The 71,185-nt window shown below is 46.6% G+C and overlaps 3 protein-coding genes and 4 long non-coding RNA genes across 8 annotated transcripts; 1 reads left to right on the top strand and 6 right to left on the bottom strand.

Moving 5' to 3' along the window:
* Nucleotides 1–26,876: 26,876 nt before the first annotated feature.
* Nucleotides 26,877–29,412, bottom strand: LOC100276649 (uncharacterized). Of its 2 annotated transcripts, XR_562064.4 has the most exons (3): nt 28,633–29,412; nt 27,259–27,301; nt 26,877–27,181 (listed from the first exon to the last, which is right to left on the bottom strand). It is a non-coding gene; the product is annotated as an uncharacterized lncRNA (long non-coding RNA). The 2 variants fall into 2 exon arrangements; XR_004856166.1 differs by having other exon boundaries at nt 27,259–29,412.
* Nucleotides 29,413–32,535: 3,123 nt separating this feature from the next.
* On the bottom strand, nt 32,536–32,961 carry LOC109944490 (uncharacterized). Its single transcript, XR_002267530.1, has 3 exons — nt 32,856–32,961; nt 32,676–32,763; nt 32,536–32,560 (listed from the first exon to the last, which is right to left on the bottom strand). It is a non-coding gene; the product is annotated as an uncharacterized lncRNA (long non-coding RNA).
* A 1,104-nt stretch (nt 32,962–34,065) lies between these two features.
* Nucleotides 34,066–35,807, bottom strand: LOC103648516 (uncharacterized). Its single transcript, XM_035965048.1, has 4 exons — nt 35,556–35,807; nt 34,977–35,455; nt 34,683–34,893; nt 34,066–34,574 (listed from the first exon to the last, which is right to left on the bottom strand). The coding sequence occupies exons 2-4, from the start codon at nt 35,298–35,300 to the stop codon at nt 34,066–34,068; spliced, it is 1,044 nt and encodes a 347-aa protein (XP_035820941.1). The 5' UTR covers nt 35,301–35,455; nt 35,556–35,807.
* Nucleotides 35,808–36,808: 1,001 nt separating this feature from the next.
* Nucleotides 36,809–37,287, top strand: LOC103646218 (uncharacterized). The gene is made up of 3 exons (XR_562063.2): nt 36,809–36,841; nt 36,926–36,989; nt 37,078–37,287. It is a non-coding gene; the product is annotated as an uncharacterized lncRNA (long non-coding RNA).
* Nucleotides 37,288–37,609: 322 nt separating this feature from the next.
* LOC111590868 (uncharacterized) lies at nt 37,610–38,044 on the bottom strand. Its single transcript, XR_002750005.1, has 3 exons — nt 37,958–38,044; nt 37,768–37,871; nt 37,610–37,626 (listed from the first exon to the last, which is right to left on the bottom strand). It is a non-coding gene; the product is annotated as an uncharacterized lncRNA (long non-coding RNA).
* A 5,532-nt stretch (nt 38,045–43,576) lies between these two features.
* On the bottom strand, nt 43,577–45,185 carry LOC100273369 (ammonium transporter3). The gene has a single exon (NM_001147808.1). It carries the CDS (start codon nt 45,097–45,099, stop codon nt 43,630–43,632), a length of 1,470 nt encoding a protein of 489 aa, NP_001141280.1. The 5' UTR covers nt 45,100–45,185; the 3' UTR covers nt 43,577–43,629.
* Nucleotides 45,186–57,756: 12,571 nt separating this feature from the next.
* Nucleotides 57,757–58,713, bottom strand: LOC100285067 (uncharacterized). The gene is made up of 2 exons (NM_001157962.2): nt 58,465–58,713; nt 57,757–58,312 (listed from the first exon to the last, which is right to left on the bottom strand). Exons 1-2 carry the CDS (start codon nt 58,587–58,589, stop codon nt 58,102–58,104), a joined length of 336 nt encoding a protein of 111 aa, NP_001151434.1. The 5' UTR covers nt 58,590–58,713; the 3' UTR covers nt 57,757–58,101.
* Between the last annotated feature and the right edge of the window lie 12,472 nt (nt 58,714–71,185).

Genomic DNA, 71,185 nt, shown 5'->3' with positions numbered 1-71,185 from the left:
TCGTCCTGACAGCTACCCAACTTGGTTTCTAAGCAAGTTTTACTTTAGAAAAGGTTGGTAATCATGACTTATTGACTTCTCTGTACTGGTATTCGCTCCGATACCAGCTGTGGCGGAACCGCCCGAATTATTCCAACTTAAGTGCCCAAGTCGCACTCTTAAGGGCAGCGACACACTTAAACAGGAATAACCCGTCAGTCCCTCAGATCTAGTCCGATAAAGCCACTTACCAGGATCGAATACCACTAGCTCACACGAAGGTGAGGCACAGAGAAATACAATAAAACATAATACCACAAATTTAATAAGTATCATTAGTGATTACATTATCGGAGTTTCGGAAATAATAAACATAAATTTTAATGCAGCAAAAATAACTAACGAAGAAGAACCGAGTAACATGGCGAAGCCTGGCCACACTACTCCTCCTGGTCCTCTCCCGCGGAAGCAATAACCCACTCGACCATCTATCCCGGTGGCAGGGATGAAGGCCAAGTCACACCATCAACCAAATCAAGGAGTACCTGCAAAAATTGTGCCACAAGCAAGGCTGAGTATACTAATACTCAGCTAGACTTACCCGGTGTGAGGAGTCTACTCCTCTACCTCTAGACATGCAGCTGTTTGGCTGAGGGGTTTGGTTTGCCAAAAGCACTAGCTGAGTCTAAAAACAAATTTTAGCTTTTCAGTTTTAGTAGAATCCTTTAGACTAGATGTGTACCTAGCTAATCAGACATGGTATCAAACATTTTATCAATCAATATCTTTTTGCCAGTCACCTCATTTCCACTTATTACTCAATGCAGTACAATGGATCAAGCAGTCTCATTAGCTGCGAGAAGCAGACGATTCGAATCGAGTTTTTATCCTTGCAAGGTAAACCTAAACACACGACATGTAGGGGCACTCCGTCCCCACACACATCAACCGTCCCCATCGATTCCCTGGCAACAGATCAGGGCTCACCGCCTTGGCGTACAATGCCCCACTGACCCCGACTGGCCGTCGTGCAGTGACCGCACTTGTACCCACCATAACCGGAATGGGAGACCACGTCTCAGGTCGCGTGAGGGGTAAAGTCTGCGGGCAGGTTCACTCAGGTACTAGGCTTACCGATTTACCATATTTCTCGGTATGTGTTTAGTACGTTCAAACGCTTGACACAGGTATCCGCACGTTAATCCTTATTCCAATTTCATCTCGTAGACCACGCGTCCCCATGGACCCGTGTCCACAGACCATCACCATTCTGTTATCAAAGTGGATACAACCAATTCCTGACCTCGCGCGAGTGCTAGAAAAATCACTCGACTTCTACCGAGATCCCTAATTATTAAAGCAGCTACTCGACCTAGCATACTAGTATTCATCTCAATAGGATTCCTGAGATCATGCAACTAGGGTTTAAATCAACTCCTACACTTAAGTGCACAATACAAGCCTACAAACATTAAGTGTAGTAAAATAGCATATATAAACGGTTATGCATAAAACCGGGGCTTGCCTTTATTTTAACACTTAGATAGTGTTTGCTGGGGTGGCACTCGCTTGGCGAGCATCCACTGGTTATGTACATCCTTCAGGTCGTCCACCGCGGCATCTTGTGGTTGGCACCACACCACTTGCATGAGCGTCATCTCTCGGTCCTAAATGAGATGCAAGATGCATATGTATGAATATAATGACAGTAGCACAAAAGTAGCACAAGATATAAAAGGACGCAGTGGCGAACTAAACAATAAAATGGAAGACACCGTAACAATCACATGTTCGCTTTAGTTATCTACACATTATCGACGTCCAATATTAACACCTTTAAAAAGACAACAACATTTTATTTATTTATGCAACCCAACTATGACATTACAGGTACACGCATTTATTTTAGTTGCTACGGCTTTTCATTAGTTCTTCTATTGATCACACAAAAGCATCACAAACACAAGTTTAATAGAGGATCGACGCATCAATGTCGATGGACTCCTCTATCACAATCAACTACAGCAAGCAAGCACATTAATCACGAAGCAAATGTTAACCTAAGTTTAGCCATCACAAGTCTATATCCGTTAAGTGCTAACTAAGCATTCTTAGCCAAAATGGTGAACTAAATATTCATTTGAGCACATGCAGATTTTTAGGACAGCAGCACAGCAGCTACTTGTTTTAATCATAACTTTTTAAATATTAATCCAAAACTAGCAAACTAAGATTTTCTGGAAAGCTTAGAAGGTGCTCTACAACTTTGGTATTGTCACCTAAACAAGATTCAACACTTAGCAAGGTTAAAAGTGCTAACACAACAGATCTGTCCAGATTTGGACAGATTCAGGCTTGTGACTTTAAAAATTCATAACTGAAGATTCAGACATCCAAACAAGGTGAACTTAGACTTTCTGGAAAGCTAATCAAAGGTTCTACAAATTATTTATAAACATCACTGGCTGGTTTAACATGTATCAAGGGTAAAATATACCATGAAGGCTGTGCTGTCCAAAACTGGACAGATTCAGTCTTCACACTTCAAACACATGTAACTTAATCTTCAGACCACCAAAAATAGTGATCCAAGACTTTTTGGAAAGCTTGGCAAAAGCACTACATAACTTTTATAATCACCAAGAAGTGATTCCAGGTTTAATCAAATCAAACATTACAGTTTTCGAAATCTGTTCTGACAGAGGACAGAACACAGCACCCAGTTTGTAAAATTCATAACCCTTAAACTATCAGGCCTATGGTTATGAAATTTTAACACAAGCAAGATGAGAAAAGCATCTACAACTTTCTTATAATCGACAAGGACTGATTCTAACATTACATTAGGCAAACAATGCAGTTTCTGAAATCTGTACAGAATTTGGACAGATTCAGTTACTGAATTTGTAAAAAGCATAACTCCTAAACTGTCAGACCTATGGCTGTCAAATTTTAACACCAGCAAGATAATAAAGTTATCTACCACTTTTCTATAGCACATATCTACAGAAAATACAATTTTGTTCATCAAACATACAGCACTAGCAAATCACTGCGTGCAGTCCAAAACAGCAATTACTAAATTTCAGCTTCTATATAATTCAAGAATTGCCATGTTTTAGAGACTTGAGTTATTCTAACACTTTACCATTTGTTAGAGTTAAATTAATCAATGAGGACTAACAGGTCGACTTTACAAATTTTTATACAAGTTATCACGTGCGTTAGAACTACCATACACAATTAATCAACGCATTCACCACAATCGTCAATTCCGGTATATATGCATATCAAAGCGCTTTTCACCCACTAGTTCGCATTTTAGCTTTGACATCACATGAGCACTAATACTTTTTATTCGCGACCATAACCATACATATTTAGACTACAACAAGCAAATCATCGTGACCACGAGCTTAACTAAAGTCATTTAACAAGTTGGTTAACCAGTATAAAACTTAGCAAGTATTTTAGACTTCGCAACTCAAAAACATAGGTGGGAGCAGGTTAATTACTTTTTCTTAACCATTTCTCCACTCGAATTAGTTAACACGCAAGTCACCTAAATAGCACATTTTTGGGTCTATCGTGGAGGCATTTATACATGGCATAAAACTCCATAAGACTACATTTGCTACTGGCATCAACAATACCTACCGACCTATTATTCACCATACGAACGCAGTTACACGCCGCCTACTAGTTTTTAACATAATCCTCATATAGCTCGGAATTCCAACTACTCACTAACAATAAATCGCGCACGACCACTACCACATCGATTGATTCATTTATTTGGAACATCGTCTGCCTAGCGTACCACTAGTACCCCGCATTTTACTCGACATATAAACATAGAGGAAGCGATGGCTACTTCGGTATGTCACCACCTCTCTAATCAACAAGACGATTTCCACCTACAACGACTGATCATCCCCATCGAGCACACCTTATTTACTATGTCTCGCATACAACCATATTATGGCGTGCACTCGAGACACTACCAATTAACTTAACGCAATTACCACTATAATGCACTCCGGTATACACATGTTTAATAACTCACCTTTCTAAATTAACCTATCTCACCTTCCGACACCAAATAAATGTCACTTAATTTACATTTTCACCTAATTTAACCCACACCAACGATGAATACATAAATATAATTATCCTAGACCAACTCATTAGCCGATTGCGGAACCCACCAAATATGCTTTACGCTTCATTAACTTTGCCGCACAAACACATTATTTTACGACGAAGCATTTTAACAATCAATTTATATATCGGCGAACTACCCTCGCGACACGTAAACGAACTATCGCAGTCACGCAGATTCAATCACCAATATACATCATATCTATATACATGCCATCAACCGAATCACATCAATAGTAAATTATAAATCCATCAACCTGTCATCTCGGATTCGAGTCGCGCATGCGTCCATGGTTTAGGTGCTTCACCGAATCATGCATCGCGCGAGACGCCGCGACAACATCTAGCTGCGATTAACATCACTCAATGGTTCAAACATTTTTATCAAGCACTTGAGATCCAAAAACAATGGGATACTAGCGAGGGGCTCACCAAAAATTTTTGACAACGGCTCGCAAGCGCTGCGCAGATCGACGGCGAGTGGCCCGACCCGACGGTCGTAGCGCAGCGGAGGGCGTCGCTGCTGCTGCAATACGTCGAGCACGCCAAGAGCGCGACATAGAGGGGGTGTCAAGGCTCCTGCTGTGGACCGACGCTGGCTGCGCAGCGCAGATCGGGTCGACGTTGGCTGCAATCCATGGAAGAAGCGGCGCTGGGGAGGGAATGGGCAGAGAGCGTCGGCCAATGGGACTTCCACAGTGGAGCGCTCGACCAGGGAGCTCGACGGCGCGAGGAAGGAATTTTTCTGCGCACCGAGGCGACCAAGAAAGAGACAGGGCGCTGGCTAGAAGAGGGCAGAGGTCCGGCCATGGAAACTTGGGGCTCGGCAGGAGGAGGAAGAGGGCGCAGGAAGGGTGCTGGGCGGCCATGGAGCTGAAGGTGTCTATGCCGACCAGCCGCCATGGAGGAGTAGAGGACGTTGGCCTGGGCGTTCACTGGCCATGGGTACGAAAGAGCAGGGGAAGGTGGTCGCTGTGCAGGGCGCCGGATGGGGGAGAGAAGAGCTCCTGCTGCGACGGCAAGGGACACAGGGAGGAAGAAGGCCGAGGTTGAGGGAGGAGGGGTGCAGCGAAGGGGTGGCTGGGGAAGAACGCCCTGCTGGATGGGTGTCGGGCGCCATGGCAAGGAGCCAAGCTCTGCCGTGCGTGGAGTCTGCGGCTGGAAAATGGCAGAGGAGGAAGAGAAGAGATGTTGGCGGCTGGGGGTGGGAATGGAAATTTTCCAATTTGCAAGGGAGAGAGCTCCTATTTATAGAGAGGCACTAGGGCTAGGGTTTTTCTTAGTGGGCTGGGCCGGGCTGGAATGGGCTTGGCCCAAAACGAAATCGGGCTGGGTTAAATTATTTCCGGAATAAAAATGCTTCTGCGAAATCCGTTTCTACGGAGAACAGAGCGAATTAGAATTTCGGCGAACGGACGATTGAGCGATTAATTCGGCCGAGAGTTGGATTTGATTTCGCTCGAAAATAATTTTATACGCATGATTCGAAATTAAATTGCCCTGAGATTTGATCGGCCCTAGATTTTAGTCGGAGAAATCGGATCGTGATATTTTAAAAATCGTTGTCGGAGTGAGTTTTGAATTCGGTTTAGATACAAGGATACTAGGCTGAGTCGAGTAAGAATTAATTGGAGGGCGACATACTGAGTATTTCGTTTAAGAGTACGGACTCGGATAAAATAGTCGGACATCGAACGAAGTTCGAGGAATTTAGATTCGGGCTCAGATCAGATAACAGTCGTCGAGAGTTTGATTTAAAGAGCTCTAGATGAGATTTATAATTCGAGAATGATCTTCGAGTCTGCATGAGTTCCGAGAATTAAAAGTTTTAACACGCTCCAAAATTGGCTGTTTCTCGCGATCGATTAACTCCGAATTCGGTGAACTTCCAAGAGAAAGCCTGATAGACAGAGATAGACACGATCGAGAAATAGAAATTTTCACTGAGCATTCGCGTTAGGGACAAATCTCCCGACATAACACGAAACTGACACCTGGGGTGTCACACACACGGCCAAGAATCGAGCTCAAAAGACTATCTCAAAGTTCTCACTAGAACGGAGCTCGAATCACTGAGAATGACAAACGAATGCGCAAAGACTGAGTGTGGATGATCAAGAATGCTCTAAGGTTGCTTGGTGTTCTCCTCCATGCGCCTAGGGGTCCCTTTTATAGCCCCAAGGCAGCTAGGAGCCGTTGAGAGCAAATATGGAAGGCCAATCTTGCCTTCTGTCGTCGGGTGCACCGGACAGTCCGGTGCACACCGGACACTGTCCGGTGCCCGATTTCCTTCCTAAAATGGCGCGGCCGACCGTTGCAGATCAGGGAGCCGTTGGCGCACCGGACATGTCCGGTGCACACCGGACATGTCCGGTGCCCCCTTCCGACCGTTGGCCCGGCCACGTGTCGCGCGCAGATTCCGCGACCGACCGTTGGCCCGACCGACCCTTGGCTCACCGGACAGTCCGGTGCACACCGGACAGTCCGGTGCACACCGGACAGTTCGGTGAATTATAGCCGTACGTCGCCGGTAAATTCCCGAGAGCGGCCAGTTCGCCCGAGTCAGTCTGGCGCACCGGACACTGTCCGGTGCACCACCGGACAGTCCGGTGCTCCAGACCGAACAGCCTTTTGGCTGTACACAGCCAACTTTTCTCTGACTCGATTTCTCCTGTTTCAAGCACTTAGACACAATACATTAGTCTTCAAAACAATGTACTAAGGCTTAGAAACATACCTTTACTCTTGATTTGCACTTTGTCCATCCATGGGTATAGATTCACATTTAAGCACTTGTGTTGGCACTCAATCACCAAAATACTTAGAAATGGCCCAAAGGCACATTTCCCTTTCATGTACCGCCTCTTAAGGAAGGCCGAGTGCTTCACTTGGACCACTGAGGCCGAGGAAGCCCTCGGGAACCTGAAGGCGCTCCTCACGAACGTGCCCATCTTGGTGCCCCCCGCTGCCGGAGAAGCCCTCTTGATCTACGTCGCCGCGACCACTTAGGTGGTTAGCGCCGCGATTGTGGTTGAGAGACGAGAAGAGGGGCATACGTTGCCCGTCCAGAGGCCAGTCTACTTCATCAGTGAGGTACTGTCCGAGACCAAAATCCGCTACCCACAAGTTCAGAAGCTGCTGTACGCGGTGATCCTGACGCGGCAGAAGTTGCGACACTACTTCGAGTCTCACCCGGTAACTGTGGTGTCATCCTTCCCCCTGGGGGAGATCATCCAGTGCCGAGAGGCCTCGGGTAGAATTGCAAAGTGGGCGGTGGAAATTATGGGTGAAACAATCTCGTTCGCCCCTCGAAAGGCCATCAAGTCCCAGGTCTTGGCGGACTTTGTGGCTGAATGGGTCGACACCCAGCTCCCAACAGTTCCGATCTAGCCGGAACTCTGGACCATGTTCTTCGACGGGTCACTGATGAAGACAGGAGCGGGCGCAGGCCTGCTCTTCATCTCGCCCCTCGGGAAGCATCTACGCTACGTGCTACACCTCCACTTCCCAGCGTCCAACAATGTGGCTGAGTACGAGGCTCTGGTCAACGGGTTGCGCATCGCCATCGAGCTAGGGGTCTGATGCCTCGACGCTCGCGGTGACTCGCAGCTCGTCATCGACCAAGTCATGAAGAACTCTCACTGCCGCGACCCAAAGATGGAGGCCTACTGCGATGAGGTTCGGCGCCTGGAAGACAAGTTCTACGGGCTCGAGCTCAACCACATCGCCCGGCGCTACAACGAGACTGCGGACGAGCTGGCTAAAATAGCCTTGGGGCGAACAACGGTTCCCCCGGACGTCTTCTCCCGAGACCTGCATCAACCCTCCGTCAAGATCGACGACACGCCCGAGCCCGAGGCACCCTCGGCTCAGTCCGAGGCACCCTCAGCTCGGCCCGAGGCACCCTCGGTTCAGCCCGAGGTACCCTCAGCCCCCGAGGGTGAGGCACTGTGCGTCGAGGAGGAGCGAAGCGGGGTCGCACCTAATCGAAACTGGCAGACCCCGTACCTGCAATATCTCCACCGAGGAGAGCTACCCCTCGACCGAGCCGAAGCTCGGCGGTTGGCGCAGCGCGCCAAGTCATTCGTCTTGCTGGGAGATGGGAAGGAGCTCTACCACCGCAGCCCCTCAGGCATCCTCCAGCGATGCATCTCCATCGCCGAAGGTCAGGAACTCCTACGAGAGATACACTCGGGGGCTTGCGGCCATCACGCAGCACCTCGAGCCCTTGTCTGAAATGCTTTCCGGCAAGGTTTCTACTGGCTGACGGCGGTGGCCAACGCCACTAGAATTGTCCGCACCTGCGAAGGGTGTCAGTTCTACGCGAGGCAGACCCACCTGCCGGCTCAGGCCCTGCAGACCATACCCATCACCTGGCCTTTTGCTGTGTGGGGTCTGGACCTCGTCGGCCCCTTGCAGAAGGCACCCGGGGGCTACACGCACCTGTTGGTCGCCATCGACAAATTCTCCAAGTGGATCGAGGTCCGACCCCTAAACAGCATCAGGTCCGAACAGGCGGTGGCGTTCTTCACCAACATCATCCATCGTTTTGGGGTCCCGAACTCCATTATCACCGACAACGGCACCCAGTTCACCGGCAGAAAGTTCCTGGACTTCTGCGAGGATCACCACATCCGGGTGGACTGGGCCGTCGTGGCTCACCCCATGACGAATGGGCAAGTAGAGCATGCCAACGGCATGATTCTACAAGGACTCAAGCCTCGGATCTACAACGACCTCAACAAGTTCGGCAAGCGATGGATGAAGGAACTCCCCTCGGTGGTCTGGAGCCTGAGGACAACGCCGAGCCAAGCCACGAGCTTCACGCCGTTCTTTCTAGTCTATGGGGCCGAGGCCATCTTGCCCACAGACTTAGAATACGGTTCCCCGAGAACGAGGGCCTATGCCGACCAAAGCAACCAAGCTAGTCGAGAAGACTCGCTGGACCAGCTAGAAGAGGCTCGGGACAAGGCCTTACTACACTCGGCGCGGTACCAACAGTCCCTGCGACGCTACCACGCTCGAGGGGTCCGGTCCCGAGACCTCTAGGTGGGTGACCTGGTGCTTCGGCTACGACAGGACGCCCGAGGGCGGCACAAGCTCACGCCTCCCTGGGAAGGGCCGTTCGTCATCGCAAAAGTTCTGAAGCCCGGAACGTACAAGCTGGCCAACAGTCAAGGCGAGGTCTACAGCAACGCTTGGAACATCCAACAACTACGTCGCTTCTACCCTTAAGATGTTTTCAAGTTGTTCATATACCTCGCTTCCACGCAAAGTTTAGTCATCAAGGAAGGGTCAGCCTTGCCTCGGCAAAGCCCGACCCTCCCTCGGGGGCTAAAAGGGGGGAACCCCCTCTGCGTCGAAATTTTCCTCGAAAAAAGATCCTTTCTGCCAGAATATCTTTCGTGCTTTTCGACTACTTCGAAAGTGGATCCTGAAAACGACGGAGTACACGTAAGCAGCCAAGGCTGACCGAGCCGAGGGACTCCTACGCCTCCGGGATACGGATACCTCACTCATCACCTTCTGCGATAAGTAACTCACGTTCGGATAAGTGATTCCGCGGACCGAACAAGTCTTCACGTTCGAAAGCTCCTCTGCCGAAGCGATTCTTCGAGCCTTCTCGACTGCGTCGGTGACAGAACCCTATGGACGGGCAAGAGTGCGAGTAAGCGGCAAGGCCGACCGAGCCAAGGGATTCCAACGCCTCCGGGATACGGATACCTCACTCATCACCTTCCGTGAGAAGCAACTCTCGCTCGCACAGACAATTCTGTTACCAACGAAAAAGTCCAGATACTCGAAACAAGAGGAAAAGAAACGCAGCTTTACAACACGGCGAGGGTGTGTTTGGGCCTCGGCGGCCGCAGAAGACACACGCTACAAGATAATCCGATCCTGCAGGCTCGGATCTTGACGGTCGAAGGGAGCAGCAGCACCCTCGGCGTCAACTACACCTTCGGCGAGGTCCGACCTAGCCTCCGACGGCGACACGGTCCGAGGGTCTCCACTCTGAAGGACGACTTCATCATCACGCCCGGGCCATCGCCGCCTGGGTCTCCTCCAAGAATCCGGCTCGAGCAGGCGGCTCGGCTGGTCACCCCGAGGCCTCGGCCAGCTGTCCCCCGAAGACATCAGCCCGGCCCGAAGCCTCGGCAGATCAACTCAGGCGTCGGTCCCGCTAACGGACGACCCGGCCAGGCTCCGGCCGACCAAGTCTTCTTTTCGAGCCAACTCTGCCTCTGTCCATGCTGACACCGCTACCCCTGGCTTCGGCTCATCGAAGAGCGGCCGAGGGGTTCCTTTAACTAAGCAAGAGAAGCCTCGGACAGCAAGGCCGACCGAGCCGAGGGACTCCTACGCCTCCGGGATACGGATACCTCACTTGTCACCTTTGCACGGGGCGACTCACGCTTGGTGAAGCGGTTCAGACAACCAACAGATGAGTCTTAGTGCTCGAAAATGAGGAAAAAACACGGCTCCGCGCCAAAAATACATACACGTTCAGGCCTCGACAACCACAATGAACAAAAGACCGGCATTCAAGGTGCCATTACAAATGGAACTCCGGTTCCACCTCCGCAGGCATGAACAACCTCCACACCGGGGAGCCTGCGGGGCGACAAGTTTCGGGCGACTCGCCGGCGACCTCTGTAGTGGCAGCCATGGTCCCAGGACGGACACGGCCACCGAAAGGCTCTCGTTCGCGTCCCCGCTCAAGGGATGCGAACCAGCCATCAAAGCCAAAGAGCGGGCCGCTCCGAAGCGCACCGGCAGGTCCTCGCTCCCGCCCTCGCCACGAGAGCGAGGAAGAGGGCGGAATGTTGCATCCTAGCTGGGCAGCAACAGTTCGCCTTCCCTGGCATGGCTAGAGGACGTCTCCTCCGCAGAGCTGGAGGATGGTCTCCACCACCAGAAGCTGGAAGAAGAGGTGGCCAGCCGATCCGTGCGGAGGTAGAGCCCCAGCTCGCCTCGCTCTCCGCCCTCGCAAGGATGGTAAGCATCCTTGAAGCTGAGGGAGGGGCGGGGACCGCGGCCCGGCTTCCTTCTCCCCATCCAGGAGCTGGTGGTCACCGTCTTGGGTGACCGCCGGCGGAGGGGTGCAGTCGGGCTGCATGATGAAAATCCTTGAAGCCGAACGATGGCTGAAAGGTACCAACTCCCACGGAGTTGCGTTCCTCCAACGACAAGGCGGAAGGACTGCGGGTATCCCCCATCTGGGGGCTCGGAAGGTGGAAAGACACGATGCATAAGGGAGCGCGAAGACATGGTCGCCTTTCAAGGGGGTCACCCTCCTTTTAAAGGCGACTCTCCCTACTTGCGTCCCCAGCCGTCGTGGGCTGAGTCTTCTCCAACACGCTCCAAGGTCCTCCCCCTACAGCGCGGGGGCTGGGTCCCACGCGTCATGCAAGCTGGCCCAAAGCAGAAGAAGCCAAACCGCCGCGCGCGGTGCATGCAACCGCCCAGCGGTTACAAGCGCTCCTCCACTTTCGCCCAGACCAGCGGCTGAAAGGGCGGGCAGCCATGCAGGCGGCATGCAACCGTGCCAAGTGGGCGTGCCCCTCCGACTTCCAACGTACCCAGCATGGGGGCCCACGCCCACGCGTCATGCAACCGGCGTGCCGGTCGCTACGTGCAAGCAACTGCACCGCCACTCGCACCACTGCCACGCCTCCTCGACTGCGGAACCAGTACCGTGACTCGAGGCAACCCTGCGTACGACCCAGCAGTGCCATCCAGGCGCGACGGACAATACGGCCAAAAATGGGCCGGCAGTAATGGCGGTGGCAGGCGGGCAGGAGCAACGGTCACATCGTCAGCCAAGCTTACGTCCCATCCTGGGGCAGTGAGAAAACCCTCTCTCACGGCGTGAAGACGACGCGCCCGTGTTCCGTTCCTTGAACGGCTCACGCACGCGCAACGGCCGCCCCGCGAACTGCTCGCCCCGTCGCATTAACTCCGCGGCGGGACAGGCGGCGTCCCTGGCAGGAGAAGCGAGCGACCCTTCACCTTCGCCATAATGACCGCGTCAAAAAAGGTACGCCGCGTCATTCGATTTCGTATCCTTTTCCTTTTCCTCTTTCTCTCTATTACAACAAGGACCGGGAAAGGGGGATACCCCGAAAAGGACCCTTCTCCGTGAAGGAAACAGGCTCCGAGCCTCCCTACTGATCAGAGGTTCGAAGGCTGGCCCCTCGGAGGGGTTCAACAGCCGCCTCAGAGCGCGTGGGCTCCACACCCACTACTGGCCAGAGGTTCGAAGGCCGGCCCCTCGGAAGGGTTCAACGGCTGCCTCAGGCCGCTCGGGCTCCGCGCCCACTACTGATCAGGGGTTCGAAGGCTAGCCCTCGAAGGGTTCACAGTCGCCTCAGACATAGAGCGAGGGATGACCCTGGGTACATTCGATACATAACCGAGGCTCGGGCTACGCTCCCGAGGTACCCTAGGACATTTCCGAGACCAGCGGGAACGATCTTGTAACGGAATCCCATCAGAAGGAGGCATCGAGCCCTCGGACCCCGTCGACAGGGGACCGGGTCCGGCAGATCACCCCCAGGTACTTTTGGGCGCGCTGATAGTCGCCTAGAGGGGGGGTGAATAGGGCGAAACTGAAATTTACAAATATAAACACAACTACAAGCCGGGTTAGCGTTAGAAATAAAACTGAGTCCGAGAGAGATGGTGCAAAACAAATCTCAAGCAAATAAGGAGTGTGACACAAGGATTTGTTTTACCGAGGTTCGGTTCTCGCAAACCTACTCCCGTTGAGGTGGTCACAAAGACCGGGTCTCTTTCAACCCTTTCCCTCTCTCAAACGGTCCCTCCGACCGAGTGAGCTTCTCTTCTCAAATCAAAACTGGAAACAAAACTTCCCCGCAAGGGCCACCACACAATTGGTGCCTCTTGCCTTGATTACAATGGAGTTTTGATCACAAGAACAAGTGAGAAAGAAAAGAAGCAATCCAAGCGCAAGAGCTCAAAAGAACACGACAAATCTCTCTCGCTAATCACTAAAGCCTTGTGTGGAATTGGAGAAGATTTGATCTCTTTGGTGTGTCTAGAATTGAATGCCTAGCTCTTGTAAGTGGTTGAGAAGTGGAAAACTTGGATGCCATGAATGTGGGGTGGTTGGGGGTATTTATAGCCCCAACCACCAAACTAGCCGTTTGGTGGGGCTGACTGTCGTATGGTGCACCGGACAGTCCGGTGCGCCAGCCACGTCACCAAAGTCGTTGGGTTCCGACCGTTGGAGCTCTGTCTTCTGGGCCCGCCTGGATGTCCGGTGGCGCACCGGACATGTACTGTAGAGTGTCCGGTGCGCCAGCATGGGCGTGCCTGACATCTGCGCGCGCTGGCGCGCATTCAATGCGCTGCAGGTAGCCGTTGGCGCCGAAATATCCGTTTCTCCGTTGTCACACCGGACAGTCCGGTGCACACCGGACATGTCCGGTGAATTATAGCGGACTAGCCGTTGCGAATTCCCGAAGCTGGCGAGTTCCTGAGGCGCCGTTCCTAGGAGCACCGGACACTGTCTGGTGTACACCGGACAGTCCGGTGAATTATAGTGGAGCGCCTCTGGATTTTCCCGAAGGTGGCGAGTTTGACTTGGAGTCCTCTGGTGCACCGGACACTGTCCGGTGGCACACCGGACAGTCCGGTGCGCCAGACCAGAGGTGCCTTCGGTTATCCCTTTGCTCTTTTGTTGAACCCAATTCTTGGTCTTTTTATTGGCTAAGTGTGAACCTTTGGCACTTGTATAACTTATACACTAGAGCAAACTAGTTAGTCCAATTATTTGTGTTGGGCAATTCAACCACCAAAATCATTTAGGAAATAGGTGTAAGCCTAATTCCCTTTCAATCTCCCCCTTTTTGGTGATTGATGCCAACACAAACCAAAGCAAATATAGAAGTGCATAATTGAACAAGTTTGCAGAATGTAAGTGCAAAGGTTGCTTGGAATTGAGCCAATATAAATACTTATAAGATATGCATGGATTGTTTCTTTAATTTTGACATTTTGGACCACGCTTGCACCACATGTTTTGTTTTTGCAAATTCTTTTTGTAAATCCTTTTCAGAGTTCTTTTGCAAAATAGTCAAAGGTAAATGAATAGGATTTTGCGAAACATTTTCAAGATTTGAAATTTTCTCCCCCTGTTTCTAATGCTTTTCCTTTGTCTAAACAAAACTCTCCCTAAATTAAAATTCTCCTCTTAGTGTTCAAGAGGGTTTTGATATATCAATTTTGAAAAGCTACTTTCTCTTTCTCCCCCTTTTGAACACAATAAGATACCAAATTTAAATTTATCAAATGAGAATCATACCAATTGAAAAATGTTTTTTTTAAAAAAATGGTGGTGCGGTCCTTTTGCTTTGGGCTAATACTTTCTCCCCCTTTGGCATGAATCGCCAAAAACGGAGTCATTAGAGCCCTTGAATTACTCTCTCCCCCTTGGTCATAAATAAATGAGTGAATATTATACCAAGGATGGAGTCCTTTTCTCCCCCAAAGATGGAGAGTTGCTTGGAGTGATGGCGAAGGATGAGGTACGGAGTGGAAGCCTTTATCTTCGCCGAAGACTCCAATTCTCTTTCAATACACCTATGACTTGGTTTGAAATAGAATTGAAAACACGTTAGTCATAGCATATGAAAGAGATATGATCAAAGGTATATAAAAAGAGCTATGTGTGCAATTTAGCAAAAGAAGTTCCTAGAATCAAGAATATTTAGCTCATGCCTAAGTTTGTTAAAAGTTTGTTCATCAAGAGGCTTGGTAAAGATATCGGCTAATTGATCTTTAGTATTAATGTATGAAATCTCGATATCTCCCTTTTGTTGGTGATCCCTTAAAAAGTGATACCGAATGGCTATGTGTTTAGTGCGGCTATGCTCAACGGGATTATCCGCCATGCGGATTGCACTCTCATTATCACATAGAAGAGGAACTTTGGTTAATTTGTAACTATAGTCCCTAAGGGTTTGCTTCATCCAAAGTAGTTGCACGCAACAATGGCCTGCGGCAATATACTCGGCCTCGACGGTAGAAAGAGCGACCGAATTTTGCTTCTTTAAAGCCCAAGACACCAAGGATCTTCCCAAGAACTGGCAAGTCCCCGATGTGCTCTTTCTATTAATCTTACACCCTGCCCAATCGGCATCCGAATAACCAAGTAAATCAAATGTGGATCCCCGAGGGTACCAAAGCCCAAACTTAGGAGTATAAACTAAATATCTCAAGATTTGTTTTACGGTCGTAAGGTGAGCTTCCTTAGGGTCGGCTTGGAATCTTGCACACATGCATACGAAAAGCATAATATCCGGTCGAGATGCACATAAATATAGCAAAGAGCCTATCATCGACTGGTATACCTTTTGATCGACGGATTTACCTCCTTCATCGAGGTCGAGATGCCCATTGGTTCCCATGGGTGTCTTGATGGGTTTGGCATCCTTCATTCCAAACTTGCTTAGAATATCTTGAGTATACTTCGTTTGGCTTAGGAAGGTGCCCTCTTGAAGTTGCTTCACTTGAAATCCTAAGAAATATTTCAACTCCCCCATCATAGACATCTCGAATTTTTGTGTCAAGATCCTACTAAATTCTTCACATGTAGACTCGTTAGTAGACCCAAATATAATATCATCAACATAAATTGGGCATACAAACAAGTCATTTTCAAGAGTTTTAGTGAACAAAGTAGGATCCGCTTTTCCGACTTTGAATCCATTAGTGATAAGGAAATCCCTAAGGCATTCATACCATGCTCTTGGGGCTTGCTTGAGCCCATAAAGCGCCTTAGAGAGTTTATAGACATGGTTAGGGTACTCACTATCTTCAAAGCCGGGAGGTTGCTCAACATAGACCTCTTCCTTGATTGGTCCGTTGAGGAAGGCACTTTTCACGTCCATTTGATAAAGCTTAAAGCCATGGTAAGTAGCATAGGCCAATAATATGCGAATTGACTCAAGCCTAGCTATGGGTGCATAGGTTTCACCGAAATCCAAACCTTCGACTTGGGAGTATCCCTTGGCCACAAGTCGAGCTTTGTTCCTTGTCACCACACCATGCTCATCTTGCTTGTTGCGGAAGACCCACTTGGTTCCTACAACATTTTGGTTAGGACGTGGAACTAAATGCCATACCTCATTCCTAGTGAAGTTGTTGAGCTCCTCTTGCATCGCCACCACCCAATCCGAATCTTATAGTGCTTCCTCTACCTTGTGTGGCTCAATAGAGGAAACAAAAGAGTAATGCTCACAAAAATGTGCAACACGAGATCTAGTGGTTACCCCCTTATGAATGTCGCTGAGGATGGTGTCGACGGGGTGATCTCGTTGGATTGCTTGGTGGACTCTTGGGTGAGGCGGCCTTTGTTCTTCATCCTCCTTGTCTTGATCATTTGCATCTTCCCCTTGATCATTGCCGTCATCTTGAGGTGGCTCATTTGCTTGATCTTCTACTTCATCAACTTGAGCTTCATCCTCATTTTGAGTCGGTGGAGATGCTTGCGTGGAGGAGGATGGTTGATCTTGTGCATTTGGAGGCTCTTCGGATTCCTTAGGACACACATCCCAAGGGACATGTTCCTTAGCGCGATGCATGGAGCCTCTTCATTACCTATCTCATCAAGATCAACTTGCTCTACTTGAGAGCCGTTAGTCTCATCAAACACAACGTCACAAGAAACTTCAACTTGTCCAGTGGACTTGTTAAAGACTCTATATGCCCTTGTGTTTGAATCATATCCTAGTAAAAAACCTTCTACAGTCTTAGGAGCAAATTTAGATTTTCTACCTCTTTTAACAAGAATAAAGCATTTGCTACCAAAGACTCTAAAATATGAAATATTGGGCTTTTTACCGGTTAGGAGTTCATAAGATGTCTTCTTGAGGATTCGGTGTAGATATAACCGGTTGATGGCGTAGCAGGCGGTGTTGACCGCCTCGGCCCAAAACCGATCCGAAGTCTTGTACTCATCAAGCATGGTTCTAGCCATGTCCAATAGAGTTCGATTCTTCCTCTCCACTACACCATTTTGTTGTGGGGTGTAGGGAGAAGAGAACTCATGCTTGATGCCCTCCTCCTCAAGGAAGCCTTCGATTTGAGAGTTCTTGAACTCCGTCCCGTTGTCGCTTCTAATTTTCTTGATCCTTAAGCCGAACTCGTTTTGAGCTCGTCTCAAGAATCCCTTTAAGGTTTCTTGGGTTTGAGATTTTTCTTGCAAAAAGAACACCCGAGTGAAGCAAGAATAATCATCCACTATTACAAGACAATACTTACTCCCGCCGATGCTTATGTAAGCAATCGGGCCGAATAGATCCATGTGGAGTAGCTCAAGTGGCCTGTCGGTCGTCATGATGTTCTTGTGTGGATGATGGGTACCAACTTGCTTCCCTGCTTGGCATGCGCTACAAATCCTGTCTTTCTCAAAACGAACATTTGTTAATCCTAAAATGTGCTCTCCCTTTAGAAGCTTGTGAAGATTCTTCATCCCAACATGTGCTAGTCGGTGGTGCCAGAGCCAGCCCATGTTAGTCTTAGCAATTAAGCATGTGTCGAGTTCAGCTCTATCAAAATCTACTAAGTATAGCTGACCCTATAACACGCCCTTAAATGCTATTGAATCATCACTTCTTCTAAAGACAGTGACACCTACATCAGTAAAGAGACAGTTGTAGCCCATTTTGCATAATTGAGATACAGAAAGCAAATTGTAATCTAATGAATCTACGAGAAAAATATTGGAAATAGAATGGTCAGGAGATATAGCAATTTTACCCAATCCTTTGACCAAACCTTGGTTTCCATCCCCGAATGTGATAGCTCGTTGGGGATCTTGATTTTTCTCATAGGAGGAGAACATCTTCTTCTTCCCTGTCATGTGGTTTGTGCACCCGCTATCGATGATCCAACTTGAGCCCCCAGATGCATAAACCTACAAAACAAGTTTAGTTCTTGACTTTAGGTACCCAAACGGTTTTGGGTCCTTTGGCATTAGAAAACAAGAACTTTGGGAACCCAAACACAAGTTTTGGAGCTCTTGTGTTTGCCCCCAACATACTTGGCAACGACCTTGCCGGATTTGTTAGTCAAAACATATGATGCATCAAAAGTTTTAAAAGAAATATCATGCTCATTTGATGCAATAGGAGTTTTCTTCTTAGGCAACTTAACATGGGTTGGTTGCCTAGAGATAGATGTCTCACCCTTATGCATGAAAGCATGATTAGGGCCAGAGTGAGACTTCCTAGAGTGAATCCTCCTAATTTTGCTCTCGGGATAACCGGCAAGGTACAAAATGTAACCCTCGTTATCCTGAGGCATGGGAGCCTTGCCCTTTACAAAATTAGACAATCTTTTAGGAGGGGCATTAAGTTTGACATTGTCTCCCCTTTGGAAACCTATGCCATCCTTGATGCCAGGGCGTCTCCCATTATAAAGCATACTTCTAGCAAATTTAATTTTTTCGTTCTCTAAGTTATGCTCGGCAATTTTAGCATCTAGTTTTGCTATATGATCATTTTGTTGTTTAATTAAAGTCATGTGATCATGAATAGCATTAATATCAATATCTCTACATCTAGTACAAATAGAAGTGTACTCAATGGTAGATATGGAGGGTTTGCAAGATTTTAATTCTACAACCTTAGCATGTAATATATCGTTTTCACTTCTAAGGTTAGAAATAGTAACATTGCAAACATCAATATCTTTAGCCTTAGCAAGCAATTTTTCATTTTCATTTCTAAGGCTAGCAAGTGAAATGTTCAATTCTTCAATCCTAGCAAGTAAATCATTATCATCTCTAGAATTGGAATTTGAACCATTACAAACATGAGAATCAACCTTAGATAATAAATTAGCATTTTCATTTCTAAGGTTGGCAATAGTGTCATGGCATGTGCTTAGCTCACTAGTTAATTTCTCACATTTTTCTACCTCTAGAGCATAAGCATTCTTGACCTTAACATGCTTTTTATTTTCCTTGATTAGGAAGTCCTCTTGGGAGTCCAAGAGATCATCCTTCTCATGGATGGCACTAATTAGTTCATTTAGTTTTTCTTTTTGTTCCATGTTAAGGTTGGCAAAAAGGGTACACAAATTATCTTCCTCATCACTAGTATTATCATCACTAGAGGACTCATATCTAGTGGAGGATTTAGATTTAACCTTCTTCCTTTTGCCGTCCTTTGCCATGAGGCACTTGTGGCCGACGTTGGGGAAGAGGAGTCCCTTGGTGACGGCGATGTTGGCGGCGTCCTCGTCGTCGGAGGAGTCGGTGGAACTCTCGTCGGAGTCCCACTCGTGGCATACGTGGGCATCGCCGCCCCTCTTCTTGTGGTACCTCTTCTTTTCTCTCCGCTTGCCCTTCTTGTCGTTATCCCTGTCACTGTCACTTGATAATGGACATTTAGCAATAAAGTGACCGGGCTTACCACACTTGTAGCAAACCTTCTTGGAACGGGATTTGTAATCCTTCCCCTTCCGTTGCTTGAGGATTTGGCGAAAGCTTTTGATGATCAAAGCCATCTCCTCGTTGTCGAGTTTTGAAGCGTCGATTGGTTGTCTACTTGGTGTAGACTCCTCCTTCTTCTCCTCTGTCGCCTTGAAAGCCACTGGTTGTGCTTCGGATGTGGAGGGATCATCAAGCTCGTTGATCTTCTTTGAGCCCTTGATCATACATTCAAAGCTCACAAAATTCCCGATAACTTCCTCGGGAGTCATTAGTGTGTATCTAGGATTACCACGAATTAATTGAACTTGAGTGGGGTTAAGGAAGATGAGTGATCTAAGAATAACCTTAACCACCTCATGGTCATCCCATTTCTTGCTCCCGAGGTTGCGCACTTGGTTCACCAAGGTCTTGAGCCGGTTGTACATATCTTGTGGCTCCTCCCCTTGGCGAAGACGGAAGCGACCGAGCTCCCCCTCGATCGTTTCCCGCTTGGTGATCTTGGTGAGTTCATCACCTTCATGTGCGGTCTTGAGTAGATCCCAAATCTCCTTCGCATTCTTCAACCCTTGCACCTTGTTATATTCCTCTCTACTTAGAGAGGCGAGGAGTATGGTTGTGGCTTGGGAGTTGAAGTGCTCGATTTGGGCTACTTCATCCTCATCATAGTTTTCATCCCCTACGGATGGTACCTGTGCACCAAACTCAACAACATCCCATATACTTTTGTGGAGCGAGGTTAGATGAAATCGCATTAAATCACTTCACCTAGCATAATCTTCACCATCAAAAGTTGGTGGTTTGCCTAATGGGACTGAAAGTAGAGGTGTATGTTTAGAAATGCGAGGGTAGCGTAGGGGAATCTTACTATACTTCTTACGCTCTTGGCGCTTAGAAGTGACGGACGCCGCGTCGGAGCCGGAGGTGGATGCCGATGAAGAATCGGTCTCGTAGTAGACCACCTTCCTCATCCTCTTTTTCTTGTCCCCACTCCGATGCGGCTTGTGGGAAGAGGATTTCTCCTTCTTCTCCTTGTGGTGTGAAGAAGATCTCTTCTCCTTCCCTTTGGAGGAGTCCTTCTTCTTCTCCTTCCTCTTGGTGCGGGACTCTTCCGATGAAGTGCTCCCGTGGCTTGTAGTGGGCTTTTCGCCGGTCTCCATCTCCTTCTTGGCGTGATCTCCCGACATCACTTCGAGCGGTTAGGCTCTAATGAAGCACCGGGCTCCGATACCAATTGATAGTCGCCTAGAGGGGGGTGAATAGGGCGAAACTGAAATTTACAAATATAAACACAACTACAAGCCGGGTTAGCGTTAGAAATAAAACTGAGTCCGAGAGAGATGGTGCAAAACAAATCTCAAGCAAATAAGGAGTGTGACATAAGGATTTGTTTTACCGAGGTTCGGTTCTCGCAAACCTACTCCCCGTTGAGGTGGTCACAAAGACCGGGTCTCTTTCAACCCTTTCCCTCTCTCAAACGGTCCCTCCGACCGAGTGAGCTTCTCTTCTCAAATCAAAACCAGAAACAAAACTTCCCCGCAAGGGCCACCACACAATTGGTGCCTCTTGCCTTGATTACAATGGAGTTTTGATCACAAGAACAAGTGAGAAAGAAAAGAAGCAATCCAAGCGCAAGAGCTCAAAAGAACACGACAAATCTCTCTCGCTAATCACTAAAGCCTTGTGTGGAATTGGAGAGGATTTGATCTCTTTGGTGTGTCTAGAATTGAATGCCTAGCTCTTGTAAGTGGTTGAGAAGTGGAAAACTTGGATGCCATGAATGTGGGGTGGAAAACTTGGACATGTCCGGTGCGCCAGCCACGTCACCAAAGCCGTTGGGTTCCGACCGTTGGAGCTCTGTCTTCTGGGCCTGCCTGGATGTCCGGTGGCGCACCGGACATGTACTGTAGAGTGTCCGGTGCGCCAGCATGGGCGTGCCTGACATCTGCGCGCGCTGGCGCGCATTCAATGCGCTGCAGGTAGCCATTGGCGCCGAAATATCTGTTTCTCCGTTGTCACACCGAACAGTCCGGTGCACACCGGACATGTCCGGTGAATTATAGCGGACTAGTCGTTGCGAATTCCCGAAGCTGGCGAGTTCCTGAGGCGTCGTTCCTAGGAGCACCGGACACTGTCCGGTGAATTATAGTGGAGCGCCTCTGGATTTTCCCGAAGGTGACGAGTTTGACTTGGAGTCCTCTGGTGCACCGGACACTGTCCGGTGGCACACCGGACAGTCCGGTGCGCCAGACCAGAGGTGCCTTGAGTTATCCCTTTGCTCTTTTGTTGAACCCAATTATTGGTCTTTTTATTGGTTAAGTGTGAACCTTTGGCACCTGTATAACTTATACACTAGAGCAAACTAGTTAGTCCAATTATTTGTGTTGGGCAATTCAACCACCAAAATCATTTAGGAAATAGGTGTAAGCCTAATTCCCTTTCACGCGCCTCTAGGCCTCTAGCCGACCCCTAACAAATGGGGCACGGACGTCCGCTCGGATTACCCGCCAGCAGCTCACCGGAGACACCATGTTCGGCGCCCTCCGAGGGCAACATGGCGCATTCCCCCCTCCTCCTTGCGAAAAGGCGACGCAAGGGCGTATGTAAAAAAGTTGAGTCTGTCCCTGACCGTCCTCTCGCCCTGTGCAGAGGCTCGGGGGCTGCTCTCGCAAACCCGGCTCCGGCCAAACCGTTGACAGCGTCAACATACCAGCCCGAGAACTTGGAACCCGACCGTGCACCCGGGCTACGACCAGCTCGCATGAGGGAACGACCAGACCAGCCGAAGCATTGCACGAGGCATTAAGACCTCGGAGGAGTCAAACCACTCCTCCGAGGCCTCGGGGGCTACACCCGGTGGGTGCGCTCGCGCGCACCCACCGGAACAAAACGCAACCGAGAAAGGCTGGTCCCCTTGCAAAAAAGTGCGACAAAAGCCTCCAAGCGAGTATTGACACTCCCTTCGAGGCTCGAGGGGCTACTGTCGGGGACCATAATTAGGGGTACCCTCAAGTCTCCTAATTCTCAGCTGGTAACCCCCATCAGCACAAAGCTGTAAAGGCCTGATGGGTGCGATTAAGTCAGGGATCGGTCCATTCGAGGGACTCGATCACGCCTCGCTCGAGCCTAGCCTCGGGCAAGGGCAGCCGACCCTGGAGGATCTCCATCTCGCCCGAGGCCCCCCTCCAGCGACGAACATACTTCCGGCTCGCCCGAGGCCCTGTCTTCGCCAAGAAGCAACCCTGACCAAATCGCCGCGCCAACCGACCAAATCGCATGAGCATTTAATGCAAAGGTGGTCTGACACCTTTATCCTAACGCGTGCCCTTCAGTCGACAGAGCCGAAGTGACCGCAGTCACTTCGCCGCTCCACTGACCGGCCTGACAGAAGGACAGCGCCGCCTGCGCCGCTCCGACTGCTGTGCCACTCGATAGAGTGAGGCCGACAGGCAGTCAGGCCCGACCTTAGGCACCATAGGAAGCTCCGCTTCGCCCGACCCAGGGCTCGGACTCAGGCTCAGCCCCGGAAGACGGCGAACTCCGCTCCGCCCGACCTAGGGCTCGGACTTGGGCTCAGCCCCGGAAGACGGCGAACTCTGCTCCGCCCGACCCAGGGCTCGGACTCGGGCTCAGCCCCGGAAGATGGCGAACTCCGCTCCGACCGACCCAGGGCTCGGACTCGGGCTCAGCCCCGGAAGACGGCGAACTCCGCTCCGCCCGACCCAGGGCTCGGACTCGGGCTCAGCCCCGGAAGACGACGAACTCCGCTTCGCCCGACCCCAGGGCTCGGACTCAGCCCTAGCCTCAGCCGACGGTCTCCGCCTCGCCCGACCCGGGGGCTCGGACTTGACCTCGTCCACGGAAGACAGACTCGACCTCGACCTCGGAGGAGCCTCCACATCGTCCAACCTAGGGCGCGGACCGACCACGTCAACGGGAGGCGCCATCATTTCCATACCCCAAGCTGACTCAGGCTACGGGGAACAAGACCGGCGTCCCATCTGGCTCGCTCCGCCAGACAAGTAATGATGGTGCCCCACACGCTCTATGACGTTGGCGGCTCTCAGCCCCCTTACGGAAGCAAGAGGACGTCAGCAAGGACTCGACAGCCCCGGCAGTTGTCCTTCCGCCAGGCTTCAGCGCTCCTCCGACGGCCACGACACCACACGAACCGGGTGCCAAAACCTCTCCGGCTGCCACGATGGCATGTACTTAGGGCGCTAGCTCTCCTCCGCTAGACACATTAGCACTCTGCTACACCCCCATTGTACACCTGGATCCTCTCCTTATGCCTATAAAAGGAAGGACCAGGGCCCTCTTACAGAGGGTTGGCCGCGCGGGGAAGAGGACGGGACAGGCGCTCGCGTGAGGCCGCTCGCTCTCTCTCCCGCATGGACACTTGTAACCCCCTACTGCAAGCGCACCCGACCTGAGCGCGGGACGAACACGAAGGCCGCGGGATTTCCACCTCTCTCACACCCGTCTCCGGCCGCCTTCTCCCCCCTTCGCGCTCGGCCTCGCGCCGACCCATCTGGGCTGGGGCACGCGGCGACATTTCACTCGTCGGCCCAGGGACCCCCCGGTCTCGAAACGCCGACAAATGGTATCCAGTGAGTCAGGTTGCAGCTGGAAATCCCAGAGTCTAGTCCAAAGAGAGACAAACTCCTCAATCTGAACACTGGAAGTGATCCTACTTCTTAGTGTTTTGATCCAATGTTGTCCGCTAAGTTCGTGGGCAACCGAATTGTTCTTTCTCGGGATTAGGTTGAAGAGGTGCGGGGCTATATTTCTTGGAGCCATGCCATCGAGCCAACTATCGTGCCAGAACTTGGCCGTCTTACCGTCCCCAATTGTGACAGTAGTGGAGGCGCTAAAGAGCAATCTGTCAACCCGGTTACAAGGCGCTTCGAAACCTTTCCAAGGGTGATCGTCTCTCGTCCATTCCTTCCAAAGCCAGCGAAGGCGAAGGGCGCGCCCGAACTTGTCAAGGTTGAGAACCCCCAAGCCGCCGAGGGCTTTGGGCTTGCAAACTAGTGGCCATGCGACGAGGCAGTGACCACCATTTGACTCGGCCTTCCCTTTCCAAAGAAAGGAGCGCTAGATCCTATCAATGCGTTTGCGTGCCCAAACCGCGAGGGAAAAAACCGATAAGTGGTAGGTGGGCACGGAGGACAGAACAGAAGATACGAGCGTGAGCCGGCCAGCTCGGTTTAGAAGATTTCCTTTCTATCCTGCCAGACGGTTGCCAATTTTTCAATGAGTGGTTGAATGTGGATTTTCCAAAGTGGTCGGGTATGGAGTTGGAGACCTAGGTAACGACAGGGGAAATTCCCCCGAGTCCCGTGGAATGGCTGGAGCACATGATCAAGGTCGATGTATTCACACCGGATCGGGTGGATGGAGCTCTTTTCAAGGTTAGTAACCAAGCCCGAGGCGCATCCAAAGGCGTGTAGGATGTCTTTGACCGCCACAATTTCATCCCTAGAGGGGTTGATGAAGATAGCAGCATCATCAGCATAAAGAGACGTCCTAAGATTGGTTGTGTTCAGCGGAAGGGGGGAGAGGATTCCTTGTCGGGTTGCCAGCTCAAGGATGCGCTGCACCGGGTCAATGGCGAGAATGAACAACATAGGGGAGAGGGGGTCTCCCTGCCTCACCCCTCTCCTATGCAGGATACCTGGCCCTTGGGTGCCATTGAGCAAGGCCCTAGAAGAGGCCGTACCAAACAGGATGGAGATCCACTCACGCCAGCGTGGCCCAAATCCCATGGCATGTAGGACTTCTAGGAGATATCCCCAGTTCATAGAGTCGAAGGCCTTCTGGATGTCGAGCTTCAGGAAGAGCGCCGACTTTTTTTTGCTTATGTAGCCTCGTGACCACGTTTTAAACATACAAGAAGTTGTCTTGAATGCACCTTTTCCTAATGAATGCAGACTGGGATTTGGAGACTAAGTTGTTCAGGAAGGGGGCCAGCTGATTAGCAAGTAATTTGGAGAAGATTTTTGCTATGCTATGGATCAAGCTAATAGGGTGGTAGTCTCCCACTGACTTAGCATCTGGCTTCTTTGGAATGAGCACGATATTCGCAGAGTTCAGGAACTTGAATTCAGCTCCATCCATGGCATGGAGTTGGTGAAAGGCCTCCAACACATCCACTTTGATGATGTCCCAGCAGTCCTTGAAAAAATTCCTGTAAAACCGTCTGGCCCCGGGGCCTTATCGCTTGGCATGGAGAAGACGGTTTCCTTCACCTCATCCAGGGAGAACGACGCTTCCAAGGCCGAGAGATCGTGTCGCGGTAAGGCCAGCGCCAACCAGTTGAGGGTGAGCTCTCTGGGTGGGGTTGTCCCCAGATGTGACTTGAAATGGTCATAAATAGTTTTTCTTTGTCATTATGGGCCACTGCCAGATTCCCAATGGTGGGCTGCAGGTATTGGATATAGTTCTTCCTCGCTCTGGAGCTGGCAGTGAGATGAAAGAATTTAGTGTTTGCATCGCCTAATCGAATGCGGGTAAGTCGGGCCCGTTGGCGAGTCCTCGATTTCTCAATCACCGCCAGTCCAAGGGAGCGGGCCTTGAGCACCTTCAGGAAGTCCGATTCTTTCGACGTGAGCAATCTATCTTTTTGGGCAGTTTCCAATCTGAGGATTAACTCTTTAGTAATTGCAAGTTGCAGTTTCGTGTCTCCAACCTTGGTTTTGTGCCACGCCTTGATGCCTTTTGCAGTGCGTGCTAGCTTGATATGGAGGCGTTTTAGTGGCGCACAGGAGGAGCATACAGGTTTGGACCATGCATCTTGGACGGCCTCTTTAAATCCCTCCATCTTTACTCAAAAGTTTTCGAAACGGAAGGAGGGGCTACATGTTCTCGTCAGCTCTCCCTGTAGGAGAAGCGGAGTGTGGTCAGACATGAGGGACGGGAGGGAGTGCAGGTAGCAATTGGGGAATAACATCTCCCATTCAGAAGTGCAGAAGATTTTGTCAATCCTTATTAGAGTTGGACTAGCATGGCCATTGCTCCAAGTGTAACGACGACCATTGAGGCGGATTTCTTTGAGCAACAGGTTGTCCAAAGCTGATTTGAACGCCCCCATGAGATGCCGGTTTAAGTTTCTATTGTTTTTATGTGAAGTCTGGGAGAAATGGCTTGTGCTTGGGGATTTCCTTCAACCCTGTGCAGCAACATAATCGTTTAAGAGTTGCTGCTCCTTGAACCCTCACATATGGTATCTGTTACTGGTACACTAGTTACACAGACAAGTACTGAAATTGACAAGTAATAATTTGACAGAACAATTAATGAGACAAATAACAATTTGACAGAGAACATGTGCTAAGACAAGTAGCAATTGGAACCAAACTGATATACATTCATACTAACAATTACCACACAAATTACTGAGATAAGTTCATACTAATAATTACCACACAGTTACTGACACCTACTTTCTCTCGCCCACCATTACAGGAACCGAAGTCACAAATGCAAACTGGTAGCCGTGACAGCAAATAGTGATTTTGCATCCTGTCCAGAGTTTTGCAACCTGTCCAGAGTTTTGCACAACGAACATGCCTGTGCAACCTGTCCAGAGTTTTGCATATGTTAGGAACAAGTAAAAAATACTACAAATATGATACTTCATAATGATTAGTTATTACCATGTCTTGCATTGTACTACCACTCTGTCGTCTTAACTCAATCCTTGATAAACAACCACAAAACTTGTTAACACATTTCTGAATTGTCTCCCATCGGTGCATAAGAGAATTAAAGGTACGCTGTGATTGACATGGTTTATGTTCATTTAAGTACTCGTAGATACGAGACCAATACCTTCCTACTTTTTTATATTTGCCAACCACATGATCTAAACTAATATATAACCAAGCTAACACCTAAACTTCATCATCCTGACCACTGATTTTTTTTTATCTCTTATGATTTGGCCTCGTCGTGGGGGCTGTTGCTCCAGCTTGCATTGACTGAGACTGAATATCAGGACATGTGTTGCTTATTAGCATGAACATCCCCTTGACTATTGTCATCCATAGTCAAGTTTGAAAAGTATCCATTGCCTAGAACTACATCTAAAAAAGGGTACATAAGCTAGATATAGGTTAGGTGTTCAGTGCATAAATCAAAGTTCGGTCACAAGTCAACATAATAACAAGTTTTTGAATGAAGCAACATACAAGTGGTACAACTAAGTGAATGCGCAATAGCCATTTGGCACTCAATATCATGGGATATAATGAAGTAGCTAACAGAGAACCATCCAGTTGATATGACTTGAACATAAACATCATAAGAAAAGAATGTAACAAGTGCTACAACTAATGTGTACTGTTCAGTAGTTACATGCTACATGGTAAATTCAATTGGAATAGCATGATATAACCACTGTAGAGTCTGTATAAAGCTCCCTTCAGGAATCAATCAGACCCTTTAATAATATGCATATCTTGGTTAGTAAATAATCTTACTACATGCTGCTACACCTTGATAGTCCTAACATTCTACTTTGGACAGATTAATGAGACTCTAGATGGGGGATGTCCATCTCTTTGCAAGTGTCATGCACTAGGAAACACAGACAATTCAGAAACCAGAATTCATACCATGCACGGATAAAGATAAGCAGAAAAAAATTCAGAAACCACAATTCAGAAACACAAAATTCAGAAACAAAGACAATTCAGGAACCAAAATTGTATGTGTAAAGGTAAGAATTAACAATTTCGCATTGCCAGAATTCACCATCAACAAGAATGTAAATGAGGGACAACCAAATAACATACCATCACAATTCTAATCAAGTTATAAACAACTGACATGGACAAAAACAAATTAATGCGACAACACTGCAATAGCTATTATCCTATTACATTCATGTTTTGTAACTACAAACTCTCCTCAAATCACAACATATGCTAATTCAAATTTGATCAGACACGCTTAACTTACAGACTAACACAGTAACATGAAAATTTAACAGTACATGTAAATCGATGGAAAATTGTAAAGTTTCATACCATGAGCAGCTCAGTCAAAGGATGTAGAGAAGCCATCGCTGCTTCCAAACGTGGACGATGCAAATGGATCTTGGACAACCCCGGAAGGGCCTGGCAACAAAGGGAGCGATGGTCCTCCACCTTGGTTTCTTGGTCGCAAAGCTTCTCCACCATCGCAGGTGATGGATCCGTCGCCGACCATATGCCTTTGGGGAATCCGACCTCCGGTGCAAGGCGACGGCGGAATTGAAGAACCAGCACGTGCGATCGGCATCTTCCCCCGCCTTGGCCACCAGCGCAGAAGCCACGGACGCGCGCCTTCACCGCGGATCGAGCTTCCCCCTGCCTCGGCCACCACCGCAGAAGCCACGGGCGCGCACATTCATCGCGGATGGAGCCCCCTGCCCCGGCTAACAGCGCAGAAGTTACAACCGCGTGCCTCCACTGCGGATCGATGTCCCCCCACCTCGTCCAGCACCACAGAAGACTCTGTCGCCACCTCGTGCACTTCAGATCGAGCGTCTTGCTCCTCGGACGCAGAAACCTCTGCGGCAGCCCACAGAGGCTTGCGCGCTCGCGCCTTCCAAGTTCCACACACCACCACTACGGCGCGCGAGGCAAAAAGCGCGGGAAAGCAGCCACGGGAGCGGGCACTGCAGCGATAGGGGAAATCACAGGGCGCGCATATTTGCATGACCAACGCCACCGGATGCGGGACACGAAGAGATTGAGGAGAAGAAGGGGGCCTGTTGGAGGGGACAAAACACATTTTTTCTCTCCTGCTAATGCTTTTGGGGTTGATTTACACTATTTGTTAGAGTTGCTCAGTCGCCTATCGTTCGTTCACGTGGCAAAGCCCTATATGATGGTAAATTGACGTGCGCATGCAGTGACGCAGTCAAAAGTTTATATTTTTATTTATTAATTTTAGAAAAAACTATATAGATTTATAAGCCATAACAAACAATGTATTCTAAATTATAAGATACTTTTAGGTATATAGTTTTTACTAAAACAAAGAATGTATCTATTTTTTCACCCGCTACAACGTTCAGGCATGTGACTTACAAATCGTGGAAGGGCCGGTGTGTGAAAGTGAAGCCTGCGCACAGTTATAGACAATTATATTCATTCAAATGGGTGCACAAATTTTTTAATTGAATTTGAACAAAGTAGGTTTTTAAAATGTTTCAAAAAAATAATTTTGACCCTAAAAGTAGTTTAAATGTACTTTCTAACTATAATTCAAAAATGGTTGCAAAATAAGTTTTGAAAACTACCTTATAAAATTTAGAAACTTCTAAAACTGCTGTAGGCCAAACTATCTAAAAAATCCCAACCCAAATTAATGTATTCACTAGGTAGGTGCCCGTGCGATGCCACGGAACATAAATTGCGAACCTCCAATGGACTTTATTTGAGACAAGTGATGCCCAAGAAAATGGGGGTAAACTGACACAGCTATCACTTGCGTTACTTGCCCTATGCGCGAAAGAATCAGACACAGCTATCATCCATGAAGATTTCCGGTTAACTTGTGGAACCGGACTTCATTTGAGACAAGACAATAATACCAGTGTTGAGCTTGCCACTCGGCCATGGCACACACGAGAACACGGGATGATCAAGTAAGAACTGAACAGAATGCACTAATACAAAAGGGTGACTTGCGTTCGCTTCCTTGCTCCACAGGAAGCATAACTGATATACAAATCGAGAAGTTTTACATATAGACTTCCCAATATGTAAATGGAGAAGTTTTTATACAAATCAAGAAGTTATACAAATCGAGAAGTTTTACCTAGGAAGCATAGCTCCACAGTAAGAATTGAACAGAATCCAGTTTTACACGAGAACACGAGAGCAGGACCTTTTTTTTACTCTACATGTAAAACTTCCGTGGAAAACGTCTTGATCCTAGATTTGAGCGGTGCCATAACCACTCCATTGCCACCCGAGGGAGGAATTTCCAATCTGTTCTCGACGCTACAACTTGTTCCATGCTGTGTGGTGAAAACAGATGTAAGAAAATGCAATCAGAAGTTGTTTGTTCATTCTGATGGGAAGACAACTAACCTCTTCAGAAAAAGTTCCAGGCGCCTCTGAATCACTTGGGTAAGATCACAATCAGGCTCATCGGAACTGTCCTGAGAGACAACCAAAATACACTTCAATAACAGTGACCCCTAACCAGAGACTGGCCCGACGACCTGGTCACTGGTACAGTCTGCACATGTTCAAACTAACTTGCTAGGCAGACGTACTTCCTCATCATTCTCATCATCTGAACTGGAATCATGCCCTTCAACAACTTCCTCGGTGTACTGTAAGAAAGTTTGCCAAAAAAGGGTACCTGAGAACTAAGCCGGAAAACAATCTATAAATGTATACATGAGTAACAAATTTGCAGGAACATCTGACCTACCTTCTCCATATCCACTTGCTCTTTCCTGGTAAATCCACTGGCAGCTAGTTCCTTGTCCAAGGAACCAGCACCCTTTTCCACGGACAAAAAGGAAGGTCTGCTGTTTCCTTCATCATCATTTTCAGATCTAGCTTGTTCTTCATTTTTCACTGACCTCAGATTGAATCTAACAGAAAGAAAAGAAATCGCAATAAGAAAACAAGCCTACCAAATTAGGCTCATTTGAAGCTTTCTTGCATATCTTATAACCTTTTGTTAAAGAACTTGTAGATGCATTCAATGTCTCGGTCAAAAAACCTGCAAAAGTGAAATTCCTTTTTTTAAATGCAAGACACTTTCACATTAGTTATCTGAGAAGCTTCATACATTTGGGCATTACGGTGAGAAACAGACACCATCTGCGGAAAGTCAATCACTGTAATTTTTTCATCATCGTCAATCTGCATGACATTGGCATCAAAGAGTTTGATTATACACAGACATATGAAAAATATTACAATATAGGTAAATGCTTGTGCGTTGCTACGGAAGAACATATTATGATAAAATATATTAAAATTCACAGAATAAGACAAGCATCGAATTAATTGAGTCAATGCCAGTTTGAGCATCCCACAGAATAAGATAAGCATCATCGCCCACACTACAAAATTCCTATGCACTTCATTCCTCAAAACAAAAAAACAATATAGGGTATTAATATAAATAAAAATGAAAATAAGGCATCTATCAACATATACCTTTATAAAGCAGAGCATATGGGCTTCAATGACAAAAAAATACAAGTGCCAAGAAGTATCTCAAAAACTCGTGTGAAATTAGAGCATGGTAGCCTATGCAAACATAAGTACAAATAGAGTTCTGAACATGGAGGATATTTTTGTCGTTATTTGGATTAGTTTCATATAGAAAGACTAAAAAAGAAAAATTATGTTCAAATGAGGAATCATTCGACTCCCTAAAATCTCCTAGACACAGCCACTCCATCCCAACCGGCCCATTCCAACCGGCTCCCGAAACAAACACTACCTTATATCGGCATTACGTGATGCACACAAAAGAGAAGGAAACCATGGATGCTTCGGAGGAAATAAACATGGAGGATATTTACTTTCAGTAAATAGAGACCAAGGCGGTAATCTATTTGATATTCCTTAATACATCTCAAAACACACCAGGTTCAAAATATCCAGTTGAACGACAAAAATGCAGAGAGTACAGACGCCCATAAAAAGGAATGAGCGACTCAGCTCATACAATTACAAATGCCAAAGCAACACCAAGCACATTTAGCAGGTCACTGTACCATCTCAAGGTCCTTGAAATACTCGTGCTCAAGTGCTTGCTTAGCTGTGATTCTTTTGCTTGGCTCATATCGAAGCATTTTCTGTCAGCAGACGGAAATAGGTGAATTCAATACAGTGAGGATATACGATGCAGCGGTCATGATCAGCAATCCATTTGACTTACAGAGAGAAGGTCCAAGCCAGCAGGTTCAAGATTTGGGACTATTGTTGCCAGGTCCTGGAATGAAGGCATGGGATACATATGACAAACACAAATTATAAGCTATGGATGAGGATACACAATGCACTTGCCACATGTGCCCAGCAGCGAAATGCTTATGCTGTTGTCTTACCTGAGATTGCCACCTGGGGAAAGCAGTCTTGAAGTCAGGCAAACAACTGACTCCAGGCCAACTTTGTTCATTCGGTGTACCTAGCACCCTTCAACAGTGACCATGACACAAACAGAATCAGATAAACCTAAAATGTGCAAATACAAGATAAGAAATCTAACGCCAGCACAAACATAGAACCTGAATATCTTGAACAGTTCGTCGATCTCAGAATCACCAGGGAATAGTGGCTTTTGGTTCACCATTTCCGCAAAGATACAGCCCACAGACCACACGTCAACTGGTGTGAAATCAATAAATGCATCATCAAATGCAAAAGAAAAATGGTTCCTAAAATATCAAGACAATTCTGAAAATTGCCCCAAGGGAGGATATGCCACTCTGTGCTATCTATGCGGTCGCTTTTGATCCATCAAAAGCATGTGACTGACGATGATCCCTGAACAAAGCCACGAAAATGATAGGATTCCGGAGATTGTTACCGGCGGGGCGGGCTGCTCGCTGCGACGACGCCCGTGTATAATCCATGCAATAGATGCAGTTGAAAAGGGTCAGCTTCAGCTAGTAGCTCACAGTAAAAAACAGGACCGAGGCCACATCTCGATCTCGTCATGGTTTGCTCACTCAGAAAACCTGTTAAGTTTCAGTCAATATAGAGAGATTCTTGGGCCCAAGAACAGGTTGCATAAAGTTTACTTTCGTTCATTCCTTCATTCACCGCCATTATTAAGCAATAATCCTACTGCACGGGGTCAACAAAAGCAGTTTCGTTTTGTATGCACCATCTATGGCGATATTAGTACTAAGGGCATGTACGAGAGGTAAGGAATGAGGGCAGGCATACCTCACCACGTTTTTTGGAAGGGGAGCTCGCTGGAGGGGATGGAGAAGCCTCGTCGATGGTACTACCTTGCAGACCTGCAAAGAGAGAGAAGAGGTAAGGAACTAAAGGCAGAGAGGATCCATGCGGCTAGTGGAGGGGGAGGGGGCGGGCACGGCTGGATCTTGCTTGGACAGGGAAGGGGCGCTTGCGGCTGGATGGCATAGACAATAGAAACGGACGGTCCAGATAGATAGGAGGCAGAACGGCAGAACGAGGGGAGGCAGACTACTTTTTAGATTAAGGAAGGCTAGTGAGACTCCATGGGATGGGATCCGAAGCTGTAGGGAGGCTCTGAGCTCCGCCCGCCCCACCCCGCCCCACCGCTGGCCGGATCCGTCCCTGATAGCAAAACCACCTATTAACAAGGAGTAGAACCGCAGCAAGCAGGCATGTCCAGTGAACCCAAACAAGGTGAGGGATTCGAACACATAAATACAAACAGCATGACCCAGCTGCAGGCAAAAGATCACTGAAACACAAGCAAAATTGACACAAATAGTACAAAGATCACCTGGACATCACAAGATTGGGAACCTGCACAGGCACACCCATAAAAGTCTGCTCTCCACTTTTCTTGCATGTCTCCTCGTCAGGCACTAAATTATGCTGACCAAAGCTTCCACTGGGGCTGGGGCTGAACAAGTCCATGTCCCCGCTGCTGCTTCCACTGCTTGTGTCCGACTGCTTTCTTTGCCTCCACCTCAAGTTATCTAACTTCAAATCATTAGTCAGGTCGGCAAGGACATGTTTCTGATCTCGTGAAATTATGCTGACTGAAGATTTCTCAATACCCCCCTTGTCATATTGATGTCTCTCTAGTTGAGGTTCTGAATTTTTAGGCACATAAAAATTCATTGGATCTTGTTTCCCAATCAAACATTCACTTCCACAATCTGCAGTGGAGGTCAGCTTGCTTGTGACATCTTTTCTTCCCTTCAAAGGATTCCATTTGTTACCAACCCACTCAAGGGAACACCTCAGCTCATCTTCACCAAATTCAGCTGTTCGGTTTTCTCCTATGATGAATAACCAAAAAAGGTAAGGTACACTGTTTTAATACACTAATTGCTCACAAAATGCATAGTATAAAAGAATTGCCCATAATCATAGGAATAGGAAGTTACCTGGAAAATAAACTTGTAGACGCCCGCTGCCCACCTGGCACAGCACGATTCCCTCCCACCAGCCACCATGCCACCACGCATCAACAATGGCTCCAACATCAAAGCATGAGGCCTTGCTTTGTTCCACGCGCTGTGGACGAACCATTGGCCTTCCAAGGAAATGTACACCCAGTTGATCAGGTTTGGCAACTCGTGTTAGCATAACCCACTCCTTCAAGCATCACATTAGGTCAAACTCCAGCTCTAAACTCCAATGGCATGAAACAAAATTATAGAGAACTGAACAGAACGCACCTCCAAGTTTCCAGTCTCATCAGCATCCTGAAGTTCTAGGTAGCGCACCTTGATTTTATCTTTATGCCTCTTCAGAATCAAACATCTAAACCAACATCCCCTTATACCACTATCTTGAGAGAGTACTTCCACATGGCAACCAGGACACAATTGTTGGATGTTCTCACCATAAAACCTAGAAGTAGAAGCACCAGAAGGAATGAACTTCTGTGGATTAGCATCATCGTTGAATGCATCACGCTTCCTCTTCAGCCCTCCATCTGAACTGGGTCTGGATTTAGGGACCTTGAAACGCACCTTCAGAGAGGAAGTTGCATTGAACATGGTCCTAAGTACTTCCTGGCTCTAGTAGCCTTGCAACTGTGTGACATCAAAAGGTTTGATGTCACCATTATCAATCTGCCGACAGCAAAAATAAGGTTGCCACAAGTTGTATCTGGTATCACCCTTGAACTTCTCGTAGTGCTGGACACTCAGGACTGCAGCCAATCCATCAATGCATTCTACATTGAGATCTTGACGGCCCATAGAGAAGAAGATCTCCCTGTCATCGAAATCCATGGGCAAGGGAACACCAACCTCATCAACTTTGTCGAACCATTGTACCTTGACCATGTTGCATGAGTTTGTATCCTCGTAGAGATCTTCCACATAAGCAATAAGTCTCTTCATCTCTTCACTCATGATGAATACAAAACTATGCACCTACAAGTATAGCAGGAATGCATCAGCTAAAGTTCAACCTTCAAAACTTTACTACACGAAACTAAGAATATTGGCACATCTACTTTTAATTTTGTATTTCTATGAAGCCAAAAGGTTCCTTAATATCATCTCAAAGTAAGAATATGAAAAAAATGGCAGAGTAAAAGAAGCCTATCTTCAAAAAAAATCCAGTTCTATCTTATGAAATTGTCCAAGTAATATTCAGGACTGTGTGACATTTTTTATGACAGCTCAGTTTCATGTCTGCCTAGATATGTTGTAGGATCTTAATACTACCTTACACCACAGAATAGAAACTTCACAAGGTAGTAAACACTAAAACAATCAGAAAATTCAATAAATACTTACATGAAAGAAAGTTAAGGCAGAATGCTGCTTGCTTGTACACATTTTGCTGAAAATGAAGTTCGGAATTCTACCTGTTTGCATTGAAATAAAAATATCCAGTCATCAAAGAACCAGGGAAATTGAAACATACACCTAACTTTATGGGCAAGAAACTTCTGGGGCAATTCTTAAAAAAGAACCCCCTACAAGTTCCCTCACTAACCAAAAGAAATGAGAAGACTCCAAACTTCATAAGGTAGTCAGATTTTGATACTGTTGCTATCCAAGTAGACAAACTATATTTTTAATGATAGGCACTAAAGTTATATAGCAATTGTGTCTCTAAATTAAGTTGCGTAGTTGGGCAAGGAATTTAACTGGTTGCCATCAGCCCATCAAACCATATGAAATTCTTAGGCTCCTCTAATCCTTCTATAAGATGAGAGTGACACATTTGTAACAATTGTAGGCACCTACAGGGTACAAGTCTTGACAAAATAGTAAAGCGGGCAGGAATGTACTAGAAATTTGGGAGATAACAATATTAGAATTCCATTAAAAACATGTACAGATCACCAACACTAACTATTCAACAGAGTATTATATTGTTTAGACAAACACCTTGTAGACAATGGCATATGAAAGCAAGAAGTAACCATCACGACAACCACCCATTGAGGAAGAGAACTGAATAAGTGGAGCATTGTACGTTCATTGATCCCAATATTTTTCAGAGAAGTGTCAATATGCCACATTCTCTGAAAAATAATAGTATGTTCATTGATCGTCAAGCTTTTCAGCGAGTTTTAGAGGTTAGCATTATTTCTTTCACTGGGCAGAAAATTTGTATCTATGATAAATACATTTCCTTAACCAATATAACTTAAACTTTACAGTTGGACCCTCAGAATGTTGATGCTCTAGTAGCACTGGCAATCATGGACTTGCAAACAAATGAAGGTAAATTCTCTGCAGAGGTGTGAGGTTAAAATCTTAAAGTTGTCTGTTTCCCCCTCTATCTAATTCAAGTGTTTCAACTTGCCCATAGCTGGTGGGATTCGGAGGGGAATGGAGAAAATGAAAAAATCATTTGAAATCTATCCTTATTATACATTGGCACTCAACCACCTTGCGAATCATTATTTCTTTACTGGCCAACATTTTGTTGTTGAACAATTGACTGAGATGGCTCTTTCTTCAAGCAACCATGGACTACTGAAACCACATGCTTACTACAACTTAGCCAGATCATACCACAGTAAGGTAATATACTATTTCCATGTACATATAAAAACAATAGGTATCAACGCCAATACCGACCTGCGCGGGAGAGAGCGTGCAGCACGGTGGTGTAGGCAGTGGCGGATCCAGGATTCATCTAAGAGGGGGGCTACTAAGCTAAGACTAATTGGATCTAGTACCAATCAGTGCCAGATTGGCTCACAGTTGATTAGCAAAAACCTTACTGCCATCCAAGAGGAAGAAGGCACTAACCCTGGGCCTCTTGTTCGTAGCATCAGCAGCCGTAGGAGCAGCGACAGACGCAGCCTTTCTCTGGTCGCTGTTCCTTGATCCCTTCTTCTGCAAGATCTTCCGCCTACAAAGGAACACACTATTATTACATGGAAGATAAATTTTCTCAATCGGATATATGGGTATGTCAAATGTTAGAGTAAAACATTTCAACAGGAATTTTGGTACTCCATAAGACTATAACACGGATCATGACAAAACACACCCTTTTAGCTCTGGACAAGTATATCTGCTCCGCATTTTCCTGTTGGTATCTTGCAATTTTTGCTTCAATCTCCTAGACATTTATCCCTTCGATCAGGTTGAAAGCTTGAAAAGAAAATTCAAACCTGCTAAGTTTTTCCCAACTGTATAATTCAAGAATAATAGATTAACGAACATGGGAAACAACTCACTCATATCCTCAACTTCTTCCAGATAATCGTTGTAGTCCTTCAGAGTAGGGAAGTGTTCCTGCGTCTTGTTGAATCTGAACCCAGATCCATACAAATAATGGCCGTTAGCAGCTTGATAGAAAAGAATCCCTTTTCTTACAGATAACAGAGAGATTGCTTAAGGGTGTGGAGCGGGAGCGAAGAGGAGGCGGTCGTCGGAGCGGAGCCCCCGGACGATGGCGTCCGCGAAGTCGTCGGCCGCCGGGGCCTCGGACTCGGTGGACTGGCTGTCGGATGCGCAGTCCACGTGTAGGCGCGGACGTCCAGGCGGGAGCGGCATTTCGTCGAGCAGCACGCAGACGGCGTCGTGCTGGCCCTCGTGGCCCAGCGCGCGAACGACCATCTCGAGCGCCGACGCATCGGCGGCACCTTCCTTGCCGGCCCACCGGAGGAGCGCGGGTGCCCACTCCCAGTGCCCCGAGAGCTCCAGCGCCGTGAGCAGGGACGTGATGTCCGCGCGGAGGAGCTCGTCGCGGCGGGAGGCCAGGAAGGTCGCGAGCGTGGGAGCGGGTGCGAGGAGATGGCAAGCACCAGCGCCTGCGCGGCGGGGGAGAGGAAGGAGTGCGGCGGCGTCGGCGTCTGGTGCGACCGCCGCGGCGCGGGGGCAGGCGCGGTGAGGTGGAGCAGGAGCGAGTGGAGCGGGAGCGAGGAGGTGGAGGCGGAGAGAGGGAGCGGTTGCCAGCGTGCGGAGAACCGCGAATGGGAGGGGGCAGAGGGAGGCTCGCGTGGACGGGGAAGGGGCGGACGGGAGGCGACGCGGACGGCTGACGGACGACGCACAAAAACATGGACGTGGGATGGACGGTGGAGATCGAGGGACGGCAGAACGGCAGAACGGTAGACTACTCTTACCTTCTTAATGAGTAGTATAGATTTTGTTTCTATTCATTTTTGGTCCAGCCATCCATCTAATCGGGCCAAAAATTGGCGAAGCCCACCAATCTCTCGGCAGTTCGCCAGCCACGAATTACTTGGAAAGTCCAAGCGAAGTCCGAAGCGCACGACAGTTTTGAGATAGCAATTTTCTCTCCAGACAGTTCAGTTTGGCGCTCACGGGATCTAATCTGATTCTGATCCGATTCCGATCGGCGTGGACAAAAACTGATTCCTACACGCACCACTATATATATATATATATCTCCCAGATGGCGGTCCAGCCGTCCAGGTGCCTGCCTACCCATGAACGTCGATCGATCCATCGCTGCTCTGCTAGCGCTTGCGTTGCGTGCCTCGATCTGTTTGTTCTCATGGATGTGATCGTCGCGGCGGACGCTGGCGACGAGGCTGCCCTAGAAGCCCTTGGCTTCAACACCTTGGCCCGGGAACTTGCGGAAATCATCCACGAATGGCGGCAGCGGACGATGACGAGGCTGTCTTGGAAGCCCTTGGCTTCAACACCTTTGCTCGTGAGCTCGCGGAAACAGCACAGGAGATGGTGGCTGCTGACGCCGACGAGGCTGTCTCGGAAGCCCTTGGCTTCAACGCCTTTGCTCGCGAGCTCGCGGAAATAGCCCAGGAGATGGCGGCAGCGGACGACGACGAGGCTGTCTTAGAAGCCCTTGGCTTCAACACCTTTGCTCGCGAGCTCGCGGAAACAGCCCAGGAGATGGTGGCTGCTGACGCCGACGAGGCTGTCTTGGAAGCCCTTGGCTTCAACACCTTCGCTCGCGAGCTCGCGGAGATGGCGGCTGCGGACGCCGATGAGGCTGCCTTGGCACGCGAAGCGATGGAATCCATCCTCCAGGACACGGACGACGCGGCGGACACCGAAGCATTGGAGAACAACTTCCTCTTCGAACTCGCGGATGCCTTCATGCGGGAGATCAAGGCGGAGGAAGCCGCCCTGGAAGCTGTGGGGTTCAATGCGGAGGAAGAGGACGAAGCCGCTCGCACTCCGGTACCCTTCTCGACGCCGCCTTGCTCAGCTAGAACTAGCCTCAAGAGTTTGGCAAAACTAGTTGACGATCACTGGCTGAATTATGAATCTCTCGGCTGCTTTTGAATCGTACGTACAATACAATAGTGTCTCGCGCGCATACTGCCACGGCGGAAGCCACCCACGCCGTCGTCTCTGAAAGTCTCAGACAGGCAATGGCGGTGGTGAGGCTTCGATTTTGGCCTGACCTTGCCATGCGTTAGTGTACTAGCGTGTGTTCATTATTTTTTCTTCTTTTCTTGCTGCAATTGAGTTATGCTCCATTTGGATGTCCATATTGAAGGGTATGGTATTGAATTGTGTTGTGTTGAATACTAAATCAACCATGATATACAATTTCAATTCTATTGTTTGGATGTCACCAAATTAGAGTTTGTAATTGTACGGTCTGACTCTGGATTGAGAGAGAGTTTCTAGTTATAGTTCAATTCCAGGAATGAGGTCTCTGATTCTAAATCTCAATTCCATGTGCAGTCAAACAAAATAATTTAGGAAAGCTGATTCCAATTCCCAATTCGATACTCCAATATTACATCCAAAGGGGGTATTTCCGTATTTGGTTTGATCAGGAAGCCTCATCGCTCACAGGCAGCAGTGTTTGGCGATTCCATTTGCAGCTCGCTCATAGCCACCAGCTATGCGTTTAACAGCGTATCGGGTGTGTTGCCTTGAACCATGAACGAACAAATTACAAACGCGATCGAGATTTGCAGGAACGACATGCATGCTGCATGCATGTAGTGCAGCAGACCATATATATCGAAGCAAAAGTTGCATTATTTGCATGTTGCAGTAGTCACGCGTGCAGTCGGGGCTGGAGTTGGACCATCAGCCATGATATATATAAGAATGTTAAGCATGGAGCTTGTTAAGGTCCGTTGGCTGGGCATCCAAGACCAAGAGCATGGAATTGGAACTTAGAGAATTTCGGCTATCCTATCCTACCCTGTAGATTAGATTGCACTTTCGCTGGCATCCCTAGCTTGCTGTAGCCCGACCACTGTCGTCGATGCGATCTTGGGAGAGCTAGGCGGCAACTCTTCTGCAGGCACGGTTGGTTGTTCTGTCCAAGTTGCATGCATGTGAAGTTGCGAGCACCAGACCATGGCTTCATTCGGCATCCCAAAATCGAAGGAAAAGGAAAAAAGGTTAAGAAAGGAAGACGGTGCTTGCAGCCTTGCACCCTAGAGTAGTAGAGTGCGTAGTGATCAAAACTAAAGCATGCAGTATGATGTTTCGCCGTAGTAGATTCTTATTGCACGAGTCGTCTAGAGAAAACGACGGCGGTAAAACAAAGGAAAGGATGAAGGAAAAGAACTCCCCCCCCCCCCCCCCCCCCCCCAGGTAGTGGGATCATCCGAGTAGTTTAAAAGTAGATATCCTGACCGATGTTTTTATTCAGGGAGATAAGCGCGTAGCACGTTAATTAGGGCCTTTGATCAAAAGGCCGGCTTGGGTGTCGCGACACCACACAAGCAAAGCAAAGGCGATGGTTTCCAGATTCCAATCCAAACATCATTCATTCGATCATTGCAGCGCGAGGGGTAGGTAGTTTTTGACTTTTGACGGCAGCCGTCCAATCACTGATAACTGCAGCGCGCGCGAGCGCAAAGCAGATACTAGGCTATCAGAATACCGAGGCGATCGAGATTCGAGACGCAGCCGTGTGTAGGCTCATCCGATCAATAGAAACCAGAGGTCGGTATCGAGTTTTTTTTTTGTCGACACGTACGAGCCTTCGCTGTGATGTCGTGCCTTGCCGTATGGCCGGTTGCAGCTCTCTTTGGGTTGGGTTTTGGACGGGCGCCGCGCCGGAACGGGATCCTCGTGAACCCACCGTTATCCATATGATCCCACGCGGTGGTGGCGCTGGCGCGGTGCATCTCTCAACGAAAATGCCAGGCCGCCCGGGCTTTCCTGCTACCCGACCCGCCCCCGCCCCCGCCCCCGAGAATGAAACGGCGCGCACCACGGGCGTGCGCGCCGATTGGCGGCGGCTGCTTTTTCGGCCTCAGTTGTGGGAAAAGCAGGCACGGCGCTCGCCGCTCGAGCCTTTCTAAGGGCTCCAGCTGCCATGGAGGAAATGCATCTTCACTGTCCTTTTCCGTGCCCGGAGCGTCCAAGACTTTTAGAAGAAGAAAAAAGAGTAGTACTACAATAATGATTCCTTATCACAAGAATGTTAAAATGGTATGTTTGTTAATCAAACTATTTATCGCTTATAAGAAGATTTAACAGTATCACCGTTATAAAAAAATTTGGTTTCTTATTTACCTATAGCGTATTGGAGTCAGTTAGATAAAAAGAGCTTCAATACCTGTTGTCACTATTTTAAGGTCGCACCTAAACGAGACGAACAATCTAATTTATGCAAGTGACCTATTTATGGAGTTGAGTTTCCTATAAGGTTTTATTCTAGAAGATGTGTCCTATTAATGTTATATTTTTAAGCAACATGATTATTTTCCTAATGCAACCACTGTATATATAGTTCTTTGGCTATTCTGGTTACAATTGTATCGGATAAGTAATTTTTTTAAATTGAAGTTATTGAAGTCTTATTTTGTGTTCTATAAACTTAATGCATTAGGTATTAACTTAATGTATTGGATGTAATAGTAATGTACAGTAAAATGCTAGAGAAGATTAAATATGAACATGTATATACCTTGATATTTTTTTGCTATAACACATAGGGCCTCTGGGACGCCCTTGTCTCTAATGGTTTGTTCGAAGAAGATTGAAGGGATTAAAAATCACAAAATTAAATAGAAAAGGATTTAATCCTAGTGCTTATTTGGTTACATCTGGATTGGAGGGAATTAAATCTCTCTCTAGTTAAAATTGAATTAAGGGCATTTAATCACAAATGCAATCTCTCTCTCCCCCTCCCTTTTAACTCTAGTCAATATATTACGTTAGTGAAAACTGATAAGATCAATTAGATGGGGGCACATGTACCGACGAAGTCAAAACTTGTTCCCGATCTCAGTCTCAGCTTCTGCTGCCTCCGATCAGCACTCAGCGGAGACGTAGCAGTCAACTGGATATACTGATAGTGATAGCCCCCGTTTTGTTTTCCGATCCTGTCGCATATCCGGACTGTAAGATGTGTTTGGTTTGGAGTCAAAATAGGATGAGATAGAGTCATCCCTAATTTAGAGGCAGGGTCATCCTTAAGAGTCACTACTGTTTTTGTTTGGTTGAAGGGATAAACTTGGATGGAACCAACCCAGTTTTTGTTTGGATGGTGGTTTTGTCACTTGTTGGGAGGCAACACGATTTTTTCAGCACCGCGACAGGGGCGGGGGCGACTTCATCCGCTCGTTTTTTGGGGACGGCGCCACCACTGAAAAATGGTCTAGGGTTCAACTTGCCCCTGCTTTACCCTCATCCAAACATAACTGAAATTGTGGCTGCCTAGTTTCGTCCCTCTTTATCCATTCAACCAAACGCACCTTAAAACACACGCATGTAACACAAAAACCCCAACCAAAACACACACACATACGTTCGTGCTTCGTCGCCACGCTCTTCTATAGTTTACACAAACTCTTGCGATTGCGACTCCAAAGTGGCGAAGTATTGCCCAAACAGTGGCGGCAGATACGATCGAGATCAAATATGGTACGCGATATCACACTGAGAAAAAAGGCAAGCACGTAGCTTCATCTCGGTTTTAATTCGTTCCTGAATTTTACACCCGGTTGCTGCTCGCCGGCGGCTCGACACGGTTCTGCGCCGACTTGAGCGTGAACTCACCAACCCCTGCATTGTCGCCAGGGTCCTCGTAAGCGAACCCACCGTGCCGCGTCAGGTCCATGCCGGACATCTCGTCGTCGGCCGAGATGCGCAGCAGATCCAGCCTCTTGAGCGCGTAGAAGAGCGGGCCCATGGTGCAGCTCACCCACCCGGCGATCACCACGATCTGGACGATCTGCGCGGCCAGGAGCTTCCCGCCGCCGCCCATCAACAGCCCGTAGGGCCTCCCGGCACCGTAGATCTCCTCCACGTACTCTTGCCTCGCGAAGAGCCCCGTGAAGAGGACGCCCCACGCGCCGCACCCGCCGTGCAGCTGCGCCGCCTCCAGCGGGTCGTCGAACCTGAGGCGCGCGGCGAGGGCGTTGGCGCCGATGAGCACCCACGCGGACACGAACCCGCACACGACGGCCGCCCACGGCTCCACCACGCTGCACCCGGCCGTGATGGCCGCGAACCCGCCGAGGAGCCCGTTGCAGACGTCCACCACGTTCCAGTGGCCCGCCTGGAGCCGCTTCCCGAACAGCGTGGTCAGCGCGGCGACGCTGCCGGCGAGGGTGGTGGTGACGGCGGTGCGGCCCACGGCCGACCACTGCCCGTGGACGGTCCCGGCGGGGCCGTACGACTTGAGGATGGTGGTGAACGACCCGGGGTTGAACCCGTACCAGCCGAACCACAGCAGGAAGGTGCCGAGCACCACGAGCGACGCGCTGTGGCCCCTGAGCGCTACGGAGCGGCCGGCGTGGTCGAAGCGCCCGATACGGGGGCCCTCGACGAGCGCGCCCCAGAACCCCGCGATGCCGCCGACCATGTGGACCACGCCGGAGCCGGCGAAGTCGATGGCGCCGGACCCGAAGAGCAGCGGGCCGGACGTGCGGCCGGCGGCGGCCCACCCGTCGGCGGACCAGAACCAGTGGGACGCCACGGGGTACACGAACCCCGTCAGGAACGCGGAGTAGATGAGGTAGGCGACGAACTGGGTCCTCTCGGCGATGGAGCCCGACGTGATGCCCGCGGCGGCGATGGCGAAGGCCCACTGGTATAGGAAGAAGTCGTAGTCGAAGCCGGTCCTGGGCAGGCGCTGGAGCCCGAAGAAGTGCCTGCCGATGAAGCCGTTGGACGGCGTGCCGAAGGCGAAGGCGAAGCCGAAGAGGTAGTAGAAGAGCGCCCCGGCGGCGGCGTCCAGCACGTTGGTCAGCATGATGTTCATGGTGTTCTTGGCGCGGACGGAGCCGGCGCACAGCATGGCGAAGCCGAGCTGCATGGCGAAGACGAGGTAGGCCGAGAAGAGCAGGTACGTGGCGTCCACCGCGGAGGCCGTGTCCGCGAACTGGCTGCAGAGGTAGCCCGTGGCGTTCGCCGCCGCCGGGCCCAGCAGCGGCGCCAGGTCCGTCGCGCACGTCGCCATCTTCCCTTGGCTGGCTCTCTGTCCCTCCGGCCGGCGTAGCGTTGGAAAGGTATGGCGGCGTGAGGGTGTGGCGTGGGATATGGGTGGATGGGGGACGAACGGCCAGTGGCGGCGATCGGATTTATAGGAGATGGTTGGGCGGGTGCTGTCGAAGAGATGACGATCATATCGCACTTTTGATTCGGCAGAACAAAACAGATCGGCTTCTGTTTTCTGAGATGGGAAGCCTGGGAAGGGGTGTGGGGCCCTGCTGCCAGTGAATCTCCCCTCCCGCGGCCCGCGCTGACAGCAGGATCCCAGGGTTGCTGCGGTGCGGAATCTTAGCTGGAGTGGTTCCGTTCCTCAGCCTCACTGTGCGGTGCCCTCGCATGCGGGTTAGGCCTACCAAACTGCATTTTAAACTTCGCTACATAAACAATAGTACAATACAAATGCAAATGTTTGGAGGACTATGTGCTCAAAATTCCACAGCTATCAGTTAATCGCCATGGTTATACGCTCGTTTCTGTCTCTTGCTACACACCGTGCCTAGCAGGCTAGCACAACTGTGCTTGCTGAGTTTTGCGTCTTCCTCGACCCGGCCGGGACCGGTCTGGCTACCTAGCTACAAGATTCAAGGCTTGAAAACCAGCAGTCTTTATAAAAAAAAAAACCCTATAAACAATCGAAAGGAATCTGCATGCGGCCTGATAGTATCACACTAGTACAGAGAAGATCTATACTGGCGGTCGTAAAACCATTTTTAGTGGCGTTTATCGTAACCGCCAGTACTAGGGGTCAGTAAAAATTATCATTTTTACAGGCGGGTAACTGAAGACCGCCAGTGAAAATCGATTTTCACTGGCGGTCGACGTAATAAAACCGCCATTTTCACTGGCGGTCGACGTAATAAAACCGCCAGTGCAAATCATTTCCAGGAAACATAAAACAGATTTGAAAAATAGTAAAAAAAATTATTTGTATTAGGACCACCCCACCCGCCCGTAAAACCCGACCTGGCAGCAGTTGGAGCTTGGCCAGGTCATCGGCGAGCGGGACCAATCCCGGGGCCGGGCCGCCGAGGCAGAAAGCCGGGCTGAGGCTCTTGGAGTCCAGTTAGCCGAGGCGTCTGCTCGGGCCGGGGCCCTTGCAGCAGACCTAGCCGTGGCTCAAGCCGCATCCTCGGAGCAGCGTGCCCGAGCCAAAGGTATGTCTTGGCTGTTTTAAGATTTTGTTTCAGCTCCATTCCTCAACTCGCGTTTGAGGTCTTCTGCGTTGGCTATTTGCAGAGCTCGAGTCTGCCCTTGATGAGTCCACCAAGGCACTTGCCCAAGCGGCCGAGCAGAGGGAGGCCGACCGTGCGGCCATGTCCGAGGCCATCTCTACCTTCTGTCGGGTCTTTGGTTCCGACGACGTCCCCTCGGGAAGCTCCCCTCAGAGTCGCCTGTAGGCCTTGGGTGACCACGCGCGCGGCAGACTCCGCGAGGCGCTGCATCACGGCGTCAGGCGGGCCTTCGCCGTGCTCGCTTCCCACTATGATGTGGATCTGGAGCGGGTCAGCGAGGGGTATTGCCTTCCCGACGAAAATGAAGCTGCCTTGGCCGAAGTCCAGAGGCTTGACGCGGCCGCCACGGGCCCAAGCGCGGTGCTGGCGACCACCTTCGAAGCCGAGATCCTCCCGCTCGCGCCGTCGTCCCAGGCCGGGGCAGATCTCGCCGAGGGTGGGGACGAAGCCGAGGGCGCGGTCCCTTCTCCGAGCGACGCCTGATTCTGCCGGAGCAGTTTATTTTGAATGCATATGTGTCTTTTGCGGCCGCCGAGGCCCGAACACTTTATTATTGTAATATAAGGTTGTGTCTCTTTTCCTTCTGTTTTGCGTATCCGGACTCGTTCGTCAGTAGCAAGATCGCTTACCCAAGTAAGAGTTATTTTTCGTGGTAGGCGACGAGTGAGGTATCCGTATCCCAGAGGCGTAGGAATCCCTCGGCTCGGTCGGCCTTGCCACTTACATGCACCCTTATTCGTTTCTTGGGGTCCTGTTACTGATATAGCCGGGAGACGCGAAAGTCTTTTTGACGAAAGACTTTTTTCGAGGAAAATTTTGACGCAGAGGGGGTTCCCCCCTTCTAGCCCCCGAGGGAGGGTCGGGCTTTGCCGAGGCAAGACTGACCCTTCCTTGATGGTTAGGCTTTGTATGAGAACGAGGTGTATGAACAACTTGAAAGCATCTTAAGGGTAGAAGCGACGTAGCATTCTGAAGTTCTACAACTCGCGAGTCGCGGCATTTTTCGCAAGTCGCGACATTTTTCGCGCAAAATTCGCGCGCTACGCGATTGTTAGTAATCGAACCGTCGACCTCACTCTCGCGCGTATCCTCCACTACCACTCCGTCTATGACATGCTTTGTGTCTAGTTTGTAGTTGTTTTCTCCACATATTACAACCATTTGAGTGTAAATTGCTTATTTGAGACCCTAAACGAATTCAAATAAAAAAGTTGTCAACTACAAAGATAAATAACTTTTGAAGTTATACAACTTTTATTTTGACACTTTTTTCATCCGAGATAGTTTGCAAAATTTGAATTTTAAATTTGACATACTTAGATTCAATTTTTGAGAACTGAAATGAGTTCAAATAAAAAAAAGTTGTCAACTACAAAGTTTCATAACTTTTAGAGATCTACAACTTTTATTTTGGTGGTTTTGTCATATGAGGTCGTTTGAAAAACTCGAAAAATTAAGGATAAAAATGATTTCTAGTGGCGGTTCCTTAAGAAAACCGCCACTAGAAATCGTATTTCTACTGGCGGTTCCTTAAGAAAACCGCCAGTAGAAATCCATGATTTGTAGTGGCGATTTTCTTAAGTAACCGCCAGTAGAAATACGATTTCTAGTGGCGGTTTTCTTAAGGAACCGCCACTAGAAATAGCACAGTCGGTGGATAACCGGATCCGTCTGTAAAAATAAATCGTCCCGCAGGTCTTGAGCCTTTTTCTACTAGTGTCAGTTGTCAACGCTTGTAGAAAAATAAAGGGTAGTAACGCTAAACAAAAAGAATAGTAGGATTAGGATAGACACACGTACCCGATTAGATTATGCAAGCTGTGTGTGTGCGCTAACGAGTAAGCTAGATTTTTTTCTATAAACTTAATTAGTCAGACTTGGAAACCTTTCACTTGCCTGCATTCTTTTTCGATAGGGGTAAGTTATTTTTATCGGGGGTATGCGTGGAGTAATGAGTTTGCCCGTCTACTTTCAATGTGCAGAGGTAAAACATAAATTTTAGTGCAGGTGCAAAAAAAAACCTAAAACCCCTTGACTCCATGCGCTATACCTAGGGATGAAAACAGTCGGTAAACACTAAAATCATTATCGTTTTATATTTTTTTATCGAAAACAAAATCGAAAACGGTAACTCTGGAAACGGAAACGATATCGGTATTTCGGAAACATCGGAAACAAAAGTTTGATGCAGAAAATACACCGGTAATGGTCGAAATCTAAAATATGATCGGAAAACATATCAAACTTCACAATACAATAAAGTTGACAAAAGATCACAAATATCACAAGTTCTTAATTCATGATATAACAAGTTCACAATATAACAAGTTAACAAGGATCACAAATTTATAGTATAAAAAGTTCACAAAGATCACAAATTCACAATATAACAAGTTCATAAAAATCACAAGTTCACAGACTCAAAGTTCACACTTCACAATATCCCCTCGATCTAGCTAACATGGCATGCTTATTCATTAAATATTTTTTCCTCACATAAAGAGTTTTTTCACAGCCTCACAGGAAAACCCTAAAATCTAGTGTGTAAAAAAGGCAGACTGTCGGCTTTCTATCATTATATATTACTAATATATAACATGTGCATAGAAAAGAGTGCATTCGTTCGAGAGACCAAATCGTTAATCCCAACTACTTTCCAACACCATATATCCCAAAAAATCTTAACGCGTCCAAAAAATACAAAAATAAGTAATCCTTATTTAGAGACATACAGACGATGCGAAAAATCATATCTAGAGACATACAGGTGATGCGAAAAATCACATGCTGAAAAATTCCAAAAAAATCCAAGACACTATTCCGGAAAATTCTGAGACACAAATCCGGTAATTTCTAACAAAAACCGGTAACCGAAGGAAACGTCAATAAAACACCACACCAATTCTGATACCGATTCCGATAGAAAGTTCCGAAAACCGATTCCATTTTCGAAAAATACCGTTACCGGTGAATCCGATCGAAAATTTTTGAAATCGGTTTCCGGAATATCGAAAAATTCCGAAACCGTTTTCATCCCTAGCTATACCCCTTGCTAAACCATTTTACTGTTACGCTAGACTACCAAGTACCGATTTAAGCATCTTTAAGATACTCTTTATTTATGACTCTATATTTAACTCTCTATTTATATTTTTTATAAAGATTACACTATATATGTAGCATCTCAGACTATCTATTTAGTTTGACTAGTAAGATAGCCAATTTAAAGAATCGTATAGTCTGACGAGTCAAATAGCTAGTCTGTTGGAGAACTATTTTATTGTTGAGTAGTGAAATTTTGGTTTGTCGAGTCATTTGGCTAGTCTCTTGGAGATGCTTAGGCCCCTTTGCCAAAACTCAACTCCTCTAAAAACAGACTTCTATAGCAGCTAGACGGAATAGTTTTGTGACTAGTTTGGCAAAAGGGCCCTTACTCATCGTTCGGCTTGATCACCCACCCAGTCCACGCCCGACGCGGTTAAGGTCAGCGGCCAACCTGTTACCCGCTGACGCCGCCAAATGGCCTGCGATCAGTAGACTAATCGGCGGCTTCAGAAGCAGCAAACTGTCCAGGTATCCGCGAGACTTGTATTTTCAGTATTTCTACTCGGTACAGGGGATACATTCCTGCAAGCATGTCACGCCTACATGCCGTTGTATGATCCCTAGATTATTAATACCATTGACATTTGGGCATGTTTGCCGCCTATCATTAGGAATCTCGAATCCCATTTGGGCATTGATTGGAATCTAACTGGATCGTGATCCGCATGGAGAACAAAAACTTGGCAGTTCCTTCGTATTTCTGCCTCCCAAGCATTTTTTTAGAGGACAGGAGGGGAACCTCTACTGAAAATTTTATTAAAACTAGAAAATTACAGTTTAGAGCATACAAATAGACATATTACATAAGGGAAGAGTTAGTTATGACTGTCATTGCTGAAGTCAGTCAGGAATGGAGGAATCGAATCTTCCCCGAGCTCTATGGATGACCAAGAGTAATTCCTTTGTGAATTCATGTTTACATTGTTGCACCGTTGGATCTATGTTCTGAAATAACCATGCATTTCGACACTTCCAAATGCTCCAAGTCATGAGGATAACTATCTCCATAGAGAAGGGAACATTGAGTTGTTGTTTGAGATTTGCCGAAGCCTCCTCGGGATTAGCAATTCTAGGAGGCGTCAAACCGATTGAATTCCAACAGACCTTAGCAAAGTTGCATATGAGGAAGAGATGATAGAGTGTTTCCTCTTTTTGTCAGATACCGTTTTCGCACGTGTATGGCTCAAGTGTCATGTTTTTCCTCCTCAGCATATTCCTTGTGTTCAGTCTGTTTTTCAGCCACAACCAATAAAAAACTTTATGCTTTGGTTGACATTTATTTTTCCAAAGCGATTTGAAAATGTGATGAACCTGAATATGTCCCATAAGATGCCTGTAGGTCTTCTTTGTAGAGAAAATCTCTGAACCCCAAATAAATTTCCAAATGTCCTTTGCGTTGGTCACAATGATTTGCCCCCAGGCCTCATTTAGCTCAAGATACCGCTCGTAAGCCTGTGCAGACAGAGGTAGCTGAAAAATCTCGAAAAGGTGTTCTTTTTGTTTTGTTTCTTTGATAGAGAGTTTACTGTTGCAAGCAAAGGAGAATAATTCAGGATATTGTTGAGCTGGGATGCTCTTATTCCACAGATCGTTCCAGAAAAGAATAGTTCTCCTATTGCCGATGGTTGGAGCTGCCAGTCCCTTGAAACTTTGAACAAGACTAAGAAGACTTCTCCACCAAAAGGAACCAATTCTTGAGCAGCTAGGGAGTCTGTCTGACCTATAATAGTTGTTCCATATGAGATTCACCCAGTGTAAGTCATAATTATTGAAGAACTTGTGCAAAAATTTCAATAGCAACGCCTTGTTGTGCGTCTCCAATCTGACCACTCGGAGGCCCCCGTTGCTCTTTGGCTGAGTAATCATGCTCCATACAACTAGAGGCGATTTTTTTGAGTTCACATCGTTTCCTCTCCAGAGGCAGTGTTTCCTGTAAGCGTCTATCTTCTTGATTGTGGCGGCAGGGATTTTAAGCGTGCACATAAGGAAAGTCGGAAGAGCTGAGAAAACTGAGTTAACCAACTCCAATCTTCCAGCTTGAGAGAGGAGAGCAGAGGTGCAAGACAGTCTCATTTCAATTCGTTGGATAAGTGGTAAAAAATGATGGATTCTGGGTTTTGACAAACCCAGAGGAACACCAAGGTAGGTGAAAGGCATTGATCCTGTCTGACAGTTGAACGTTCTGGAGAGAACCACCATCTTTTCTGGGAAAACATTGATCGGATACATACTTGATTTATTATAATTCACCCTGAGCCCCGTCGAGGTTGCGTAGGAGTTAAGAACTGCTTTGAGGAAAAATAATTGCCTGGGGCAGGCTTCCATTAGCAATAGTGTGTCATCAGCATATTGAACAATCGGGAAATCTTGGCCACAGTTTTCAGTCAGGGGTAACTGGTGTAAATTTTGTTGTCTTGTTTTATTGATAATACTCTGAAGCAGATCTGCCGCCAAAACAAACAATAAAGGCGAGAGAGGGTCGCCTTGCCTGACCCCACGCTTGCAATGAAAAGTTTTCCCTCGGACTCCATTAAGTAAGACCGATGACGTGCCAGACTGAAGGATATTTCGAATCCAGTTAAGCCATTTAGGTCCAAATCCTCTATGAGACAGCACCTGAAGGATAAGTTCATGTTCAATAGTATCAAAGGCCTTTTCAAAGTCCAGCTTGAGCACAATGATTTCTGTTTTGGAAATATGGCATAAATGAATATATTCATAGGCCCAGGCCAAGCAATCCTGGATGGTTCTTCCTTTTATGAAGCCATATTGATTTTTGTGAACGAGGGAAGTCATCACTGTCTGTAGTCGATTGGCCAGAAGCTTAGTGATAATTTTCATACTATTATTTAGAAGCGAAATTGGCCTGAAATCTCCCACTGATTGGAGATTTTCCTTCTTCAGAACCAGAACGATAAATGAACCATTTATACTTCGAAGGCAGACATCTTCATGATAAAATTGGTCTCATAAGTCATAGAAATCCTGGGAAATGACGTGCCAGCATTTTTTGATAAAATTGATGTTAAATCCATCAGGGCCCGGGGATTTGTCTGAAGGGAGCACTGCAATAATGCTATCAATTTCTTGCTTGGAAAATGGCGAATCCAACCATTGCAAGCCATCCTGCATAATTATCAGGTCTGAGAGATAAAAAACATTCTCCGAAAAGTCAGAAGAACCCAAACGACATTTGAAAATATTCCACATGAGATTTGCTTTATGATCGTGCTCAGAGTAACTTGTCTCATTATCATCGGAGAGCAAAACAATTGAGTTACGCCTATGCTTTATCGTTGCATGAGCATGAAAAAATCTAGAGCAGATATCTCCACCAATGACCCATTTGATGGAAGCCCATTGCTTCCAATAAATTTTCTGAATTTGAAGCAGATCAACAATTTTGGTTTGCATAAGCTCCCGGAAATTCCATTCTTCAATCGATAGGTCCCGATGCTCCTCAATTATGTCAATGAACTCAATTAGTAACTTAATGTGCCCCACTGTTTTATCAATCTTTGGTAGAAAACGCTGCCACTCTTTAAGAACCTTCCTGGTGTTCTTGAATTTTGCTGTTAAGTTCTTTGCTTTGTCAATAAGGTTTGGCTGACCAATCCAAGAATTTTGAAAGACGAACATAAACCCTTCAAATTGCAGCCAGAAATTTTCAAACCTAAAAATCTTAGGCTTAGGGATTTTTGACTTGAAAGAAACCAGACATGGCACATGGTCAGAGATATCCCGAGGCAACGTTGTTGCGCGAGTGTTTGGGTAAATTACCGACCAATCTCGCGGGATGAAAAACCAATCAAGTCTTTGAAGAAGGGGCTCCCTTTGCCTATTCGACCAGGTAAAGGACAGACCATGGAGGGGGATTTCTATCAGGTCAAGCTGGCTAATGGCCTCGTTAAATTTCAACATCAGGCTAAGATCTCCCCTAACAATATTTCTGTTTTCGGGCCTACGAGTAAGATTGAAGTCCCCAACTATCAGCCAAAGTTTATCAAAGGGCATATTTATATTAGAGAACCAGTTGATGAATTCAATTTTCCCATGTGGAGTACAGAGCACGTAAATATTTGTGATAATCCAGGATTCATTCGACGAATTAGAGAAAAATTCAACCGAAAGAGCATATTCATTCTGATAAATAACATTGCCCACCAATTTCGAGCTATTCCAAACAGTAATGGAACCACCCGAATTTCCCACCGAGGGGACAAAAGCGAACGAGTCAAAGGAATTGGGGCAAAATTTTCTGAGATCAGCCCTATCAAAGAATTCCTTCTTGGTTACCTGTAAGCAGATAACAGCACACCTGGACTTCCAAGCATTACTGGTGGTGCTTTGGTTCTGGTTTCTGAACATAGATAGATATGAGATATATAGCCCGCGGCGGTATTCAGACTCTGCACTCTGCATGGCCGGTCGGTTTCTTGCTCTGTATGGTACTGGATGATTATTAGCACTTGAGCACACGCTTGTCTGCAACATTCACCCATTCACATCATATTAATTTTACGTTATTTATGATAAAAAAAGTTATGTGAATGAATGATCTGCAACCTGGAGGCTCGACTTCGCCAGGTTGATTTCTTAATTACTATCACCTCCTCTCCTCCTGCTGCTGTGGTTGGGAAAGGTGCTAGTGTAATCAGATGCTGCTGCAAAGTCCACACTGGCTTCCTGCGTATACTATACTGATCACAACACTCGGCAGCACTGAACGAATGATTATTTAGAGATCCCTGAGAAAATACAACCTAAGAAAGCACATTTTAAATTGCTCGGGTAGAATCTTCCCTGATGTCCATCGCTGACATCAAAATTGATCTGTACACACAGTTTATCTAGCTTTTGTTTCGTAGTAGATTAGGTTCGTTGTAAAAGAATATTCATATCTGAGCTTGTTAATCCGGAGGGACATGCTCTCATCCGACTCTGGCCAGCTAAAATTTCCATCTCCAGCCATGTCGCTGTAGCTGCTAAAGATTTGATTAACCGAGGTCGAAGCATGGGCGGAGAAGAACCTCATTACAGTTTTTTAATAGAATTATGCTCAATTAACCATTTTTACTATAATTGACGTAGATTTGTTAAAGATGTGAATATGTGAGATAGAAACATCGGTGCAGGAGGACTCCATCACAACGGTGGCAGCATCTCAATCACAGAGGAATCGATATTTACCCTCATATGTTGCCTCGTATTCTGCGTATGAAATAGATGAAACATCATTAGTATTGGAGAATAAAACCCTTGTCCTATTGTATAGATCATATATTACCAATCACTATATTAAGCCTTTGATTAATTGCGCTGCACAAAATTATAGATTATGTATTATCAAAGTATAGATTATGTATTACCAACTACTATATTAAACCTTAGATTAATTGCGCTGCACAAAATTTAGAATATATTTATTTAGATACACAAAATTACACTATATATATTTATAATTCTCTTGTCTGTGTCTTAGCTTTGAGAGGAGACATGGCCCCTGCCGGCCCCCCTTGGCTTCGCCCCTGGTTGTGCCTGCCATGTTCGGGTTGTGCCCGCTAGCGGGGCAAAAGGAACGAATAATAGGAGGTGAATTAGAGCATCTCCAACAAGGAGCTCTACTCCAACATTTAGGCCTATTGTTAATAGTTAGCTAGCTAATAAATTATTAGCTAGGTTGAGCTAGCTAATGAACTAATTGTTAGTTGTGAGGTAGCTATCAATTAGTTAGGGTATTAGTTGAGATTGTTTGAAACTCAACAACTAATTTTTAGTAGCTAACTATTAGTTTTAGAAGTTCCAAACATAGCCTAAATAATGTTATTTGGAAATAAATCACATTATTAGAAATTAAATAGTTATAGATTAAGAGGGAAGGAGGATAGTGCTCCAATATATACGGGTACCGTTGGAGGGACCGAGCCCTATAACCGTTTGATGAATTTTTATAAAATAAAGTTACTGTTGGAGGGCGTTTTATAGCCCCGAACCCTATATATTTTAAAATCCAACCTTATTTAGGACCTTTCTTGGAGATGCTACAATCATTTTTTTGGCACTAATCGAAACTTTGATTTTTCCATGAACTAAAACCCTATACGAATAACCAAACGTTTAAAAGTGCAATTAAGTTTTCTACAAGTTTTGCAACATAGGTTTAAGACCTATCCACTAGTATATAAGTAAGCTAATAAGATAAAGCAGAAAACCAAAGATAACAATATAAATAAAGAGCTTAAATATGATAGAGATACAAACTTTCGTCGGTGTACTTGTAGTTTGAGGTATCGGTGTACTTGTATTTTGAGGTATCGAGAAGCATCACAAGCTTCTCGTTAGTCTTTGTTGGAGGCCCACGCAAGGGAAGCCCACACAAAAGCTAAGCTTCTGGTTAGGTACAGGAGCGTATCCAGAATTTTTGTATAGAGTGCGGCATAAACAATATTTAATAGATTATTTGTAGTAATGAGTGTCTAATCTTAGTTTAAGTTGCACTTAGTAAACTACATGCTTTTATCGAGCGTACAAACAAAGAAAAAAAACCAATATTTATTGAATCAATCACTGCTTTTCGAAATTTTGCATCCGACCGATGTCACGGCCCACGAGGGGGCACAAGCACGATCCATTTACGGAGGCATGAAACAATCCATTTATAGGCACGAAAATGTACATATTCATTTGGTCATCTGTTTCTAATCATGGAAATCATCCGCTCCACTTTGGCTGGCCACATACTTAATCATGTAAATGAGGTGTCAACCACCCATTGGTTTCATGTTTTTTGATTTTTAAATTATAAAGTTTGAAATGCTAATATCTACTAAATGGTATATGTGTTTTGAATTCCAAGTTTTGTTGTGAATTTTGAGCTTTGATGTGAATTTGGGCTCTCTGAATTTTGGGCCAGAATTTGAATTTCGAGCTTTTTACTATTTTGGGCTGCTCGAAATAATCCCGACACGTTTTACCAATAACGTGTCGGACCAAGGGCTAAGCCCATGGGCTGGCACGACACAAACCGAAATTCAATCGTGTTGGGCTTTTTCGGACTTGGGTCGGGCAAGACTGGACGACCTGAATGTACACCTATAACAGGACGGGCCAGAGCCCCGAGAGTGCTCTCTGTCTCCATCCCCGTCTCGATCCCCCAAAATCCATTCCTCGTCCCATAGAGAACCCATGAGGATCAATTGTTGAGTGTAGATATTATGGTATAAACAAATAAATCACGCTTATCGCGTGGGCGAGCGGCAACTGGGTGAAGGAAATGAGGGTTATGAATTTATGATTAACCGGTGAGGATTTTACATCTTTATATATACATGATCATACCGAGCGATTTGTTGGATCCGACCTTCATATGCCACACGAGGGATGGTTTGACTCCTAATTTAGGTTCTCATATGATCTCTGCGGGAAAAAAATTATCCCCATCCCTGTCCTATTAAGTTTCGAGTCAGCACCCTGCCATCCTCGCGAGGGAAATTTCAGCCCAATCTCCGCCACATTTGGGCCTCTTGGGGACGCGCCCTACGGAGAAAATTGTCATCCTTATATAAAAGTGATATACAGGTAGTGAGATAGGGCTCTACCAAACACTCCGATAAAACTCAGATTTGAAACTGCTCTACTGTGAATTCATGAAGCTCTGCCAAATGGAATACCGTCGTGCTTTCTGATGTATTTGTCGCTTCTGCCTTCAGCCTTTTGCCATTTCAGCTGAGCGGACATCGGTGTCCTGCTCCTGGCTCCTGCACCAACAACACTCCACTCGCCATGCGCCGTACGAGGAACGTCCAAAGCCACCAAGGCGCGACAGAATGAAAGAAGTGTGAACGGCGAGAAGGTCAAGTCGAGACGGGCAGCTAGCGAGGACCATCGCTTTCCGCTGGGACTTGCCCGATCGGCAAGGACAGCATCGTCGTCGTCTTCGTCCTCATCCACTTCGTTCCTGTTCATTCACACACCCCAACGCCCGGGCGTAGGCGCGTAGCGTAGCCACTGAGATCGAAAGTGAGGAGTGAGGAGGATGGGAGAGGAAAGGAGAAGTGCAATACCAAAAGGCAACCTGTGAGTGACCATCATTAAGCTCAAAGCAGGCACTAGCACCACTAGTGAGCGACGCTGTGGCCCCCCCAGACCCCACAGGTGTCACAACACTAAAGACAGTAGTGCTGCCTTTGGACCTGCCTTTGCTCATAGTTTAATTAATTAACCGGCAAACTGACGGTCAAGAAACGAAAGCATCCAATCAAGAACACGAACCATCTACTTCTTTTTTCATGAAATAACATCACCGGCCATTGCACTACTGCATGCCGCTCGATCTCATATATATTATCTTTATGTAACTGTACTGTTAATATATTACATTACATTTGTCGTATAGTATATTAATTACTAGCTACCATCACTTCAGTTAACTCACAACACAGCTTACGATCGAGTCCTGAAAGGGAAAACTAATGCCTACCATACAAATCCTCGCTAGCTAAACCATGGTCGTCGCACAGGAATTCGGTCGAGGCTTTCAGACAAAAAGAAGAAGAGACAAATCAGAACACAAGAGAAAGAAGGTGCGCTCGTGTGGTCCACCCGAGGAGTGGGGCTAGCTAATATATATGGTTTTAGGAGGGGTCGAAGTTGTAGTGCTTGTCGACGCCGACGACGACGTCCCAGGTGCAGCTGAGGCCCTTGGGGAAGACGACGAGGTCGCCGGCGCCGAACTCCACGCACTCGCGGGAGCCCTTCACGGCGGCCCTCACCCTGCCCTTCACTAGGTAGCACGTCAGCGCCGCGTCGAACTTGAGCGGGAACCTCCCCGGCGGACATCCCCATCTTCGCATATAATAAATATATGCACACACGCGACGCGCGCATGCATGGCCAAGAGGATCGATAGATCAGAGATCAGAGGCAAAAAACTTAGGTACAGAACGAACGAATGAGTGAGAAGGGAAGCAGAAAGCTTTGGATTAATATATATATACTTGGGCCAGGACTTGACGCCGAGTTGAAGCAAGCGCGCCTCCGGCGGGTTCTTCTCGACGGTGATGGAGAGACCGGGGAGCCTTGCCGCCTCCATGGTGTCTGGGCTTGTTGAAGCCGTCCCCATGGACGACACCTCTTTGACTACGAAGATATAATAGTGGCAGGAGAAGGCAAGTTGAAGTGGACAGTGGTGTACGTGTGCTCTGTGCTGCTGCCGCTGCCCCCCGCTAGTATGCTAGCCGGCCGGCAAATAGCTAGAGCTAGCCTAGCTACAAGAATATAAAGGGAGCTGCAACCAGTTACATCGCTTGGATTTGGAGAAGCGCCAAACGCACTCTAGAGTAGTAGTGTCTGTCATACCGAGGGAGACACGAATCTGTGTGTTACGTGCCCTTTACTGCAGCATCGTTTCTGCACGGCTGCACCCACACCGTAGGGTAGTTTACCACGTCTAACACTACCAAAATCCGTGGCTTTGCCGAGTGCTTAGCACTTTGCCGAGTGTCGTCCTCGGTAAAGTCCTGCATTTGGTAAAGACTACATTTGCCGAGAGCAGAACTCTCGCCACAGAAATACACTCGGCAAAGAAATCTTTGCGGAGCGCCAAACACTCGGCGAATGCGGCGCTCGGCAAAGGACCGTCAGCAGCCGTCTATAGCTTACGGTCGTTACCTTTTGCCGAGGGCCGAGCTTTGGCACTCGGCAAAGATGCTTCATTGCCGAGTGTTAACCAGCTGACACTCGGCAGAGGAAGCTTTGCCGAGTGTTATTTCTGGACACCCGACACAGTATATTTTTATTTTTTCTTTTTTGCCAACCAAAGTTTTTGTGGTTAACTGGTTTAGATGTGTGTTTGATTTGTAGATATAGTTGTGATAAGATTTTTCTCCTACTACTCACTCGTCGATGACTTAAGTGTGGCAAAATTCTCTTAGACATTGTCAAGATGTAACGAAGAAATTGAGCATCTACCTTAGGCAAGTACGCCAGAAAATATATGGCAATTTTTGACAGCTTAGATATATAACCAAACATTTACTGTCCCCCAAAATATAATTACGATGGTTTGAGAAATATATAAGAAAATTATGAATATTTGTGACTCTAATTAGATCATCATGTTGTCTATATTCATAATCTGGGACACACAAATGTGCCCCTTGTCAATAGAAGAGCTATCACTGAAGATTTATGTTGTTGTGTTGTCATAGATTGTTCAGTAGTAATTATGCAAGGTAGGTCACAAGATCGAAAGTTGAAGGTAAAGACATGGAACACAGAAGGGTCATAGGTTCAGGCTCTCTATGTGAGATAATATTCTGGATATGTTGTTATGTTGTGATGTGATGCGATATGCCCTAACGAGGCGTTTGGATCCCTTCATTTTAGAGGAATTGGAATTCACTAAATAAAGTAACTTATTTAGTTTGGAATTTGACAATCCACCACTTTCCAAAGTTCAGATATAAGCCTATCTCAAATTCATGGGGTGGAGGATGAGAAATAATTTTATGTATTATTAGTAGAATTTGTTTCTACTCTGTAACTTACATAACACTCTTCGTCTCATTCCTCTATAGTAAAAATGTAGCCCATAAATATCTCGGACATCTTGCTAATAATAGCATACAAATGTATTTTGCATAAACCGAATTATCTTAATTGATATGCCAAAAATTACTATTATTAGAATGAAATTCAATTCCAATGATCCAAACGGGACGTAAGGGAATTCTCCTGCCCCTCCTTTTATATTCTAAGGAGGAACAATGGTTACATAGTATGAATCGACTTGATTACCAAGTTCATGACAGAACCGAATCATACATGAGTTGTATACGAGTCTAACTCTCTCTCTCTCTCTCTTTCTCTTGGAGTTTATCTCTAATTCCGTTGAGATTTTTGCTATATCCACGTTTCTAGAATCCTCCTAACTGTAGGATTCCTCTTGATTTTATTGCAGAGTCTACGGGCTAGTGGCCGAGACCATATGCTTTTCTACTCGGGTTCTTCTTATGCTATCTCCAGCAGCATACCCATTCTCAACCCCATATTTAAACTCCACACTGCGAACAATGTAATCTACAGTGCAAACCAGTGCAAGACAATATTTTGGGTGACCATATGGGTGAACTGCTGAAGACAGTCTTAGTAACGATTGGTTGGGTACCCATGGTGTATATATTTGATAGTAGCCCTCAAGTCTCATTTGGCCAAGTCATTGATTCACACAAATGAGACTCTCCTTGTGAATCTTATAGAATGAATTGAATCATCATGCCTATGTCGATCTAACTTTTGCTGAGTCCCTAGCTCATTCATGCAACTCTTGAGTCTATAGACTCGGCTCGAGCTAAGGACTCAGTTTGTTTATTAATCTAGTGCTTCAATTTCTATAATCATTTGTCACTTTTGCTTCCTTAGTTCTTTATATAAAAAGCTCACAGTGCTTCAGTTTCCCATGAGTTGAAAGCTTTCATTCTCCGCTTCCAAACACTTCTGCGTAGTCGCCCTTTTGTCTTCCTCAAAGAACTTTGCTCTAGATCTCGCTTCTGCTACCATCAATCCTTCGCCCAACTTCCATCCGCAACATTAATGGTTGTCGCTCATCCGCAAGAGTTGGAAGCTTCTTCAATAGAGAGCAAAGATCTAAAAACCTTCCATGCCGCGAGATTGATACATGAGAAAAGGATAATCGAATGGCACATGCCTGACAACGAACCCTACCCGAAGCCAAACTTGGAAGAGATTGCAGTCTTTGCTCCATTCCTGATGCATGGGTTCGGCCTTTATGCCTCTAAATTCTTCCATGATCTCCTGCAATATTACCAAATCAAGTTGGTTCAATTGAATTCTAACTCCATCTTATACATTGCCATTTTTCTATCTATACTAAGCCTATCTTAGCATTCCACCTTTCTTTCCTCCGTTTCAACGCCTCTTCTTGTTATGCCCTTGCCTAAACAAAGATCAACCCCCAGTGGTTGGGAGTGTTAGTATTCAACTCCGAGCCAATCAATAATACCTTGATTGTCCTCTAAAAACCTCCCACAAATACTTACACATGTGCTGGTTTTATGATGGCAATTAAAAGCCCAAACTTTTTAATTTTTTGAGTCAGCATCCCGTATTCTCTTTCTCATTCTACCTAGGAGATCTTTAGATGTTTTGAACCACAACTTCTAACTTTATGGATTTTTTAGGAAATGTGGCCTTAACCAAACTTAGTTCTCGTGATGTTTTATTTTGTATCAAATATGATGGTATTGCACTTTGAGTTAGTTTCTTCTCCTCTCAACCCCTCTAGCTTGACTTTTTTGAGTTGATCCTTGCCTTTAAGAGTTCGAGAGAGGTTTTGGAGATAATATCTAGATTATAAACTGTCCTGACATTATTGCAAACTTCTTGTATGAGCTGATCCATTTTATGGACAGATTTTCAATAGATTTGGTCATTTGACAAAACCCCAACTCAAGTTCAGGTTTCTGATCTGCTATTGAAATTTAAATCCGTTTGAGTTAGAATTTTTTGGACACCTTAGAAACTCACTGGTAAATTCCAGTTCAATTGAAAGTCGCCTTGAGGGGGGTGAATAGGGCGAAACTGAAATTTACAAAGTTAATCACAACTACAAGCCGGGTTAGCGTTAGAAATATAATCGAGTCTGCGAGAGTGGGAGCAAAACAAATCGCAAGCGAATAAAGAGTGTGACACGCGGATTTGTTTTACCGAGGTTCGGTTCTCGCAAACCTACTCCCCGTTGAGGAGGCCACAAAGGCCGGGTCTTTTTCAACCCCTTCCCTCTCTCAAACGGTCCCTCGGACCGAGTGAGCTTTCTCTTCTCAAATCAACCGGGAACAAAACTTCCCCGCAAGGACCACCACACAATTGGTGTCTCTTGCCTCGGTTACAAGTGAGTATTGATCTCAAGAAAGAATGAGAAATAAGAAAGCAATCCAAGCGCAAGAGCTCAAAAAAACACAACAAATCACTCTCACTTAACACTAAAGCTTTTGTGGAATTGGGAGAGGATTTGATCACTTGGGTGTGTCTTGTATTGAATGCCTAGCTCTTGTAAGTAGTTGGAAGGTGGAAAACTTGGATGACTTGAATGTGGGGTGGTTGGGGTATTTATAGCCCCAACCACCAAACTAGTCGTTTGGTGGAGGCTTTATGTCGTATGGTCCACCGGACAGTCCGGTGCACACCGGCCAGTGTCCGGTGCGCCAGCCACGTCACCAGGCCATTGAGTTCCGACCGTTGGAGCTCTGACTGCTGGGCCCGCCTGGATGTCCGGTGGCACACCGGACATGTACTGTACAGTGTCCGGTGTGCCACTTCGCGCGTGCCCAACTTCTGCGTGCTCTGGCGCGCTGTAATGCCCAAAATTGGTAGAAGAAAAAAAATGATAATAATGAAATAAAATAAATAAATAAATAAATTTAAGATTGTGCTTTAGGGATTTTTAAAACCTTTTTGGAGTTCCCATGCTTTTGAATGCTCGATTAAAAGGGAGTAAGCTAGCCAAATAACAAAATAAATAAATATAGAAATAAGCATGTCATGTTGGAGGTCTTGTATTGTTGCAATCGTACTCAAATTTTGAGACCAGTTAGGTTTGAAACGTAGAATTTGAAAGTAGAAAGGAAAATAAGAAAAGGGAAGAAAAGGAAAACAAAATATACACTAGAAATATATATATATATATATATATAAATAATAGACATTATCTTCATATTAGGATTCTTGTTTTGGAAAACTTAAGTTCAAACAGAGTTTGAATTTGAAGTAGGAGTTGAAAAGCTTAAAAAAAATAAAAAGAATAAAAAAAGGAAAAACAGAAGAGGTTTCCCTGCGCCTGGGCCGAATTTCCTCTGTCTCGGCCCAACTACCTCTCAGGCCGGCCCAATTTTTTTTCCTTCCGCAGTACCTGCCAATCCAGCCGTTCACTCGCTGTTGATTCGCTGTCGTGTGGGCCCCACTTGGGCAGATGCTCCACACAACCGTGCTCTCTCCTTCCCTCGCTGTCTGATGGGTCCCGGGCGTCAGCTATTTCTTCTCCCACCTGCGTAACAAACCAGAGCGAAGCCACCGCCGTCGCTTCGGGGTTGTTGGGGTCGAGCTCGGACGTCAATAGCGGAGAGAGGAGTATAAAGCTTGAGCAACGTCGTCCCTCTATGGATAAGCCAAATCGGCGCAGGTTGTATCCTTGCCGCGCGCGCTGTGCGAAGCAGGGGAGATGCGTGGTGGCCGTCGCCGGGAAGGGGCATCTTCGCCATCGTTTAGGACCCTCTACCGGATTGGATCGGTCCGCCTTGTCCGTGGGGGATTTCGCCGCCGCCGAGCCCTAGTTCAAGCTCTTCTTCGCCGCCTGCATCTCCGGACTCGCGTGCGGCAACCTCGCCAGGGATCACGGTGTTTGTTTGCAACCACCTCCGTGTAAGCCCAACCAAGATCCCCTAGCTATCGACTATATGTACGCCTGCACCCTAGCTCCCTTCGGCCATCGACTCGACTAGGCGCGTGTCGCGTAGAGCGCCAAGCGTAGGAGCCAAGGCGCCACCGCGCCCATGCTTGCGCCGCCGCACCTGCTTTGCTTCGCCACCCTGGTGTTTGGGGTTGAGAAGACAAGCTCTCGGCCGTCAGATGTGTGACGGTTGGCTGAGATTCAATGCTAAGATAACCCTTTTGCCGCATTAGATCTGGAGCGTTAAAATGGGATCGGATGGCGGGTGGCTTGGGCGATGGCTGGCCATGGATCTCAGATCCAGCGGGCAGGATCGCATCCCCGTTCACTTAGCGGCGATTTAATCTGGGCCGTGCGTTGTGATCGGACGGCTCACAACAGGCGATACCCCTTCGATGGGATCTTTTGCTAAAGAGCCCCCCATAGTTTGCATAATAAACCCGCCATCCTGTGCGGAGTTCTCTGTGTCTAGGGAATATTTCTATGTTAGCCCCCGAGCTCTCTGGATATTATGCGCTCAGTCCAGTGACTTAAGAAAATATGAAAAACAATATAGAAAATACTTTTCTAGCACAAAAATAATTCTAGAACTTGTGTAATTCCTAGAAAATCCATTTTTGCTCCGAATTGACCCATTCCAGTTGCAATAATTTTGTATTAATATTGTCTATCAACTAGTAACACTGTTTAGCCATGAAACTTGAATCGAAATTGTTCATTAGGATTAATCTATTCTAAACACTAAATAATTTCGGAAATTCATAACTTCATAACCGTAACTCCGAATTTAGTGATTATCGTTTCCACGATCTCGTGGTAGCACGTAGATTATTATTACGCAGTTTATTCTTATGTTTGGTGTGGTGTTAATTTTGCCTATACCATGTATGTCTGTATTGCTACGTTTAGCAGTGAGGACACGAGTCATCTGAAGATCATCCTGGTACCTGGAATCTCAAGTCCCAGGCAAGTTGTGCCCTTGATCACTTCTTTTACCCACTCATGTTCTAATTAATCATAATGATCTGCATAGGTTAATTTTGATGGGACCCAATAGGTTACCCTAGTTTGATTATCTTTATACCTTGTTTACCACTGAACTTTTTGGGTAGTACTTGCTAGTGCTTTTATGTGGTTTTGGGTATGAAGATACATTATTCATGATCACACCGTTATTATCTGTTTATTATTACTGTTCATGATAAGATCATTATGTTAATTGGAACATGGAGAACCACCCGGGAAAACAGTGCTACCACAAGGGTTTAATGGGACGCCCTTGGCCGATTAATTAGGAAAGCTAGTGGAAGACTACCTTACCCGAAAGGGGCAAGGGCAGTAGGGGAGTGGTCAGTGTAGGGAGGCCCTCGGGAGGATTTTGCTGCGATGGCGGTCCTGCAAGGGATTCCTGCATTGGAGCTTCCTATAAACTGTAGCGGGTTTTCTGAAGCTAGTGGAACTTTGTAAAGGCCTCGTAGTGTTACCCTGCCTCGCCTCCTCGGTAGAGGTGTATGGGAAGTCGCGATCCCTTGGCAGATGGGTAACATGACTTGTGGGTAAAGATGCGCAACCTCTGCAGAGTGTAAAACTGGTATACTAGCCGTGCTCACGGTCATGAGCGGCTCGGACACTCACATGATTAAATTATGGAACTTAAACTCAATTTGTCATATGCATTGCATCGCAGGTGAGGTTGTTACTTTTGTTCTACTACTTAATTGGGCTGGTATTTACTTATACTTAGTAACTGCTAATAAAATTTTGACCAACTTTAAAAGCAATGCTCAGCTCTAACCATCCTCTTTGGTAAGCCTTACACTTCACGTGAGCTCCCACCTTTGGCGAGTTCATGCACATTATTCCCCACAACTTGTTGAGCGATGAACGTATGTGAGCTCACTCTTGCTGTCTCACACCCCCCACACAGGTCAAGAGCAGGTACCACATGATGAGGCGCTTGGAGGATGCTGCGATGTGTTCGTGAGAGGTCTAGGTCGTCGTCTCCCAGTCAACTTCGGGTTGCTGGACCGTTGTCTCCTTATAATGTACTCCCTCCGGTGCAGTAAAAGAAGTCATCCTGCGCGTGAGCGAGAGTGCATAAAAGAAGTCGTAGCGCGCGTGGGTCTGGGATTTTTGACGTCGCTGCCCCTGAGTAATTACATCGGGAAAAAAAAGCTGCGCTCAAGGGGAATCGAGCTTGAGACCTCTAGTCTAGAATGCCTCGGGAGGTGCTGCAGCAACCAATCAAACTTGATTGTTTTGATGATGTTAATGCACCCATATCCCTATTTAATAAGGGCAAACAGGGAAAACTCCATGATAATTAATCACTCCTTGGTATGCACAATCATGTCCTAAACGACTTCCTTTACTGCACCGGAGGGAGTAATTATTTATTTTGTACCAAACTCCTATTATATAGTAAAGATGTGACATTCGATCCTGTGCCATGATTCATCATATGTGTGAGACTTGGTCCCAGCACACCTGGTGATTATGTTTACGCCCGGGCTTTGGACCCCTAAAACCCGGGTGTTACAGAAGTGGTATCAGAGGAATGTTGACTGTAGGACGAAACCTAGGTAGAACTGGACAACCATTGTCTACTTACCTTTGCTACTCTGATTTTTTTCTATACTTTTCTTAATCTATTCTTATCTATTTCCGCTATACTCTGATTATTCTTACCTTTTCCTTCTAAAGACAAATGTGGATTTCACACTTTGAAGTCTTGTACCTAAAGTGACCTTTAGGAATAGGAGACCTACTCTCAGGAACAAAATCAAAACTATTTTCGTAAATATTTGTTTGCTTGAATGTTTGTTCTTGTGATACATGTCTGATTCAGATCTTTGATTGAGTGTGATGAGTTGTGGAGTAATGTCCACAATTACATCTGCATATACATATAGGCATAAATATAAATAAAAATTCATAAGATAAAAAAACTAGATTATCCTCCATTAAAGTGTATCCATTTTAATAGATTCATCTTATCTTGAAGGATTCTCTCTTATCTTAATAGATTCATCTTATCTTAAAAAGATTTTATCTCATCTTAATAGATCTAACTAATCTCAAAAGATTCTATTCATCTTGTCCTAATAAGCATACCTATCCCAACCACTTTGCTTATCTCATTATAGTGCAACGATCAGGATCTAATCCAAAATAATGAGGTCTTATCTAGTCGAAGCTAGTCATACCTAGATTTGATCTAATGTGCTAGGTTAATCTAACCTAACAAAGTCTAACCTTAAGTTGAGCTAATCTAATGAAAGTTACTTAAACAAGTTAGTTAATACTGGTAACATAGATTAGATCATATTCCTATAAATGGGTGCTAAACCTAAATTGGTGTCTTAGACCAACTCACCTGTGAAACCACCACAACCTAGCCTATGTTATAGGTTGCCCAACCCATTTATCCCAAAAGCAAAGTAAACCTTGTTGGGCCTACCCATCCCAAGCACCGACAACTATCTTAACCATATGTCTTTAACACGGATGGCAACTCCAAAGGCCAAAGAAGACCAACCACATCAAAGAAGGATAAGCAACAACTCAAGCCTTCAAAGATCAAGTTGGATTGCCAGAGGAATCAAGATCCACAATCTTGGATGGAGCCTTTCCTTACCGTACCCCTTTCTTACTCAAACCTATCTATGCTTTAAAGACATCTTTTACCCTACATAATAAAGTGGATATACATATATATACCCATGTTTTCGTAATCACCTGCTAATTTGTATTATAAACTTGAACAAAAATCTTCTGGTATTAAAATCCCTTAGAAATTGAAACATAGACTACAAACCATACTTGTTGCACCCTCTTTCTCACAAATCTCGAGGACGAGATTTCTATTAAGGGGGGAAGGATTTGTAATGCCCAAAATTGGTAGAAGAAAAAAAATGATAATAATGAAATAAAATAAATAAATAAATTTAAGATTGTGCTTTAGGGATTTTTAAAACCTTTTTGGAGTTCCCATGCTTTTGAATGCTCGATTAAAAGGGAGTAAGCTAGCCAAATAACAAAATAAATAAATATAGAAATAAGCATATCATGTTGGAGGTCTTGTATTGTTGCAATCGTACTCAAATTTTGAGACCAGTTAGGTTTGAAACGTAGAATTTGAAAGTAGAAAGGAAAATAAGAAAAGGGAAGAAAAGGAAAACAAAATATACACTAGAAATATATATATATATATATATATACATATATATATATATATATATAATAGACATTATCTTCATATTAGGATTCTTGTTTTGGAAAACTTAAGTTCAAACAGAGTTTGAATTTGAAGTAGGAGTTGAAAAGCTTAAAAAAATAAAAAGAATAATAAAAAAGGAAAAACAGAAGAGGTTTCCCTGCGCCTGGGCCGAATTTCCTCTGTCTCGGCCGAACTACCTCTCAGGCCGGCCCAATTTTTTTTTCCTTCCGCAGTACCTGCCAATCCAGCCGTTCACTCGCTGTTGATTCGCTGTCGTGTGGGCCCCACTTGGGCAGATGCTCCACACAACCGTGCTCTCTCCTTCCCTCGCTGTCTGATGGGTCCCGGGCGTCAGCTATTTCTTCTCCCACCTGCGTAACAAACCAGAGCGAAGCCGCCGCCGTCGCTTCGGGGTTGTTGGGGTCGAGCTCGGACGTCAATAGCGGAGCGAGGAGTATAAAGCTTGAGCAACGTCGTCCCTCTATGGATAAGCCAAATCGGCGCAGGTTGTATCCTTGCCGCGCGCGCTGTGCGAAGCAGGGGAGATGCGTGGTGGCCGTCGCCGGGAAGGGGCATCTTCGCCATCGTTTAGGACCCTCTACCAGATTGGATCGGTCCGCCTTGTCCGTGGGGGATTTCGCCGCCGCCGAGCCCTAGTTCAAGCTCTTCTTCGCCGCCTGCATCTCCGGACTCGCGTGCGGCAACCTCGCCAGGGATCGCGGTGTTTGTTTGCAACCACCTCCGTGTAAGCCCAACCAAGATCCCCTAGCTATCGACTATATGTACGCCTGCACCCTAGCTCCCTTCGGCCATCGACTCGACTAGGCGCGTGTCGCGTAGAGCGCCAAGCGTAGGAGCCAAGGCGCCACCGCGCCCATGCTTGCGCCGCCGCACCTGCTTTGCTTCGCCACCCTGGTGTTTGGGGTTGAGAAGACAAGCTCTCGGCCGTCAGATGTGTGACGGTTGGCTGAGATTCAATGCTAAGATAACCCTTTTGCCGCATTAGATCTGGAGCGTTAAAATGGGATCGGATGGCGGGTGGCTTGGGCGATGGCTGGCCATGGATCTCAGATCCAGCGGGCAGGATCGCATCCCCGTTCACTTAGCGGCGATTTAATCTGGGCCGTGCGTTGTGATCAGACGGCTCACAACAGGCGATACCCTTCGATGGGATCTTTTGCTAAAGAGCCCCCCATAGTTTGCATAATAAACCCGCCATCCTGTGCGGAGTTCTCTGTGTCTAGGGAATATTTCTATGTTAGCCCCCGAGCTCTCTGGATATTATGCGCTCAGTCCAGTGACTTAAGAAAATATGAAAAACAATATAGAAAATACTTTTCTAGCACAAAAATAATTCTAGAACTTGTGTAATTCCTAGAAAATCCATTTTTGCTCCGAATTGACCCATTCCTGTTGCAATAATTTTGTATTAATATTGTCTATCAACTAGTAACACTGTTTAGCCATGAAACTTGAATCGAAATTGTTCATTAGGATTAATCTATTCTAAACACTAAATAATTTCGGAAATTCATAACTTCATAACCGTAACTCCGAATTTAGTGATTATCGTTTCCACGATCTCGTGGTAGCACGTAGATTATTATTACGCAGTTTATTCTTATGTTTGGTGTGGTGTTAATTTTGCCTATACCATGTATGTCTGTATTGCTACGTTTAGCAGTGAGGACACGAGTCATCTGAAGATCATCCTGGTACCTGGAATCTCAAGTCCCAGGCAAGTTGTGCCCTTGATCACTTCTTTTACCCACTCATGTTCTAATTAATCATAATGATCTGCATAGGTTAATTTTGATGGGACCCAATAGGTTACCCTAGTTTGATTATCTTTATACCTTGTTTACCACTGAACTTTTTGGGTAGTACTTGCTAGTGCTTTTATGTGGTTTTGGGTATGAAGATACATTATTCATGATCACACTGTTATTATCTGTTTATTATTACTGTTCATGATAAGATCATTATGTTAATTGGAACATGGAGAACCACCCGGGAAAACAGTGCTACCACAAGGGTTTAATGGGACGCCCTTGGCCGATTAATTAGGAAAGCTAGTGGAAGACTACCTTACCCGAAAGGGGCAAGGGCAGTAGGGGAGTGGTCAGTGTAGGGAGGCCCTCGAGAGGATTTTGCTGCGATGGCGGTCCTGCAAGGGATTCCTGCATTGGAGCTTCCTATAAACTGTAGCGGGTTTTCTGAAGCTAGTGGAACTTTGTAAAGGCCTCGTAGTGTTACCCTGCCTCGCCTCCTCGGTAGAGGTGTATGGGAAGTCGCGATCCCTTGGCAGATGGGTAACATGACTTGTGGGTAAAGATGTGCAACCTCTGCAGAGTGTAAAACTGGTATACTAGCCGTGCTCACGGTCATGAGCGGCTCGGACACTCACATGATTAAATTATGGAACTTAAACTCAATTTGTCATATGCATTGCATCGCAGGTGAGGTTGTTACTTTTGTTCTACTACTTAATTGGGCTGGTATTTACTTATACTTAGTAATTGCTAATAAAATTTTGACCAACTTTAAAAGCAATGCTCAGCTCTAACCATCCTCTTTGGTAAGCCTTACACTTCACGTGAGCTCCCACCTTTGGCGAGTTCATGCACATTATTCCCCACAACTTGTTGAGCGATGAACGTATGTGAGCTCACTCTTGCTGTCTCACACCCCCCCACACAGGTCAAGAGAAGGTACCACAGAATGAGGCGCTTGGAGGATGCTGCGATGTGTTCGTGAGAGGTCTAGGTCGTCGTCTCCCAGTCAACTTCGGGTTGCTGGACCGTTGTCTCCTTATAATGTAATTATTTATTTTGTACCAAACTCCTATTATATAGTAAAGATGTGACATTCGATCCTGTGCCATGATTCATCATATGTGTGAGACTTGGTCCCAGCACACCTGGTGATTATGTTTACGCCCGAGCTTTGGACCCCTAAAACCCGGGTGTTACACGCGCATTAATTGCTTCTGCAGGTGACCGTTGGCGCGAAGTAGCCGTTGCTCCGCTGGCTC

The sequence above is a fragment of the Zea mays genome, chromosome 2 (assembly GCF_902167145.1).
Source record: "Zea mays cultivar B73 chromosome 2, Zm-B73-REFERENCE-NAM-5.0, whole genome shotgun sequence".
Classification (NCBI taxonomy): Eukaryota; Viridiplantae; Streptophyta; class Magnoliopsida; order Poales; family Poaceae; genus Zea; species Zea mays.
Note: the sequence above shows the minus strand (reverse complement) of the source record. Positions and strands in the feature narration are given on the sequence as shown.

What these genes read in the sequence shown, in the direction of transcription:
- LOC103648516 (XM_035965048.1), bottom strand. Translation starts at nt 35,300, where the DNA reads ATGTTCAATGCAACTTCCTCTCTGAAGGTGCGTTTCAAGGTCCCTAAA. An exon ending in ATGAGACTGGAAACTTGGAG is followed by an intron (nt 34,894 to 34,976) that starts GTGCGTTCTGTT and finishes TGATGCTTGAAG; the next exon opens with GAGTGGGTTATGCTAACACG. An exon ending in TCTACAAGTTTATTTTCCAG is followed by an intron (nt 34,575 to 34,682) that starts GTAACTTCCTAT and finishes TATTCATCATAG; the next exon opens with GAGAAAACCGAACAGCTGAA.
- LOC100273369 (NM_001147808.1), bottom strand. Translation starts at nt 45,099, where the DNA reads ATGGCGACGTGCGCGACGGACCTGGCGCCGCTGCTGGGCCCGGCGGCG.
- LOC100285067 (NM_001157962.2), bottom strand. Translation starts at nt 58,589, where the DNA reads ATGGGGACGGCTTCAACAAGCCCAGACACCATGGAGGCGGCAAGGCTC. An exon ending in GGCGTCAAGTCCTGGCCCAA is followed by an intron (nt 58,313 to 58,464) that starts GTATATATATAT and finishes TTATATGCGAAG; the next exon opens with ATGGGGATGTCCGCCGGGGA.